Source organism: Herpailurus yagouaroundi, unplaced genomic scaffold (assembly GCF_014898765.1).
Source record: "Herpailurus yagouaroundi ecotype Mexico unplaced genomic scaffold, PumYag 166, whole genome shotgun sequence".
NCBI lineage: Eukaryota > Metazoa > Chordata > Mammalia > Carnivora > Felidae > Herpailurus > Herpailurus yagouaroundi.
Window position 1 is genome coordinate 25,964,250 of NW_024412407.1, and position 72,089 is coordinate 26,036,338.

Here is a 72,089-nt window from a genome sequence, read left to right on the forward strand (position 1 = left end):
CAAGAGGCAACTACTCTTAATCAGATTTATTGTCTGTCTTTGCAAAGATATACTATTTATTCTTTAAAAAAACAAATATTTTACAGATCAATGTGTACCTTTGGTTCTTTTTTTTTAAATTGATATTTAGAGCTGGTAACAGATACTTTCTACATGCTCTTTTGGTGGACATTTGTTATTAAATTACATGTAGTTGCTACTCACTGGGGAGTTTCCTATTACCCAGATAATACTGAGTTATAGAAGATAATTTCATGTTAATAATTTTCACATTTTTTTAAAGCTTTGACCCCTGTTCCCTCATTTTAAAAGCTTTCACAGAATTCCTAAGGCCAAGTCTATTTTCTGTAAGTATCTGCCCCACAAGTCTGTACCACGTAGGACATAGGAGAGCCCCGGGAGCCACCTGGGATATGGAGGCTTAGGGTGGGCATTTGCTGTCCCACCTTCTGCACCGTGTCTGTTTCAGTGCTGAACTAGCTGTCCCTGGAGATGTGCTAGGCCTCTGAGTGTCTGTTCTGTTGTAGTCTCCTTCCTGTGGGTTCCATCTCCTCCTGGACTTCCAAAGCTCCTCAGGATCCTGACTCAGGGAGGACTCTTCCTGTCTAGATCTACGGTCTTGAGGGCATGATGGTTAGGGGCACACCCACAGCATGGTACCTCACAGTCATTTTGTCAACCCTACTTAGCCCATTTATTCAACAGCTCTGTATTGTAAGAGGAATGTCAGCCACTCTACACTTTGCAGTGTTAACTGGTGGTCACTTGCCTTATAAAAATGGGGAGAGGGAGTATGCATACTTCCATGCACCCAATTAGCAAGAGCCTGTCTAAACCTTATTTGGTATAAGGTTTAACTTTGTTAATTTAAGAATATTACCAAAAGATTAATACATTAAGCAGAGATAAAAATATGTATTTACTTAATTTATAATTAAAAAAAAACTGGATGACTCGAATTATTCTCAGAGGTTTTTGTAGTGCTGTTTAAATTTGTACAATACTTTAAATAGCTATAATAAAAATATGAAATATTAGGGAAAATGAAATATTAGGAAAATATGAAATATTAGGAAAAATTCTGGATGCTCCTTTTGTGAGGTTCCTGGAAAGGGAGTGATTCTAGTTTGGTACCCTAGTCATGTCTGTGGAGAGTACTTTTTGGTTCCACAATGTCTTAATGCCACCAGAGGGAACTGTTGACAGTGAAGTAAGTCCTTGAATGAAGCGGATTGTGGTAGTGAGGGGGAAAGTTATGGCTAGTAAGCAGCTTGTGTTTATCTGTGAGACATAGGTCATTGCCTTGTCTGTAATTTGTAATCTTATTGACTCTTCCCACTCCCCAAACATTTCCCTTCCAAGTTTCATTTCAGGTTTTCTTTAATTTCTCTGCTCAGTTTTCTCATCCTGCTTTCATCCTACAAATATTTGTTACTATGTTTATATTTTCTCATGTCTATAATGTTTCTGAAACTCTTCTTGTGTTACAGTAACAGTCTTCCTTGACATGCTATTTATTAACTGAGCTAGTTTTCATATATCAGTAGAAACTGCACTTAAACCCTGAATTCTTCTATTTGGTTTGCTTTTATAATGAAGCCATAAAGATTTCCTCCTATTCATCTGGCTTATAGATGGTATTGACAAACAGCAAAGAAGAGATACTGGCTTGTACTTAGCATCCAAGCTAATGTTGTTCATATTGTCTTATTAGAACACCTGGAGAGTGCAAGTTCTAACTCAGGTATACCAGCTGCACAGAGAGGTGAGTTTGTCTAATTAAGCAAATAGTCACCAAAGGTGTGAAATTCTAGTGTGGTGGTGCATAAACATACAGACATTGGAGAAATGCACTGGACAGTGGAATAAACACCAAAATGTGGCATTATTGTAGTTAGAATGTGTCGTTAAAAATATTAATTAACCTAATATTTAAGTTTTTAGCATCTTAATAGTTTCCCTGTTTCTCAAAATAAAATTTTAGCTCTTTGACATTCTTTTTAGCTTAGTAGTAGTAAAAGCTATTTTATTTAAAAAAGAGAACTTGTTAGACTCGCATCTGCCCCCCCGCTCAATGTTGTCAGAAGCTTGTTACCAAAATCAGACGTGAAAACAGAATATTGACCACAATAATCCTTTGGCCTTTCTGTTACTTATGGTAGAAAGAATGTGTTTTAATAAAAGATAAGTCAACCAGTGATTTTTTTTTTTTCATGTGTTCTTCAGCATTTGATTTTCATTATTTTTGTTTTAGGGTAAAAATAAGGAATTAAAGTCCTAAAATATAGACAGTTAAAACCTTGTAAAGAAAAAGAATGGGAAATAACATTAGTCAAAGCGGTATATGGTCCTTGCAGTGATATTTTGGTAAGACCTTGCTTCCATTGCCCCAAAGAGACCACCACACAACTATGACATCACCAAAAATGCTCAGCCAGCTAATTAAGAACTTGGTTTTGGACAAATCAGTGTCTAAAGCTTGACTCTTTACTATCTCTCGTATCTGACTTGAAAAGGACCATTCTTTTTCTAAGTTACAGTTAAAGTACATCATCGGAAGGAGTGTTATGACGAGTAAGAGACGTCATCCATATTTTTTCTTTGTTTTTTCTTTTGTTTTCTGTCTGTGTTTTCAGCAACGTCAGTTGATTACAGTTCCTTTGCAGACAGATGCAGCAGCTGGATAGAGCTCATTAAACTGAAAGCTCAGACCATAAGGCGCGGATCAATTAAGACAAGTAGGCGGATGTTTCTACCACATTATGATCTGAGAAGCATATCCCTGATTTCCCAGTGGTGAAGGCTAGACCTTTCTACCCTGTAATAACATTGCCGATCAATCATGTATTGGAGTGTGAAAGCTGCAGACTAATGGTCACTTAGCAAAAGTTATTGAAGGGCCTTTAGATTTGTTCATTTTAACTGTAGAATTATGTTTTAAAAATTTTACTTTTTGTGAAGGTATTCTTAGAAGTGTATAGATATTATATCCTCCTAATGGAAGGAAATTATGAGCTCTCTTATAGAAGAGATACTCTTTGAGGACCCTAGCTACTATGTAGTATATGGCATCTGTTAGTTTCCTAAGAGTGATAAAGAGGGCTAAAAGAATGAGGTATTTCTGGATAGAAAGTAGTAAACTCTTATCTCACTGCTAGAATCAGGATCGTTACTTATGTGTTCTTTATACTCCATGTGTTTTGATAGACTTTGAGGTAAACATATTTGAGTGAAAGAATTTATAGTACATTAAGAGAGAACGAATGATGTTTTAGAGGAAAGATCACAGGATATGGAACCAGACAGATCTGGTTTGGGATCCTAGAAGTGTCATTTTAATAGCTGTGTGACCTTGGGCAAGTTATGTAATTTCTCTGAGCCTCAGTTTGCTCATGTGTAAAATGGGGATAATATCTATGTTGCTGGGTTGTAAGGATTAGATAATACATATGCATGTGTGGCTTATAGTAGTTACTTGATAAGTGCTAGCTATTATTATTTGTTATTTTATAAACAGTTAACTTTTAGATAGCCAAGGTCATTTGTTTTTAAAATTACGAGTTTGATCAAAAAGGTTTGGAGAAGAAACCCATTACAACTTGTTAACATAAGGTTTATCTACAAGTTGACAGTGATGAAGTTGTGTGAAACAGATGGAAAAACTGCACTGGGAAATATAACAACTTTCACACTCTCTTTGTAATAATTTGTTCCTACAGCAGATAATTTTTAATGCTCTCCTGCTTTTTCTTTTTCTTCACTTTATAACGATCATTGTGTGTTGTCATAGCTATACCGCATCAGCATTTTCTTTTGCAGGAATGCCATTTTTCTTCCAAAAGAATTCCATTTCAGCATTTCCTCTCACGTTTTTCTTTCTCTCTTTAATTGCATGCAGTGCATGATAATTTCTTTACTCTCATGACATGGCTTACCCTCACAGACAGCTGAATGTTGTCACCACTTTTTTGGAAACCTTAGGGAATAATTGAGTTACCAACATCTGATCTTGAGGTTTTCTTTTCTTTCTCCAAATTTAGCTGTCACCGTTGAAAAAGCAAGTCCGATGGGTGAAGGAAATTTCCGGAACCGTTCTGCTCCACCTTGTGCAAATTCTACAGTTGGGGTTGTTAAGATGACACCTCTTTCTTTCATTCCTGGCGCAAAAATAACCAAATATCTTGGGATAATTAACATGTTTTTTATCCGGGAAACCACTTCTCTTCGTGAGGTAGGTAATTTTATAACATTGTTTTTGTACATTTTCTGATTGAAGACATTAGTATCAAAACCAAACGAATTTCAGGTTGTTATTTTTTGCTAAAGTATAGACACATGCGCACACACACACGTACCTTTTCTTTTCTTTTTTATTTTCTTTTTTTCAGTAATTTGTCTGGATTGATTCTAGATTAGACTTACCAAATTTCATATAGCACCGAGTATTAGCACAAGAATTGTGTTGGGTTTAATTTCATTTATTATTAGAGATTCCAGATCCTTATCATAAGTAAAACAAGTAAATTGATCCATGTTGGATTAGAGATTTAAAATAGCCTGAAAGAACAGTTTAGTTTTTTCAAGTAGTTATTTCCCTGCTGTTATTTAAATAGCAGTTTTCATGGTTTTACATTTAGAAACTGTAGGGGACTATATTATAGATAGATGTCTGTGGATAGTTTATGTCTGTTTTTTTTCTCCCCCTGAAAAAGAATGTGGCTGCTCATTTTATTGCCCCCTCCAGAAGTATATGAGGATGCCATTTATTCAAATTCTTACCCCACAGTGGGTAACAGTAATTATAATGTTTTGATGTGGTCACGTTTAAGAATCAGTCTATTATCTCTTTCATTACATAGGAATTTAAACTCAAGGAAAAATTGTATTTACATTGTGTCTTACTAGAGCAAAGTAATATTGTGAATAGGGACAATTTTAAATTATTGAGGTATGAAACTTAATAAACTCTTCAGCACTTTGTTTTTTTTAAAGTCTATGCATTATAAAGATGCCTTAACTATGCTTTTTTTCCCATTGTGTCATCATCAGTGTTTCTGTACTTCCTTAGAAATAATAACCCTTATACTATTTTTTTTTTTTTAATTTGAGAGAGAGAGAGAGAGAGAGAGAGCCTGAGCCAGTGAGAGGGGCAGAAAGAGAGGGAGAAAGAGAATCTTAAGCAGGCTCAATGAACTCTCAGCACAGAGCCCAGTGCTCTGCTTAATCCCATGACCCTGGTATCATGATCTAAGCTGGACCCTCAATTGACTGAGCCACCCAGGCACCCTGCCCTCATGCTGGATTTTTTTGTTTGTTTGTTTGTTTTTTAATGGGGAGGCTGCTATTTAAAAACAAAAATTTTGGGGGCGCCTGGGTGGCACAGTCGGTTAAGTGTCCGACTTCAGCCAGGTCACGATCTCGCGGTCCATGAGTTCGGGCCCCGCGTCAGGCTCTGGGCTGATGGCTCAGAGCCTGGAGCCTGTTTCCGATTCTGTGTCTCCCTCTCTCTCTGCCCCTCCCCCGTTCATGCTCTGTCTCTCTCTGTCCCCAAAAAAAATAAATTAAAAAAAAATTTTTTTTTTTAACGTTTGTTTATTTTTGAGAGACAGAAAGAGCAGGGGAGGGGCAGAGAGAGAGGGAGACACAGAATCCTAAGCAGGTTCCAGGCTCTGAGCTGTCAGCACAGAGCCTGATGCGGGACTCGAACCCACAGACTGTGAGATCATGACCTGAGCCGAAGTCGGATGCTTAACTGACTGAGCCACTCAGGCGCCCCTATCATGATGTTTTTAATATCATACTCACCATTCTGCACCTGGCACAGTGTCTGGCAGAGAATAGACATAGATATTTTTCTGTAAATGAGGGCATGACTTCTGACAGATTAATTAGGTAGATGTTTTCTTTATGATAAATTAGGAAATCATATGCCATTGTGTTGAGATAGAAAAGATGCTATCTTAATATATTCTCAAAAACCTTTTAATATAGAATTAAAATAGGTGACGCTTTTAGGTCCATTTAAATTTGACAAAGAAAGTTGGGTGTAAGAAGCTGGTATGGATGGGTAAATTAACTTTCCAGTTGTTTTTTTTGTTTGTTTGTTTGTTTGTTTTAATTTTTTTTTCAACGTTTTTTATTTATTTTTGGGACAGAGAGAGACAGAGCATGAATGGGGGAGGGGCAGAGAGAGAGGGAGACACAGAATCGGAAACAGGCTCCAGGCTCCGAGCCATCAGCCCAGAGCCTGACGTGGGGCTCGAACTCACGGACCGCGAGATCGTGACCTGGCTGAAGTCGGACGCTTAACCGACTGCGCCACCCAGGCGCCCCTCCAGTTGTTTTTAATAGCACGTACTTATTGCACTATGTTAATCCATAAAATTTTGTTTCCTAAGTGCTTTCTCTATTGCTTGAGAGCCACGCCCCAAAATGTTGCCTCACAGTGGATTTCTCTTCAACAGAGATTTGTAATATTAACTGTATGGCATAATATCCCAAATTTATTTGTTACTTGATAAGTTATTTGCTTACAATTATATAATCTTTTAAGAATTACCCCCTGTAGTCTCTGTTACTCTGCCATCAGAATTTTTAGATTTAAAAGGCAGGAAGGAAACAGATATAAGTGAAAGAAAAAATGTCCTGAGCTATGATGAATCGGAACTAGGCTGAAATGCCTCAGTTTCTCAGTTACAAAGAGAGCTGCCTTTACAAAACTACTGCTTTTTAGAAAGGTGTGATCTGGTCAAATGTTTTTTCTAACAGTGCATTAAATTTTGCCATTCACTTCCAGTTTAAAGTTTGAAATTTCTTCCTAGACTGTAAATAACCTCCAGTAGAATTCATAGAAAGCTGAGGCTGAACAGCATTTTAAGCTCTCAGCTAGACTTTGGTTTCTGTTTTGTTTTCGAACACTGAAAACATTCTCCAAACTACTGGATTTCATTCCCTGACAAATATGTATGGAAAACTCAGTATGCGCACATACTGAGTTGTGAGCAGAACAGATGCATATAGTTGTGAGCAGAACAGATGACAGTTTCTGACCTGATGGAATTTACAGTCTGGTAGAACTGAGCATGGTGGACATTAAACAAATAATCATGTAACTTATGTATAATTACTAGTGATGTTAAGTAATATAAAGAAATACAACAAAGGCTATCAGAGGAAATAACAGGGAAACTTAATTTAGATCTGAGTCAGGGAAGGTTTCTCTGAGAGAGTTATGTATAAACAGGGACCTGAGGAATTAAGAGTTATTCTGGTGGAAAACTGGGGAGGAGCCTTCAGGAACAGCATGTACAATGACCCCGAGGAAGGAAAAGTGCTTGACACCTATGAAAAACTGATAAAAAGGCAAGTGTGCCTGGAACATGCTTCAGGATGGGGGATATGGATAGCAGAGAAGTTTTATTATGTATATTTGCCATCAGTTTGTGTGAATGATAGGAACAATTTGATGGAGATGTTGAAGATGGAGAAACAATTTGAATTCTTGCTCTGCCATTTTTTTTTTATTAGCTATGTGGTCATAGCTAGTCAGGGCCACAGCTTTGGTTTCATCATCTGTAACGTAAGGGTACTAATCCCCATCACAGACATGTGTGCAGTAAAGGTTTGTTCATTCATGCAACAGATCCCTGTTATGAGGAAAATTAAAATGATCATCTATTATATTAAGATCATTTAAGATGTTTTAATATATATTATTTGGCATTTTATATACATTCATGTCCACGTATATAGTTTGATTTTTTGCATGTTATTATTTAGGAAGGAGGAGTCAGTGGTTTTCTCCATGCTTTCATTGCTGAAGTGTTTGCAATGGTGAGAGCTCATGTCGCTGCATTAGGAGGCAATGCTGTTGTCTCCTACATAATGAAGCAGTGTGTCTTCATGGAGAACCCAAATAAAAACCAGGTGAGATGTAGCTGGAAACATCCAGTGAGGGAACCTGAGGATTTCCCCTGTGGCCTTCCCATCCTCCCATTCATCTCCCAACCAAAGGGAATTGCTCTTCAGAGCTTTTGGATTCTAGATGTTTAAAACATGTGTTTTTTTTTTTTTTTTAATTTTTTTTTAATTTTTTTTCAACGTTTATTTATTTTTGGGACAGAGAGAGACAGAGCATGAACAGGGGAGGGTCAGAGAGAGAGGGAGACACAGAATCAGAAACAGGCTCCAGTCTCCGAGCCATCAGCCCAGAGCCTGACGCGGGGCTCGAACTCCTGGACTGCGAGATCGTGACCTGGCTGAAGTCGGACGCTTAACCGACTGCGCCACCCAGGCGCCCCTAAAACATGTTTTAATAACTATATTAGTAACCATGGTCATACATAAATCACATACTGTTTTCACATCCCAGATCTTCTTAAATGTCTCTGGAAGTTTTGCTCCTAAGTTACTGTGAAAGCCACCTCTAGTTTGGACTATGAACTGTCCAGTTCTAACTGCCATACTAGTGAAGAGTACATCCCGATGGGGCCACACTCTTTATCTATTTCTGTAATAACATCAGAGTTTGTTTGTTTATTTGTTTTTAAAGTAGGTTCTATTGACCCTAGATCAAGAGTCACATGCTCTACCCACTGAGCTAGCCAGGCGCTCCTGTTGATGTATCTCTAATAAATAATTCTGTTAGTGGGAGCAAAAGACTGTTACTTAGGATCAGTTTTAGAATAAATTTATCAGTATTGCTCCTTGAAAACACGTATTAATGTTTTGTTTTGTTTTTGTTTTTTTTCAGTTTTCTTGTGAATTGCCTTCTTTTCATTTGCTCATTTCTCTATTGGGTTGTCTGTCTTTTCTCTAGTGACTTCAAAGCCTGTGCTTTTCAGCTATGCAACACTGCCCCTAATATAACAGAAAATTATAAGCATATTATTGAGTTGGTGATTAAACATGTCCTGTTGTTTGTCTAGGCACAGTGTCTTATAAATGTAAGTGGTGATGCAGTGGTTTTTGTTCGTGAATCCGAGTTAGAAGTGGTATCAACCCAGCAGCCTACCGCCAACTGCCAGCCATCATGTACTGGAGGAGAAGTTACCACCTGAAGTAAATTAGAAAGAGTTCAACTAAATGAAATTCATCTGTCTCCATTGTTTTGTCTTTAATTATCTTACTGGACTTTTAAAAGTGAACTTAATTTCAGATCATTAAGAGAGAATTGGTACATTTGAGTAGATTTGATTTGTCTCTAATCTCTTGGAGGCATGAGAATTTTTAAACCATGGTGTTTTGTTTGCCAAGCCACGCCCCATGAAATCTTGACCCTTCACTTAGTTCAGATAGATTTCTCAGAGAACTGTAGCAGAGATGGAAGCTGTCTGTAATTTATGTTGACTTTAATAAAATCATACTTTGAAACACAAAATGGTGAGATTATCAAGAAATTATAATAACTACCCTGGTGTAATTGAGAGAAACTAAGCAAGAAATTTATAAATTGTTAGTGAATAAATAATCTGATTTGAGGAATGTGTGGGAAAATGGAGAAAAGTTTTGAGAAATCTGTGTGTTTCTTAATGCATTTTATTTTGATAACTGAGTTTGGAATTTGGTAACAACTGAAGGGGAAGAGTGCTTCAGCCATCTTTTAAAAAGTTAAAATTACTGTAACTTGGATCCATATTGTGTCCTAACTGCTGTAAAAGAAAATGTAATTTATTAGAACGAGTGTCCTTCCATTGAAAGTTTTAATAATGTTTGTAAGGAGGGAGGAAGAAATTAACTACATAAATTTATAACTGGCCAAATTTTGTTAGTGTTTTTGTTAGTGTTTAATTTGTCTAGAAGAGGCTTGGCTTCCACTGGGAATAAAAAGGTCAGTGCGTTTTGTTGAAATAGTTAAAATATAATTGACCTAGTAGGAGTATAAAATTATTTTTAATAGAATCATACTGCACTCCTACCAAATAAACAGAATTATATCTTAGGCATTTTTGATGGTAAGTTAGATTGTATTTGGCATAGAATTTGGAGATGTAACTTGAATGTAAATATGCTGCAGAGTGTTGAATGTATACGTAGAAACACCTTTTCTGTCAATGCCAAATACCTAGTGCAAATGAACCTTAAAAAGTACATTCCTCCTTTGCACAATAAAATTTCTGTATAAAACTCATGATTTTGCTCTTTCAGGATAACAAACTACCCTAAAAATTAGGAATCAATTCCTTGTTATCACAGGTGTCAATATTTTTCTGTATTTTGTTTATAATTTTATTTTTTAAATAAAAAGTTTATAAACTGGAATATCCCCTATGTCTCTGCTTGCCTCCCTTGTGCAGTACTGCCAGTAGTCTGAAACCCCTTCCCACCCGATGGTCTCCATTCCTCCCTTCAGTCAGCAAACATCTGTTGTGCATCTGCTGGGACTGTGGCATTTTCATGGTCTTTGGTTGGTAGGTATTCACATTCAGCATCTGTTTGTTGAATGCTTGTTAGATCCCAGAGCACAGTTTTAGGCAGTCACCAAAGCACACCTAAGTTCTTATGATCATGGAGCTTATCTTCTATGGCTACACAAGTGAATAATTTGTAAACTGTGCTATATGATACTATAGCAATTGCTAATGTTTACTGAATGCTTTCTATGTGCCAGGCAGCGTCACAAATAGATTTTTGTATTAACCCTCGTGATATTTACAGAAACCCTATGAGGTAGACGTAGATACTGTAGTGAAGCCCCATTTTGTGGTTGAGGAAGCCGAGTAGAGAGTTTGATTTGCCCAAAGATACAATAAATAGTAGAGCCAAGATTCAAGCACAGGCAATCTGGCTCTGAAACTTACACTATTAAGTGAGAAAAATGTGTGTAGTTTGAGATGGAGGCAGCTTCCCAAAGGAAATGATATTTAAACTCAGTCTGCAAAAATGTGCAGTTCACTGGAATTGACTATTTGTTCATAGTTTTATCCATCCATCCATTCATCCAACAGCTGTTATGTGATTGCTTAATATGTTTTAGAGTCCTTTCTAGGCAGAGGAATAATAATATCACTAATTGAGTATCTATTTTGTGCCATGTCCTATGCATAGAGATACATTATTACTAATTCTTAAAATAAAACTGACTGTGGCATTATCTCCATTATAAACATAAAACTGACTGGGTGGCATTATCAGGCCTGACTGATTTCTAGAAAACCTGGAGTTTCCTTAACTACTCAGGCTTAACCCTCTGTCTGCTCACATGGGCCATTTGCTCCTGTGCTCCACCTCTGAAGCATAATCAGTCCATGCTGTCTCCTTCCAGAAAAACTAATGTTACACTGTACCTCAAGAGTTGCTGCTCTTTTCTTTGTGTGGATTCCCTCAAAAATGGTCATTTTGAACAGATGTGCTGGGACTTACTACAGTGTTTACAGCATGCTTCATATGTATCCCTTTCATTCTTAAGTGCTGTTCCAGAGGTAAACTACACAACTTAACCAATTTGCTACATGCAGTGAGCACTTCCTCCACCTCCCGCTCTTCCATAATCCATTACCGTCTGGCTTCCATCCCCTGATCTGTCCTCTGTATGCCAGTGATACAAGCATTGGATTGCAGTATTGGATTGCTGACAAGCTTTTTCACACATACACATACACTTTTTCATTAGTGTATAAATGGGATCATAAACACAATTTTTTTTATTTTTGTTAAAAAAATTTTTTTAATGTTTATTTATTTTTGAGAGAGAGAGCGTGAGCAGGGAAGGGGCAGAGAGAGAGGGAGACATAGAATCTGAAGCAGTCCCCAGGCCCTAAGCTGTCAGCATAGACCCCAATGCTGGGCTCGAACTCACCAACTGTGAGATCGTGACCTGAGCCGAAGTCAGAGACACTCAACTGAATAAGCCACCCAGGCGCCCCCATAAACACAATTTTTAAATAGAGTGGCTTTTCTTTCTACCTTTTTGCCTGGCTTTCTCCCACTTTCCCATCACATTTCTATTAATCTGCTGATGAGTTATAATTTACATTCATTAAAATCTAAATGTACAGTTTAAGGGGCTATGACAAATGGGTTCAGTTGTGTAACCAAGGTAAAGGACATACCTGTCACACAAAAGAACATTTTCCCCACACACATGCACACACAAACATTTCCATCACCCCAGGAGGTTTCCCTACTGTTCTTTTGCAGTCAGTCTACTACCCCTTCTGTGTAAATGAGATCTTATGCTTGATGGCTTTTATTTTGTGCAATGATTTCTAGGTGCATCTATATATGGACAACATTTTTGGCTCTCATGAATAAAACGATTTTTTATTTGTTGGCACTGTTCTATGAAAGTTGAATTTCTCTTCTTTAGAGTTTGCTTTTTCTTGTTGATAATCTGCCACATATGTGACAAAATTTCCCCTTATTTTGTTGTGCATCAACACAGTTCAGGGTACCTTTTGTCATATCCAAACATTTAATTTTATTGTGGACAATATGACTCTCTTCTTTCTTAGATTCCCTTAGTTAAGATGATCTCGCCTTGAGTTCTTGGCTATCTTGAAGGTTCATCAAACAACATGTCCTGAATTGCTCTCATCTTGTGGCTCCCCATCAAACTTGATACCCTTCATTATTTCTTCCTAGATAAATGTCATCACACTTAGTCAGTCTTAGCTTGAGTCAGAGACCTGAGGGAGATCCAAAGCCTATGCCTGTTCCACTACACAACCCAATTTCATGAAACAGGATGCGTAAAAGTGTGGAAGCATGAAAATGTATGTTGTGTGAAAGTAACACATTTATTTACAAGCAGTTTTGCAGTCCCCCCTCCCCGCCCCCAGGGGAAGGCCTTTCACAGAGTACTTTGAGAATCTGACCTAAACTTTGGAACTTTTCCCCAGAAAAATAAGCATACACATGAAATTTTGCATACTGCTTCGGGAGATTTATTGAAATACTGAAACCCAACTGACCCCAACTTAAACCTAATATAGAATGAATGGAGGGTAATGAGGAGCCAGGCTGAAGTAAAAGTTAGGAATAGTTACATAAATGCTATCCTAAAAACCTAGCCTTTTCCCCGGAGGAAAGTCAAGACATTTTTAAGATTAGATTTTTAAATATTAAAAAACCCAGGGGTGTCTGGCTGGTTCAGTTGGTGGAACATGTGAGTCTTGACCTCGGGGTTGTGGGTTCGGGTCCCTTGTTGTGTGTGGTTACTTGAAAATAAAAAATCCTTGAAAAAAAAAAAAAACCACGATATATCTATGGTAGGCAGAATAATCTCACTCCCTCCAAGATATCCACAGCCTAATTTTCAGAACCTGTGAATATATTACCTTACAGAACAAAAGGCACTTTGCAAATGTGATCAAAGTTAAAGACCTTGAGATAGGGAAATTACCTAGGTTTATCTGAAGGGGTCCTAGGATCTAATCACATGAATCCTCAAAAGTGGAAGATGGTAGAAGAGTAAGTTAGAGTCTATGAGAGGTGGACTCAACATGCCATTGCTCACTTTGAAGAAGGAAGGGAGCTACAAGCCGAGAAATGTGGGTGGTTTCTAGACTCCAGGAATGGCCCTCAGCTGACAGCAAGTACATAGGGTTCTCTGTTCTATAACCACAAGGAACTGAATTCTGCCAAAAACTGAAATGGGTAAGGAAATGGATTCTCCCTTAGAGCCTCCAGAAAGGAACAAAGCTTGATTTTAGCCTTGTGAGACCCATATCAGATTTCTGACCTATGGAAATGTAACATAAACTTATTTAAGCACTAAGTTGGCAATAGTTATGGAAGCAATAGAAGACTAACACAAATTCTTCTAAATTTAAACTATGGCTATATATAAGGCATAAAGTTACAATATAGTGCTATTTATGGTAATATGAAATGCTTCACAAACTCAGGATATAAGTACAGTCATATCTCTTTTTTGTAATTAATTATTTTGAATACCCACGCAACTAATTAGGATAAATTCAGGATCTCCCACCTTTGAGGTCGTCTCCACTTCTAGAATTGTCCAAGAACTCTAGGGGCTCAGCGCAGTCCCCAGAACTTTAAGTTCAGCTTCCCCACCAATGCTGGTAGAGTACAGGAACCACTTCGTTACACTGTTGCATTTGCTTCTCACTGCCGCATGATGTCGCTGTTGGAATGGGTTCCCCAGAGTAGTAGAAGATGCTGGTCTCCTGCAGTGATGACGCCTAAGTGGCCAAGACAACAGCAAAGGTTTGCATGATTCCTTAGCAGGTAGTTCTATTTCCTCCACGCCTATTCCATCTAAGGAAACCTGCCAAGTTTCACTTTCTAGTGCTCAACCCAACTGTCAATGGAGTTGTGAAGAGTTTCCTGTGAACTCTACGTATGAGGGATTTTTGTTTTTTTAATTTTAAAAAAATGTTTTTTTTTAATTTAGTTTTGAAAGAGGGAGAGAGACAGAGCATGGGCAGAGGAGGGACAGAGAGACAGAGACACAGAATCTGAAGCAGGCTCCAGGCTCTGAGCTGTCAGCACAGAGCCTGACGTGAGGCTCCAACTCAGGAACCGGGAGATCATGACCTGAGCTAAAGTCAGCTGCTTAACCGACTGAGCCACCCAGGCATGCCATGAGGTTTGTTTGTTTGTTTATTTGTTTTTTAAATAAGATATGTATTTTGCAGACATTTTATTTCAGTCTGTGTCTTATTTTGCATTCTTCAAACATTGTCTTTTGGGGAGAAATTTTTTAATTTTGATGAAGTCTTCTTCATTTTTTTTCTTTTGTGGTTTGTACTTTCTGTGTTCTCGGATCTTCCAATTAACAATCCTACTTCTAAGAAATTACAAACATTTTCATCTCTCTTAGATACCAAATGGAATGTCTCCCTGATGATTTGCTGTGTGTATCTTCAGTGTAGGGCTGGTAGAACTTGGAGAGCTGCTGCTTCCCATGGTTGTTGAAGATGAGGATCGCCTTGATCATGGCTGAGCCAGGCCGACTCGGTCGGCACTGGGGGCCAGAGCAGGGGCTGTGCTTTCTTGTGTTCTAAGAAATTTTGCCTAACCCCAAATTGCAAAGCTTTCCTAGAAATTTCAGGTTTTGGCTTTACCTTTAGGTACATGATCATTTCAAGTTACATTCTGTATGTGGTATGAGTATGGGTCAAGGCTTTTATTTTCTTTTTTTTCCTTTTTTGCATATGGATATCCAACTGCTTGAGCACAATTTTTTGAAAAGACTAACTTCTCTACATTTGATTGGCTTGGCATCTTTGTTGAAAATTGATTAATTGGTTGACCACATATAGACGTACAGGTCTATTTCTGGACTGTCCTGTGTTCTATATATCTATCCTTTTTCTAATATTAAACTATCTTGATTCTTCTAATTTCATAGTAGGTCTGGAAATCAAGGAATGTGAGTCTTAAAACTGTGTTCACATTCTTAAATCATTTTTTTAAATGTTTGCTTATTTTGAGAGAGAGAGAGTGCACTGCAAAGAGACGGAGAGGGGGAGAGAGAGAGAGAGAGAGAAAGAGAATCCCAGGCAGGCTCCACGCTGTCAGTGCAGAGCCCAACAAGGCGCTCAGTCCCACGAGATGTGAGATCATGACCTGAGCCAAAGTCAGACGCTTAACCGACTGAGCCACCCAGGTGCCCCTGTTCACATTCTTAAAAAATATTTTTGACAATTTTAGTTCCTTTGTTTTTTCCATGTAGATTTTCAATAGCTTGTTAATATTTATATGAAAAAAAACCTGCTTTTTAAAATTGGGATCGTGCTGAATCTATAGATCCCTATAGTTTAGGGAGAATTGACAACTTAATCTTGAGTCTTTCAATCCATGAACATGCTATTTCTCTTCATTTAGGTTTTGTTTAATGTATTTCATCAATATTTTGTAGTTTTCAATACACAAATCTTGCACATTGTGCATGTGAGGGGGCTTTATATCTAAGTACTGTACTGTGGGAAGTCAAATAGCTATGTCCTGGTTAAGGAGATTATAGGGAACGTATTACACTGCTTTCTGGACATGATGAAAACAGCTGACCAGTATCTATTAATGTGTATTTAGGGGTTGGGTCCTGCCTGTGCTCATGTATTCCTTAGACAGTATTATCTTTGGGATATCTTATCTGTTCCCCACCCTGCTTTTGGCAGGCATCTGCTCTTTTGTAGTCTGGGAATGCCTTGTAGCATTTCTACTCCTGTGGGAATACTCAAATTGCAAATGTTGATTATGAATTGCCTGTGTGGCCCAACTTCTTTTTTTTTTTTAATTTTTTGTTAATGTTTATTTATTTTTGGGAGAGAGAAAGACAGCATGAGCAGAGGAGGGGCAGAGGGAGAGGGAGACACAGAATCTGAAACAGGTTCCAGGCTCTGAGCTGTCAGCACAGAGCCCGGCACGGGGCTCGAATGCATGAACTGTGAGATCATGACCTGAGCCAAAGTCAGACGCTTTACCAACTAAGCCACCCAGGCACCCCAACAACCCTCTTGATATTCTAAAGTCCACACAGCTGGGGCAGGGTGGTGAAGGGTGCGAGGAAGTATGGTTTTTGTTAATGCCTTCCAATCCCAAGGGGGCATTTCACAACCATTTCTTATTGTTTCAATGATCCCCTTAGTAAAAGAGCTTTGGATACCATTCTCAGCAACACTTTGTTTCAACTCCTTAAAGATAGTAAAAAGGAGGGACTCATGCCTAAGGTGATGTCCAGCAGTGGTAATGACAGGGAAACTATGAGACTCCCCAGCAGCATATCCCTCTTGTAAACATTGCTGCATAGCTAATGGTTTATGTCCCTCCAATATAGGTATTGGCTTTATGTTGGGAAGAATAGGGACAGGAAGAGGCAGTGGAGGGAAGTTGTCCTCCATTGTAGGAGGTGCCATAGGAGAGGTGGGTGTTAGGCTATCTTTCTTAATTTTTTCCTTCTCTGGAGATACACATAAGGGACATAATGCCGTTCAGACTAAACTCCAGGTCACTAAGATGGAAGCAGGAACCTTCTCTCTTTTTTCATGTTTTTTTTGTTTTTTTTTTTTTTAATTTTTATTACTTGTTCCCATAGATCTAAATCAACTGTACCATGGTCTGGGAACCAGGGGCAGGTGTCTCATATTGTTCATAACAATTTACTTAATTGATCTTTTTTTGACAGTACAATGAGCTGCCTTTAAAAGCTGCTGTAAAGTTTTTAAATATAATAGCTGTTCCTTTGTCTTTTTTTGGCCCATGATAAAGGAAGAGAAAAGAAATACTCTCAACTAGACACGTTGGCAGCTATCCCAAGCGGGTATTGCTGTCTCTTACTGGGATGAGGTCTGTCTGAAGTCTGGAACTTTCTTCTCCTGAACGTGTCGATTCTGCCACCTGATGAGCTTCCTCTGGAACCTATCACTGTCATGTCAGGGTCACCAGTTGTGGGTTCGGCTTTTGACTTTGTCCATCAAAACCGAGGATGGCAGAAAGGATTACTCAAGACTCCACAAGTCAAGAGAGGTGAGAGGGAAGCTAAGGGAAGTCTCCCTAAGCTGCTCTCAAGCTCCTGTATATTAGGTATACAATGTAGGGAAAACATTATGCAACATGCCAGTAAGAATGTATAGAAAGCATAGAAAACATGCAAAAAAACCAAGGTGTTCCTGAGACTACAAAAGAGCCAATGCTGAGAGCTGGGTGGAGAACACTATAAGATATTCCATAGATCACATAGTGTAAGGAATTCATGAGCACAGGCATGACCCAACCCCCAAATACACATTAACTAGATACTGGTCAGCTGTTTTCATCATGTTCAGAAAGCAGTATGATGCATTCCCTATAATCTCCTTACCCAGAACATAGTTATTTGATTTTCCACACTGTACTTTATGTTTTTTTGATTCTATTATAAGTGGTACTATTTTAATTTTAATTTTCTTTTTTAAAAAATGTTTATTTATTTACTGAGAGAGAGAGAGAAAGCCAGGAAGGGGCAGAGAGATGGAGAGAGAAATCCCAAGCTGGCTCCCCGCTGTCAGCACAAAGCCCCATGCAGAGCTCAAACCCATGAACTGTGAGATTATGACCTGAGCGGAAACCAAGAGTGGGGTGCTTAACCAACTGAGCCACCCAGAAGCTGCAATGATCTTTTCTTTTCTGCTGTAAAGAGCTTTTTGGTTTACGTTTGGTTCACAGCTTGGGAGAAGGCTCTGGGATGCTTAAAATGCTGCCTAGTGGCTGAAGGGAGAGAGTCTCAGGCACAAGTCCTGGCACCAGGGGGATGCTAGAGGGGCACTCTGAGGCTGCAGAGCTCTGGAGGCTTTCCAAGAGGAAGAGATACCTTCCCAGCCCAGCCTGGAGGTGTCCAGCCTGTGGAGGTGAGTCAGGTGGTGGACATCTTCTTGATGCATTTCACTTCCTTATGTAGGAAGTGGTTCTGCAGGAAGTCACAGAGATGGGCATCTGTGCAGACAGAAGATGGGGCTCGCAGATGCAGAAGGGCCAGGTTCAGGTTCTTCTCCAGAACCCTGGCTGCTTCCGTGGCTTCCATGGTTTTATGCTACTCATCTGGGGACAGCTTCTGCACGTCCTGGAAAAGAGGCTTCCACACTTCTGTGCTGGTTTTTCATCTTCTAGAGACGTTCAGCGCCCTCCCACTTCTCCTCAGCCAACTGGCACCCACCCTCTCAAGCCACATGGTAGCAGCTGTAGGAGGCCCTTAGGTACATGTGGACCAGGTGGTTGACAGTGGCCCCCACCAGTGGAATATCTGAAGAACCTGGGAGCTCATGCTTGATGGGTAATAAGGAGCTAAGCTCAGAATAGGGTGTTGGCTGATCCCAGGGGCAGAGGGTGGCAGAGAAGATGCCTCTGGAAGGTTGGGGGCAGGTGGCAGGAGGCTAGTATAAGGGGCAGCCCTGGGTTTGTTTCATCTAAATACTGTTGAAGCAAGAGAAAGATTTTTGGGACCAGGGTGCACTGCCTTAATTTTAATTTTCAGTGGCTATTTTTAGTGTATACAAATAGAATTGATTTTATGTTGTGCATTGATTCTAGTAGCTTTTTGTTGTTGTTATTATATGGGGTTTTTATGTAGACATTCATTGTCATGATTGTTCATTGAGACTCTGAATGACTTTTACTTATTTTTTTCTATACTTAATTGGCCTTATTAACAATTACCTTATTAAAATATTAAGTATTATGTAGAGTGGTTTAAATATTAAGTATAATGTGGAATGGTAAGTGATGTGGAAATGTTAGGGTTCAGAGCCTCCAGCCAAGAAAGAATTCTTGAGACCTCTTCGGTACAAAAAAGATGGTTTTATTATAGCGCAGGGACAGGTACAGGATGTAGGTACCTGAAGATTGTGAAGAGCAATTGATTATGCCCTTGGGAGTTGGGGGAAGTAAAGTTAAGGGGATGTTTCCAATAGGACCTTCTTAGGTCAAGGAAGAATCACAGGATCCCGGAAGCCTACCCATTGTCAGACTAAGGTTGTTTTTCCCTCTAGCAAAACATTAGCATTAAAACAGTTGGGAGCTCCTGGAGGAATGTCTTATTCTGCCTGTCTATGGGCTGCAGGTTATATGGAAACTTAATTTTATCTGCATTTCTTTCTGCCTTTGTTCCCCACATCGGTAAAAATGGGCATCCTAACCTTCTTCTAGATCTCAGGGGGGAAATCATTCAGTCTTTCACTATTAAATATGATGTTATTTGTGGGTTTTTCCAAGACCTTCTTTGAATTTTGTCAAGTGCTTATTCTTTATTTACTGAGATGATCATATGAATTTTCTTCAGTTTGTTGATATGGTGAATTACACTTACTGATTTTTGAATGTTAAACCAAATGTTCCCTCCTTTTCTATTTTCTAGAAGAGTTTGTCTATAATCGATGCTAGTTTTTCCATAAATGCGTGATAGAATTTGCCACAAAACTGGCAAATTTGAGTATTCTTTGTTGAAATATCTGTAAGTATAAATTGGTTTTATTAATAGATATGGGGTTATCCAGGTTCTTTTTCTTCTTGTGCAACCTTTGGTAGTTCGTGTCTAAGGAATTTGTCAATTTCTTCTAGACTGTCAAATTTATTGGCAAAAAGTTAATACTATTTTCTTACTATCTTTTAAAAAATTCTTTTTAAGTCTGTTTGTTTGTTTATTTATTTAGAGAAAGAGTGTGTTTGTGTGTGTGGGGGGGGTGGGTGGGTGAGCAGGCACAAGTTGGGGAGGGGCCGAGAGAGGGGGGGAGTGAGATAATCCCAAGCAGGCTCCATACTCCTTGCTGAGTCTTAAAACTTTGTTCACATTCTTAAATAATTTTTTAAAATGTTTATTTATTTTGAGAGAGAAAGAACACACTGGGGAGGGGCAGAGACAGAGGGAGAGAGAGAGAATCCCAAGCAAGCTCCATGCTGTCAGTGCGGAGCCTGATGGGGGGCTCAATCTCACGAACCGTGAGATCATGGCCTGAGCAGAAATCAAGAGTTGGATGCTTAACTGACTGAGTTACCCAGGCACCCCTTATTATCATTGTAATACCTGTGGGTTCTGTAGTGATGTATCCTCTTTCATTCCCGATATTGGGAATTTGTGGCTTCTCACTTTTTTTCTTGATCAGTTTAGGTAGAAGTTCATCTCATTTATTGATCTTTTCAAAGAACCAGCTTTCAACTTCATTGATTTTTCTCTCTTGGTTTTTCTCTTTTTTCAATTTCATTTGGTTCTACTCCTTATGTTTCCTTCTTTATACTTGCTTTTGGTTTAATTTGCCCTTATTTTTCTACTTTCTTAAGGTGAAAACATCATTGAGGCTTTGCTTCTTTTCTAATACAAGCATTTAATCTGATACATTTCCCCTATACACTTCTCTAATAGGATCCAAACATTTTGATGCATTGTTTTTCTTTTTATTTACCTTAAATTAAAAATATTTTGTAATACTTTTAGCTTTCTCTTTGACTAATGGTTTATTTAAAAGAATGTTGTTTAATTTCCAAGTATTTTGGATTTTCCAGATAGGTTATTTGTGATGAGAACAATTAAGATACAGTCTTCTGGTAACTTTGAAGTTTATAGTACAGTATTGTTGACTATTCTCAGTGTGCTGTGCTAAGATCTCCAGGATTTATTTATTTACTATTTGCAAGTTTGTGCTCTTAAGCAACATTTCCCCAATGCCCAGCCCCTGGTAATCACCATTCTACTCTGTTTTTATGAGTTCAGCTTTTTTATTTTAAAATTTTTATTATTAATTAATTTATTGATATAATTGGCATATAACATTACATAAGTTTAAGGTGTTCAACATGGTGATTTGATATATTTATATATTACAATTTGATTACCACTGTAGTGTTAGCTAATATCCCATCAGCTCACCTAAATATAATTTCTTTTTTGTTGTTGTTGTTTTGGGAATAATTAAGATATAGTTTGATTAGCAAATTTGATGTTCATAATACAGTATTGATTCCTATAGTCACTACTATAGAAGTTCAAATTTTTAAAATTAAAAAAATTTCTTAAATTCCAGTATAGTTAACATTATAGTGTTGTATTCGTTTCAGGTGTACAATACAGTGATTCAACAATTCTATACATTACTCAGTGCTCATCAAGATAAGTGTACTCCTAATCCCCTTCACCTATTTCACTCATCTTCCCACCCATCTTCTCATTCGTAACCACTTGTTAGTTCTCTATAGTTGAGGGTCTGTTTTTTGGTTTATCTCTCCTTCCCCCCCGCCCCACCTTTGTTCATTTGTTTCATTTCTTAAAAACACAAGAAACAAGTGTTGGAGAGGATGTGGAGAAAAAGGGACCCTTGTGCACTTTTGGCAAGAATGCAAACTGGTGCAATTACTGTGGAAAACAATATGGAGGTTCCTCAAAAAATTAAAAATAGAACTACTTTATGATCCAGTAATCACAGTACTAAGTATTTTTACCCAAAGAATAAAAAAACACTAATTTGAAAGGATATATGCACCTCTAAGTTTATTGCAGCATTATTTACAATAGTGAAACTATGGAAACAGCCCAAGTGTCCATTGATAGATGAATGAAGAAAGATGTGGTGTGTGTATATATATATATATATATATACACACACAATGGAATATTATTCAGCCATAAAAAAGAATGAAATCATACTATTTGCAACAACATGGATGGAGTTAGAGAGTATAATACTAAGTGAAGTAAGTTAGAGAAAGACAAATATGATTTCACTCATATATGGAAATTAAGAATCATGTTTGATTTTTTAAAATTCCACATGTAAGTAATGTCATACAGTATTTGTCTTTCTCTGTCTGACTTAATTTCATTTAGCATAATGCCCTCAAGTTCTTTCTGATTTCATTTTATTTTCACTATTGACATACAAGTGATATCTCTTCTTTAAAAAGTTTTAGTTGTGCTAGACTTTCTTTCTTTTTTAATGTTTATTTATTTTTGAGAGAGTGAGCGCAAGCAATGGAGGGGCAGAGGGAGATGGAGACAGATGATTCAAAGGAGGCTCTGTGCTAACAGCAACGAGCCCATTGCAGGGCTCGAATTCACAAACTGTGAGATCATGACCTGAACCGAAGTTAGACACTCAGCCAACTGAGCCACCCAGGCACCCCTCAACTTTTCAATATATACTTTTAATTTACCACAGTCTATCTTCAAATAGCCTAAGTACTATGTTATGAAGTGCTTAGGTATAACGGCACCCCATCCCAAAAGTGCAAGATTTGTATATTGAAAATATATGAAATACTTAGGAATAAGTTATAGTATTTCTTACTTCAAGAAAACTAGCATAACTACTTTGTGGTTGGAGAATATTCTCTAAATGATTGCAATCAAGTTATTTTTATTTTTTTCATTCTTCTTTCTTTAGGCTTTATCAACTTCCTGCGGTGAGTGCTTAAGCTTGTTTACTGTCAGTCTTAGTTCCTAATAACTGTATCTAAAGTTATAAACTCCTCTGAAGTTGTTCTTTTATCATTCCACAAGTTTTTTACAGCATTTTTATTTATTTTAAATCTGAATATTATAGTTACCATTGTGATTTCTTAATTAGTCTATAAATTATTTAAAAGTGTATTTCTAATCTCCAAATGTATGAGTTTCTTTCACTTTGTTGTTATCTAATTAAGTTGCACTATAATAAAAAATATTGTGATCTAAGTGACAAATTCTTTGGAAATTCTTGAAAATTCCCTGTTGCTTTTCAGTTCAATTTGCGTAACTGTTTCGTATGTACTTGGAAAGAAAATTTGTTTATTTGTTGCATACAAGATCGTATATCTCTGTATCATCTACTCATCATCTATCATCAAGTATCTATAAAATCAAGCTTATTAATTATTAACTCTTCTACATCCTTACCAATATTTTTGTCCCCTTGATTTATCAATATCTGAAAGAGGTGAGCATGGTATATTGATTACATTGAATGCCCTGCATAATGACCTCTGTGAAACTGTGACTTTGCAGCTCCTCCCATCAAGAGGTCTAATCTATTTCCCCGTGTGGTGACTTTGGGTAGGCCTTCTGCATTCATTGGCCAACAGAACACAGTAGAAGTATTGATGCACCTATTCTGAGCCTAGATCCCAGTACTGTGTGTGTCTGCTTTCTCTCTGGAACCTCTACCATGCCATGCAAACAAGCCCTGGCCAGTCTGCTAGAAGATGAGAAACTTCATGGAGCAAAGATAAGTCATCTTAACTGCTCATCTTGCACTTGAATTAATTAGCTGATGAGCACATTCATGAATAACAATAATTGACAATTATCTTAAGCCAGAGAGTTTGGGGGTAATTTTTATGGAGCAATAACCAACTGACACATAGCATTAACATTTCCCCTGTAATTATGCAGTTGTCAATTTGTCTTTATACTTTTGGTACTTTTACTTTTTATATTTTTGAGGCTATGAATTCAGGTGTATGTAATTTTATGATTTCTTATCATCTTTGTGCTTTACATCTTTTACCAATGTAAGTGTATCTTGTATTCATGCGAAATGTATTCCCTGTAAACATCACATTTATATTTTGAGCAATATGAACATTGATGTAGCACTTTTCTTTGGGTTGCTTTTTGGCTGGTATGCTTTTTGCCCCAACTCATATATATTTAAATGCTCTGTGGATTTTTGTTCTGATTGTGTCTTCTTATGTGTGGTCCACCATTCCTTTGCTTCTTTTTGTTGTCTCTTTCTGTGTTTCCGTTGAATTATCAAGTCCTTCCACTTTGTTCTTTTGTTATCTGTTTGAAAATTCAGATTTCAAAAAGCTAATAAGTAATATCTTGCTTTTTCCTCCTGTGTGTTCTGAAGCAACTGAGAGATAGACAAGAGAGTAAGGCAGACAGAGGTCAAATACCACCTGTATTACTAACAAAGGTTTTGGAGAATGTGACTCTAAGTCTGTTGTCTCTGAATTAGGCAGAATTACCTGGTCCCTAGTAGTGCTGAGTAACCACAGAACTCCTTCCTCAGGGACAAAGTTGAGCAGAACAGAATGTATGTTCTCTCCTGATAAGCAGATCCCAAGGGAGGAAGAAGATTAGAAGGGGCTGAGCTAAGCATTCAGTTATGTTGGAGGAGGTCATCGAGAGGATATGACCACTGTTGACTCACGAGCTGGATCTGGGCAGTTAGAGGCTCCTCACTCTCTCCCTGTCCTTGGAATGTATGTTCTGCCCACCATTCCCAAGGGGAGCTGTTCCAAGGACATAGCCTTATGAGAGTAAGGGGTTGTTGAGACCATCTGGGCAGTATACATGACTGAAACCAGTTAAATCTTCCATTTGAACTTCTAAGAGTCCGGCGGGCAGGTATGGAAACTTTCTTGTCTTATGGCAAGCCTCCTATGCAGGTTTCCTTGCTTATTAAGACTGTTACCTGCCGGTCTGGAGTAGGCTGGCTCTTTCTTCAGTCTCTCCTTGCCCTCAGTGTACAGGGGCCGGTTTGCAAACCAACAAGTTGCCTTTCCTAAACTATCATTCAGAGAAGTAATTTTGACTCTCCCAGACAAGAGTGAGAAGGAGTGGCCCGAGTGCCCAGGAATACTATTTTAATAAAAATCACACCTAGAAACACAAGTGGAGGCATAGGTATTCTTAGAAAATAAATAGTATATTCCACATCTGTTCTCTTAGTTATTATGCCCACATTTTTAGTATATCTTTCCTATGGCTGTTGTAACAATTACCACAAATTAGGGGGTTTCAAACAACACACATTTATTCTTGTACCGTTCTAGAGGCCAGAAGTCTGATAGCAGTATCCTGGGTGACAGCAGGGTCATGCTTCTTCCAGGTGCTCTCGGGCATGGATCTCTTCCTTTTCTTTTCCACCTCCGAGACTTCCATCTTCAAAGGCAGATGTTTAGCGTCTTGCTTTGGTCATTACACTGACTCTGTCTCTGCTCTCATCACATTTCTTATGTGGACACTTATGATTACGTTTAAGACCCACCTGAACATTCCAGTGTTGTCCCGTCTCAGGATCCTTAATCCCAGCTGCAACGTCCCTTTGTCATATAAAATAATATTCACAGGCTCTGGAGATTCGGACATGGCTGTCTCTGGGGGCCATTACTCAGCCTAGCGCCCATATATAGTTAACATTTTTATTTCTCCAACAAGTCTAAACTTAGAGCCTCCTTTCTGTCCTTCTCCCAAATAAGCCGGGACTTAATGTTGTTGTCTATGATTTTTAATTCTAACATTTTAAAATGTACACATTATGGTTGTTTGACTATTATAAATATTTACTGAGATTACCAATGTGCTTTTATGATGTCTACTTACTACTTTTTGCATATCATTCCTTTCTTCTGGGTTCATTTTCCTTGCATCTCAAGTATGTTTTTTAGAAGTTAGTTTATTCCGATTTTTATCTTTCGATAAAAATTTGTATCTAAAATTGTTTTTAATCCACCTTCACTTTCAATTTAATTTAGCTGATTATAGAATTTTAGGTTCATGATATTGTTTTTTTCCTCAGAATTGTACCACAGTTCCTAGCAGAGAACTAGAACCTCTGGATGAATGAATGAATTTTGCAGACATTAGGAAAATAGAATAGTGAAAATAATCCTGGATTAGGGGTCAGAAAAACTGGCCTTAAATGCCAGATCTTCTACTTATTACAATTAGGCTTTGGAAAGCCATTTAACATAATAATCTCACTTGAAAATTGGAATAATAGTCTTCACCCTAATTCACAACATCCTTGTCAGTCTTAAAAAAAAATAATGAATTTGCAAATTATGTATGGTGAAATTGTACAGCTTCTTAGTAATTGATTATTTATTATTATGATTTAGAATTGTTGATAAGGTTGGTTTATTTTTCATTGCTATAGAATAGAATTATATATGTTTCACAGACGTAATTCTCAACTGTGGAATTTAAGTAGATCAATTCATAAAAAGTATACTGCCCCAGCAAAAATAGACATTGTATAATTAAAGATTATCCTCTAGTATATCAATATAGTGCTTTCATTATGATGGTTTTTGAAATAACTTTAAGTATAAATGCTTAATTGGAAAACTTGGTATCCTTTGCAGTAATGTTTTCTTGACAGGAAATTATTTATATGAGATTATTTTAGCAAATTGATTACATCTGTAGTTTAGAATGAATAATGACCCAGAATCCATAATGGTTAGAAACATTTTTTTTCCCCTTTGCATTGCTATCAGTCACACCACGCATTTTATCCTCACAGATAAGATTTTCAAAGAAGCTATTAGAGATGAGGTTGAGGGAACAAGATGGATTTGTTTTGGCATAAGGATGGAGTTAACTCTTCCATATCCTACAAAGACACAAACACACACACACATATGTTTTAATAGAAGAGTCATCTAGTTAAATTATTCTTGTCTGCCTTGGTGGTGTTTGGTCAGCTACTTAGAGAAACTGGTTATCTGTAGATTATCATCCCTATCTCTTTGTCACCCCCTGAAATTGAGGAGAAATTATTTCTGTTTTTGCCTGGTCACACTCAGTTATGTTTGATGGGCCTCCTCAGAATTTAAATTGATCAGTTTCCTAATCCTCCACTTTGAAATAAAATACTCAGCTGTTATTGGTTCCCAACATAGATATTAGAAATGCTTATTGGTCTGTAAGGCTTTCTTCCACACTTTGGCACAAACACCTCATTTACCAAAGTGGTTATAATGGTGGAAATAGAAGCTAAAGCATCAGTTCATAATGGGTAGAAGGAGGTGGGTAGCAGCTGGGTTCAGCAGGTTGATTGCTATTTGTCCCCTTGGGCATTTTCCAGAGAAACCTTTAAGATTTATTCTCATCATGTTGCAGAGGCATGAACCTAAGGGACTGCCACTTAATGTCCCAACTAGAGACCAATTTTCTTTGATATTCATTGGGATGGACACAGGTACAACTTTACCCCTCAGATTTTAGGTCTCAAACTACTAATAACCTGTTTACAATTGCTTTTATTCTCCCAATATCACTTATTGCATTGAAACTTGGATGTGTTTAATTGCATTAAAATACCACCTATCTAAGATAGTTATATTTCCATTTAAAATGACCAGATGCAGTGGTTTGCTCTAAAGTCCACTTTACTTTGAAATAAGAATAATGCCACCAGAGTGAAATTTTAAAATAGGCTTTGGCACAATCATTAAGCCATCATCCAGCCCAGGTATGTTGGCAAGAATGCTGGTATTTAGGAAACTCTTCTGGTCCTGACTCTTCTGCCCATCTAGTATTATTACTTCTTTAGCCTAAAGTCACCACCACAAGGTGAGAAACTTGGTCATCTAAAGAAGCCACCCAGGCCCTCTTTTTACATCACCTAATCCTAATTTTCTACCCAGCACTTACCACTCACTAGAGATTTTCCTTGTTTCTTTTGATTATCCTCTTAGAATTTAAGCTTCGGAGGTGTTATCTGTCTTTCTTTATGGCTGAACAGTCAGCATCTAGAAGAGAGTCAGGAATATACCATATGTCATTGAATCTAAGATGACATCAATTGTAAGATACACCATCACTTCCTGTATGTCAGAATTTAAAAATGCTGCCATTTAAACTATGGCACATGCTGTCTTGTCATTTTAGACTTTTTGTTTTAATTTCCTGAGAAGCTCTTTTAGATTTACTTAGAAAGACCATAGATTTATCATATATATTAGTGTACACACTCTAAAAATGAGAATATAAGCAAAATAAATCGGTTAAGCTATTCTTTTTTTTTTTTTTTAATGTTTATTTGTGAGACAGAGAGAGACAGAGCATGAGCGGGGAGGAACAGAGAGAGAAGGAGACACAGAATCCGAAGCAGGCTCCAGGCTCTGAGCTGTCAGCACAGAGCCCGACGTGGGGCTCGAACCCACAAACTGTGAGATCATGACCTGAGCCGAAGTCAGTCACTCAACCAACTGAGCCACCCATGCACCCTGGTTAAGCTATTCTTGAAACAACTTGAAGTGCAAGTTTTCAGTATTAATATTCAATGACACGTTGCCAGTATACCGTATTTCCCACACCTTACCATTGTCTGTGCCATCAAGAGTGTCAGTGAAGCAGTATTTCTTGAAAGATCGCTTCATTATTGTCTTTGAGATTTTCTTCCCAGAAGGTGACATTCAGTGTGCAAGTTTTGGTGCTTATGGTAGTCAAAGCCTAGTAGACAACAACTCTAAGACCGACCCTGATTTCAGAAATTTCAAAATGTGTAAGAAATATACATCTTAAAGTTTCAAAAATAGGGTTGTGGGTACTCAATGAATAGTTTTTGAATATTTCTTTTTCTTTAATGTTTATTTATTTTTGAGAGAGAGAGATACAGAGCACAACCTGGAGAGGGGCAGAATGAAAGGGAGACACAGAATCTGAAGCAGGCTCCAGGCTCTGAGCTGTCAGCCCAGAACCCGACGCAGGGCTTGAACTCACGAACCACCAGATCATGACCTGAGCCAAAGTTGGACGCTTAACCAACTGAGACACCCAGGCGCCCCTCAATAAATAATTTTTGAATACTTGAGTAAATGACTGTTGTCAACTCTCCGTGTTCTTGAGCAAGCCAGTTTTTCCTTGAGCCTTATTTTGAACAATTTAAAAAATAAACAAAAACCAAAACTCTGATCAACCTACTCTTCAAGGGTTCAAGGTTCTAGGGCAAACAGTAAGACTCCCTCCACTCAGCTGTTCTTTCAGATAATTAATAAGAGGTGCCAGACCACAGATCAGAAGATGTGTTATGTGAAGCCTGAGGATTTTTGCCATGTTAGGCTGGCCCCTTTCTCTCTCCCTGGTTGTAGGTGGTTAGTATATAGTACACAGAGCACCGTCATCAGAGAGAAAGGAGCTAAGAAGTGAGAGGATTTACACACAGGAAGAAATGTATGCCTAACCTCTATATAGCTCAGTTCCCAGGATGTAGAGAAGGGATGGCCTCTGAATTCATTGCCAAGGTTAGAAAGTACTTGGAGGGGCCAGTGACCAGGCCTCTTGTTGCAGCCATGGGAAACTCTCTATCCAACATGGGGGTACCTGGCCTAGCTGCAGGTGATCCAATGGGCAGAAGTTAAAAAATCTTGGTTGTTAAATAAGATCTGTCTGTACATAGTCCTCAGAATCCTAACTCCAGATGTGACTGAATTGCCACTTTGTAAATACAGAATTGCTCTTTTATAAACCAGAAGCCAATGCCTACAAACTGGGGAGGTAACTTCATGAACCCCAGATAACCTGTATATATGCATACCACCCAGCTAAAAATATCTATAGGCTCTACCCAGCATGGCTACTTACACCAATTCATCTCCATGGCCTTACACATACTATACATCTCACTATGTTTCAGGAAGCCCTATCTTGGATACAGTGACCTCCTGCACATCAGTCAAAGGACTGAAACTAGAATAGGAAAATCAGGATTGGTTTCTACTTTGTTTCTTCTACTACTGAAAGTATCTGACTCTATTGTAATTAATTGCTTCATGCCTGTTTCTTTCCCTAGGTTATGAGATACGCCCCAGAGAACTGAGGAAGAACAATGGAGTACATCATTAACTAAAATCAGTGCATAATTTTATTTTTTTAAGCATTCTGGAACAGATAATTTATCACAGTTTGACGCCTCAGGAAACATTCCATTTTGGTTATATGACACAGAGAGAAGCTCTCTTAAACTTCCCCTACAGACTCCTTCGTATATTTGGCATGATGTTAATCCTTCAGGCTGGTGTGGGAATCTTCTCTTCTCAGCAAAATTTGAATTTCTACTTCTAGATTAGAGTCAAAGAAGGATTAGAAAGATGTTCATTTTAATATTTAAAGACCAGTTTAGGAATACTTATAATATCCTGCTAGTTATGAATGTATTGCATTTACTAAAAATTGCTAAGTACCTTGCCAAATTTTTGTTAATATTATAATCAAAGGTACTTAGTTACTGGTATTTCTGCAGCCACTGAAAATGCCATGCAATTATATACAGAATATATTTTCTCTTTTGAAACTGAAAAGCCCTAGAGGTTCAGACTAATGGCTGTGCTCTTCCAGATACATTATTCATTGTAAACTAGCTTTCCAGAATCCTACATTATGGAAAACTAATTACCTGTCACATTTTTAAACACATGTATACTAATACATATTATGAGCATTTTGAACAATCTTTCATTCCTAGTCAACTGTTTTTTGGTGTGTGTGTGTGTGTGTGTGTGTGTGTGTGTGTGTGTGTGTGTTTAACCGTGAAGGCAAAGTTTAAAAAATAGAAAAATAACAAATTAGGAAAATTTGACTAACAAAGAATTTGACACAATTCATTATTAGAGAATGATAAGTAAGTAAAATGGAGGATGAGTAAGAGATCTACATGCTGAATCAACTGTTAAAATGTAAGTCTTTCTTGCTTTTGATTCTGTACAGATGCCAGCCCTGAAATGGAGGTGGTAAGAGATGTGTTTCCCAGTTGAGGACATGAAAGACACCACTCACCAGTTGTGGGCAATACCTACGAGGGGATTAGATTGGAACTTTTGCTACATGCCCTGCTCCCCACATATGAAGGTTCCCAAAGCATAATATATCCAATTATATGCCTGGATGGGGTTTTCAGGTCACCCCAGACCAGTCTTCTGTCAGTAAGTTCATCCTTTGGTGTAGTTTTTAGGGAAAGATATTCAAAACTAGTCTCAAGTACAAGTGTTCAAAAACCCTGGGGAGTCCTGAACAAATACAGAGAAAACTTAAATAATAACAAATCAGGTACAATTGTATTAGAAATATCTAGAATACAGATCTCCAGTCAAGCTCTCTCCATTTGTTCTACCACCCTGCACTGACATCTCATTAAATTTAGAATGCAGTTAAAATCCTGCAAAATTCTATATGAATTGTTCCCTGCCACCCTATCTAATTAGCTCCTACTACTCTCTCCTAGTGTTCCTGGCTTCCTCTACTTCAACTATCAGAAGGTGCCTGCAATCACTGCATCCCTTACATAGTAAGTACAGTAAAACCTTGGTTTATGGGCATAATTGTTCCAGAAACATGCTTGTAATCCAAAGCACTTGTATATCAAAAGCAAATTTCAAGAACCTTTGGTTCAGTGGTGATCATGTGACATTCGGCATCACTTACTACTCGTATTGTTAAGACATCGCTCATTTATCAAGTTAAAATTTATTAGAAATGTTTGCTCGTCTTGCAGAACACTCACAGAACAAGTTACTCACAATCCAAGGTTTTATTGTATTTAATAAATGTTTTTACAAGTTTACAAAAAACAGAGAAGTTTCATATATACATTTGTGTGTGTGTGTGTGTGTATATATATATATATATATATATATATATATGTTTGCATGCACATATGTATGTGATTATTTGAATAGTGGTGTTTTATAGTTTTCACAGTACGTTTACTTATTTCCTTTGATTTCTATCTTGTTTCCAGAAACTTCCTAACAGTTTCTTTCTGTCAGTTCTCTAAAAACTCCCATATTCTCAATATTAGATTATTAGGACATAAGTAGTTGGTAGAAATAATTAATAAAAAAAAAACCTGACTCAATCAATGCAGCTTGTTGGGGGTATTGAAAAAATAATTTAATCCAAAAATCGATGGGAAAACTTCATTTATTGCTGTCAGGAAATACATGAAAAAGTCAGTGACTTCAGTTAGGAGAGTCAGACAGAAAGTCCTGGAAACAAAGTTAAGACCAAGTACACAGATGCAGGATGGAGGGACGCAGCTAGCCAGGATTCAATTCATGTAAGGTGAAGAAACTGCATTTAAGGAAACCTTGTGAATCATAAGACAACAGCCTCAGACCAGAGCAAAAAGTCATGCATCCTTGGATTGAAAAGCCTGTTGTGTCTTTAAGCCTCATTTGTATGAAGGTGATGATGCCATCATGGTACCAGGTGATGAGAGTGGAAAACCCAGGCTCATGTGCCCTCCATAGGAAAAATAATTAACATATGTGTTCAGATTCTGTTTATGCTTCTGCAATAAATGGAAGTCATTTTCTAGGTCAAATGGGAACTACCTTACCTGCTTCCTCCTGGCTCCAAGTCCTGTCTACAGAGGAGCTGGGTGTTGGCCATACTGCTGTGCTCACTTGCTCAGCTCGGAGCTTTCTCCCCTTCACTAGTGATATCACAGAACATCAACAGAAAGTGCTTATGTGTTACAGGTCTCTGAGGTCGAGGTGTGAAGTTAAATGGTTTGATTTAAAAGCTAGGCCAATGGGGCGCCTGGGTGGCTCAGTCGGTTAAGCGTCAGACTTCAGCTCAGGTCATGATCTCGTGGTCCGTGAGTTCGGGCCCCACGTCGGGCTCTGTGCTGCCAGTTCAGAGCCTGGACTCTGCTTCGGATTCTGTGTCTCCCCCTCTCTCTGCCCCTCCCCTGCTCATGCTCTGTCTCTCTCTGTCTCAAAAATAAATAAAAGCATTAAAAAAAAAAAAAAAAGCTAGGCCGCTTTTTGAAGAATGTTGAATGAAGGTTCTGTAAACAACCAGGAGAGTGATACAGCCTTCCCCCTCCCCCACCAAGTTTTTATCAGGAAGCATTTAAAAGAGATAATGGATCAGCTCACACTGGGACTAATCTGCCATGAGTTATCATGTGGGATATTGTATTTTCCAAAATTAACATTGCAATATTTCATGTTCCACATGCTCTCCACACCTCGCCTTTCCCTGTTGCTTTTCACTTGAAATTGGAAATAGAATTAAAGGAGTAAAGAAGTACAGGAGATATTACCCGACTTCTGAGGCTTCATCATAAGAAGGTCAGTTCTGTCTGTCTGTCTGACTGTCTCTCTTTCTCCCTCTCAATACTCGGCCTTGGGATCTGGCCACCATGTTTTGGAGAAGCTCAAAAAGCTAATGTGAAGACACCGCATAATTGCCAGGCATGTGTGAGACTGAGTTTTCACTTGATTCCAGCTCTCACTTTGTTATGCAGCAATTGATATGTAATACAGATTTCATGTTCTTTGCTCACTAACTTTCATTTTGGAGGCTTGCCATAGCCATGTTCTACGTGACTTGCTTTGGGTTTCTGCATGTGTCATACACTCCACACGGAATGCTCTTCTCCTCTTCTAAGCAAATACACATTCTTCATTTTCATTTCCTGGCATAACCCAAAATCTCTCCTCTAGGGTCTAATGCTATTCTTCCTATTCTGCATATCCCTACACTCAATGAACTCATTTATACTGTGTTCCTCTTCATTCAGGTGTGATTTGTCTTTTTTTCTCTTTGTTTTTTTCCCTCAGGACCAAGTCCTGAATATTTAATTAGACCGCTAATGACTGGAAATTACAGGAGAGGCAGAGTGGGGAGGCGGGTAAGAACATTGGTTCAAGGCCCAGACTGCCCACGTCAGGAGAGTGGCTCTACCACCTACCAGCAGTGTGCCCTTGGATAAGCTACTAATGTCTGTATCAGTCAGGGACCTACCAGAGAAAGAGAACTACTAGGAGATCTATTCCTAACTATGTATACATACACACACATACAGAAAAGACATTGATTTCTAGGAATTACACAATTGTGTGACTGGCTAGGAAAATTTGAAATCTGTTTTCTTGCCACTCCACCTGACAAGATCCCAACTCTGGACCAGGCTAGCCGTCTCCCATTTTCTTGCAAACTGGTGTTGGAACAATGTGAGCTGGACAACGAGCATTACATAGTAGACCTCATCCTGTCTCTGACCGGCTCCCTTTCCCCTTCCTCTCAATAGCTTTTTAAAACTTTATATACTGCTCCCCACTCTGCCAGAGGATGGGGGGAGCCCTCCTCTTTCTCTGGCCAGTCCCTTTGCTGAATTGTAAATCTCATCCATTAGTTTCTTCCTAAAACTCTCCCTAATTCTAGCCCATCCCTTTTATTTTCAAGCTTTCTCTCTATTTGTTTTTCTTCTTAACATATAAACTTGTTCCCCCTCTTCCCTAGGTCGGTCTTTAGCTACTGGGCCTCCCTTCGTCAAACAAACTTCTTGAGAAAGTAATATACTTTGCTCTCTTTTTAAAAAATTTAAATTTTAATTTTATTAAAAAAAAATTTATTTTGAGAGAGAGACAGAGAACGTGAGTGGGAGAGAGGGAGAGAGAATCCCAAACAGGCTCCACACTTTCAACACATAGCCCGATGCAGGGATCGATCTCACAAACTGTGAGATCATGACCAGAGCCGAAATCAAGAGTTGGATGCTTAACCGACTGAGCCATCCAAGTGCCCTATTTTGCTCTCTTTACATCCTCACTTGCTATTCATTCTTCCATCCGTGGAAATCTGATTCCACCTTTACCTTTCCCCGGAAACTGTGCTTACAAGGTGGATGACCTAAACCATAGATCCAAGAGATGATTAAAAAGCATCTTGAGCAATGTTTAGTCTCAGCAGCTCTGGACACTGTTTACCACTCTGCTTTGCTCAGACCCCTGTCTTCTCTTGGCTTCTATGGCTTTCTGATAACATTTATCTCCTTCAATCATTGTAATTGCTTAGTACCCCATTTGCTCAGATTGGTAGGACATCATGGATTGTTCTCAGGTCATCAGTCAAATATGTAAGAACCTAGAGACTCACGTAGTGCAAAGGGGCCATTCTTCTGTGCAGGTGCCAGGGGAAGAAGGAACTGAAGACTCTCACAGTCCATTGGGAGACTTGTTTTTCAGCTGCTATTACTTGTCACTGCCAGTTAGCATTCCTGTGGAAAACCTGGGAGATATGGAGCCTTCAGGTCTCTTCCTAGAACAATGGAAATGCTGACCAAATTGAACACCTGGGTTTATCTAAAGAGAAAAGAATTTTGGAACTTTAAATGGCCAGTTTTAAAAAATCCTGCCTAATTGGGCATTATCGTATTTCACATGGATTAGCTTCCCAGTGTATGAAAATTTAAGTATTTCTTAGAATATTTCTTCATGGAGTTTAGACATATAAATTATATTTTTTAAATATTTTCTTGGGGTTGTCAAACTAATTCTATTAGCATTAACATTCTTGGTTATTATTTGTTGACTGTAATTTGGACAGTTCCTGGCTTATACAGTGTTATTAGAGTTAAATTTGTGGGCTGTAACCTTAGGGTATAAATATTATAATCCTCCATTTACTATGAAAATATAAGAGGTGGGTTTTAGGGATGTCAAACTGTAAATGTAAAGAAAGCTAAGGGGTCATATAATAATTGCCTCAATTGGCTGATGGGTAGCTCTAAGAAAATGCAATCGTTGAAAAGGGAACGTGAGTACCTCAAGGTGAATTGAGTGAGTCACTAGTTTTCCTGAAGACCAAATCACAAGAAATACACTGAAATCATAATAGAAGGTAGGACATCAGCTTCATGCTGGTTGTCCTTTTTTTCCTACCTGAAAAAAACACAGCAAAAATAGCTGACATTTATATTATGCTTGTTATATATAGACACTACTCTGAATGCTTTGTATCTATTAACTTTTTTTTTTAATTTTTTTTTCAACGTTTATTTATTTTTGGGACAGAGAGAGACAGAGCATGAACAGGAGAGGGGCAGAGAGAGGGGGAGACACAGAATGGAAGCAGGCTCCAGGCTCTGAGCCATCAGCCCAGAGCCCGACGCGGGGCTCGAACTCACGGACCGCGAGATGGTGACCTGGCTGAAGTCGGACGCTTAACCGACTGCGCCACCCAGGCGCCCCTCTATTCACTTTTTAAATAAATTTTGTTTATTTACTTTGATGCAGGGGAGGGGAGAAAGAGATGGAGAGAGAATCTCACGCAGGCTCTATGCTCAGTGTGGAGCCTGACACAGGGCTTGATCTCACAAACCAGGAGACCATGACCTGAACCAAGATCAAGAGTTGGTCACTAAACCAACTGAACCACCCAGGTGCCCCTATCTATCTGTTAACTTTTTAATTTTCACAACAATACTGTGAGAGAAGGATTTTACTCTCCTCAATTTTTGTGTCATGTTCTCCATGAAACACAGAAAAATGAATTATTTTCCCCAAAGTCACATAGCTAGTTTTAGAAAAACTATCATTTCAATTTAAACTCTCTGAGTTCATTGCAATAATGCCATTGCAACAAAGCTCTATGGCTCCATTTTACCAACATGAATGACCACAGCTGCTCCTGTTTTTTATTTAAAAAAATTTTAAATGTTGGGTGCCTGGGTGGCTCAGTTTGTTAAGCGTCTGACTTCAGCTTGGGTCATGATCTTGCAGTTTGTGAGTTTGAGCCCTGCATCAGGCTCTGTGCTGACAGCTCAGAGGCTGGAGCCTTCTTCCGATTCTGTGTCTTCCTCTCGGCCCCTCTCCTGCTCGTGCTGTCTCTCTCTGTCTCTCAAGAAATGAATAAACGTTAAAAAGTTTTTTTAAATATATTTTTTAATGTTTATTTATTTTTGAGAGACAGAGACAAAGCATGAGCAGAGTAGGGGCAGAGGGCAAGGAAGACACAGAATCCAAAGCAGGCTCCAGACTCTGAGCTGTCAGCACAGAACCTGATGTGGGGCTAGAACCTAACCCATGAACTGCAAGATCATGACCTGAGCCAAAGTCAGATGCTTAACCAACTGAGCCACCCAGGCACCCCTATTTTTTTATTTTAATATTCTTTTATATTGCTTCCTCTTTTGTCACAAGAAAAGGACAGAAAAGGCAAGTATAGAACAAATAAGTGCTTCTCCCCTGGGGTGCCTACTATAGACCACAAAGCAACAAGAACAAGAAATGACTGGTGTTACTCACTGCAGGGCATCAAGGTAGTGAGTGGGGTGGGGGGCAGTGTCTGGACTAGGAGTTGGGTGAGGGATATGCAAAAATGTAGGAAGGTTTGAGGGCATCTGCAGTTCTCCTGAATCAGCAACATTTTGGATATTTATAATTTTTTCAGAAGAAAAATGTGCAGTGACTTCTATTCCATGTTAGATCATTGGAAGCTGCTAAAATAGAAATTACTGTGAATGCTCAGCAGATGTGGAAAAAAATCTGATGGTCTTTTACTGACTACATGTAAAGTAACGTCTTGCTGATACTCCTTGTGAAAGCCGAGGTGTTTGATAATTTTGTTGTGGAAGTTATAAAGTAGAAAAATGTGTAAGTGAATCAATAAAAGTACTTCCCAATTATTGAATATATTTCCATTTTTTAAATTTTATTTTCTATTTTTTTAAATTTACATCCAAATTAGTTAGTATATAGTGCAACAATGATTTCAGAAGTAGATTCCTTAGTACCCCTTACCCATTTAGCCCATCCCCCCTCTCACAACCCCTCCAGTAACCCTCAGTTTATTCTCCATATTTATGAGTCTCTTCTGTTTTGTCCCCCTCCCTGTTTTTATGTTATTTTTGTTTCCCTCCTTTAAGTTCATCTGTTTTGTCTCTTAAAGTCTTCATATAAGTGAAGTCATATGATTTTTTTCTTTCTCTGACTAATTTCACTTAGCTTATTACACTCCAGTTCCATCCACATAGTTGCAAATGGCAAGATTTCATTCTTTTTGTTTGCCAGCTAATACTCCATTAGTCCATATATACATCCATATATATATGCCACCTCTTCTTTATCCATTCATGCATCGATGGACATTTGGGTTCTTTCCGTACTTTGGCTATTGTTGATAGTGCTACTATAAACATGGGGGTGCGTGTGTCCCTTCGAAACAGCACACCTGTATCCCTTGGATAAATGCCTAGTAGTACAATTGCTGGGTTGTGGGGTAGTTCTATTTTTAGTTTTTTGAGGAACCTCCATGCCATTTTCCAGAGTGGCTGCACCAGCTTGCATTCCCACAAAGAATGCAAAAGAGATCCTCTTTCTCTGCATCCTCGCCAACATCTGTTGTTGCCTGAGTTGTTAATGTTAGCCATTCTGACAGGTGTCAGGTGGTATCTCATTGTGGTTTTGATTTGTATTTCCCTGATGATGTTGAGCATTATCTCGTGTGTCGGTTGGTCATCTGGATGTCTTCTTTGGAGAAGTGTCTATTCATGTCTTTTGCCCATTTCTTCACTGGATTATTTGATTTTTGGGTGTTGGGTTTGATACGTTCTTTATAGATTTTGGATACTAACCCTTTATCTGATATGTTGTTTGCAAATATTTTCTCCCATTCTGTCAGTTGCCTTTGAGTTTTGCTGATTGTTTCCTTCTCTGTGAAGAAGCTTTTTATTTTGATGAGGTTCCAGTAGTTCATTTTTGCTTTTGTTTCCCTTGCCTCCGGAGACGTGTTGAGTAAGAAGTTGCTGCGGCCAAGATCAAAGAGGTTTTTGCCTGCTTTCTCCTCTAGGATTTTGATGGCTTCCTGTGTTACATTTAGGTCTTTCATCCATTTTGAGTTTGTTTTTGTGAATGGTGTTCATTCACCATTTTATTTTGTGAATGGTGGTCCAGGTTCATTTTTTGGCATGTCGCTGCCAGTTTTCCCAGCACCACTTGCTGAAGAGACTGTCTTTATTCCATTGGATATTCTTTACTGCTTTGTCAAAGATTAGTTGCCCATACGTTTGTGGGTCCATTTCTGGGTTCTCTATTCTGCTCCATTGATCTGAGTGTCTGTCCTTGTGCCAGTACCATACTGTCTTGATGATTACAGCTTTGTAGTATAGCTTGAAGTCTGGGATTGTAATGCCTCCTGCTTTGGCTTTCTTTTTCAAGATTGCTTTGGCTATTCAGGGTCTTTTCTGGTTCCATACAAATTTTAAGATTATTTGTTCTAGCTCTGTGAAGAATGCTGGTGTTTTTTGATAGGGATTGCATGGAATATGTAGATTGCTTTGGATAGTATTGACATTATAACAATATTTGTTCTTCCTATCCAGAAGCACAGAATCTTTTTCCATTTTTTTTGTGTCTTATTCAAGGGCTTTCGTCAGCTTTCTATAGTTTTCAGTATACGGATTTTTTACCTCTTTGGTTAGATTTATTCGGTTTTTGGTGCAACTGTAAATGGGATTGATTCCTTGATTTCTCTTTCTGTCACTTCATTGTTGGTGTATAGGAATGCAACTGATTTCTGTGCATTGATTTTATATCCTGCAACTTTGCTGAATTCATGAATCAGTTCTAGCAGCAGTTTTTTTGTGGAATCTTTTGGGTTTTCCATATAGAGTATCATGTCATCTGTGAAGAGTGAAAATTTTACCTCCTGGCTGATTTTGATGCCTTTTATATCTTTGTGTTGTCTGATTGCAGAAGCTAAGACTTCTAATACTATGTTGAATAACAGTGGTGAGAGTGGACATCCCCATCTTGTTCCTGACCTTAGGGGAAAAACTCTCAGTTTTTCCCCATTAAGGATGATATTAGCGTTGGGTCATTCATATATGGCTTTTATGATCTCGAGGTATGCTCCTTCTATCCCTACTTTCTTGAGGGTTTTTATCAAGAAAGGATGCTGTATTTTGTCAAATGCTTTCTCTGCATCTATTGAGAGGATCATATGATTCTTGTCCTTTCTTTTCTTGATGTGATGAATCACATTGATTGTTTTGCAGATATTGAACCAGCCCTGCATCTCAGGTATGAATCCCACTTGGTTGTGGTGAATATTTTTTTTAATGTATTGTTGGAGCTGGTTGGCTAATATCTTGTTGAGGATTTTTGCATCCATGTTCATCAGGGAAATTAGTCTATCGTTCTCCTTTTTAGTGGGGTATCTGTCTGGTTTTGGAATCGAGGTAATGCTGACTTCATAGAAAGAGTTTGGAAGTTTTCCTTCCATTTCTATTTTTTGGAACAGCTTCAAGATAATAGGTGTTAACTCTTCCTTAAATGTTTGGTAGAATTCCCTTGGAAAGCCATCTGGCCCTGGACTCTTGGTTTTTGGCAGATTTTGTATTACTAATTTGATTTCCTTACTGGTTATAGGTCTGTTCAAATTTTCTATTTCTTCCTGTTTTAGTTTTGGTAGTGTATATGTTTCTGGGAATTTGTCCATTTCTTCCAGATTTCCCATTTTATTGGCATATAATTGCTCATAATATTCTCTTATTATTGTTTTTATTTCTGCTGTGTTGGTTGTGATCTCTTCTCTTTCATTCTTGATTTTATTTATTTGGATCCTTTCCTTTTTCTTTTTGATCAAAATAGCCAGTGGTTTATCAATTTTGTTAATTCTTTCAAAGAACGAGCTTCTGGTTTCATTGATCTGTTCTACTGTTTTTTTGGTTTTGATAGCATTAATTTCTGCTTTAATCTTTATTATTTCCTATCTTCTGCTGGTTTGGGGTTATTTGCTGTTCTTTTTCCAGCTCCTTGAGGCGTAAGATTAGGTTGTGTATCAGATCTTTCTTCCTTCTTTAGGAAGTTCTGGATTGCTATATACTTTCCTCTTATGACCGCCTTTGCTGCTTCCCAGAGGTTTTGGGTTGTGGTGTTATCATTTTCAATGGCTTCCATATACTTTTTAATTTCCTCTTTAATTTCTTGGTTAGCCCATTCATTTTTAGTAGGATGTTCTTCAGTCTCCAAGTATTTGATCCCTTTCCAAATTTTTTCTTGTGGTTGGTTTCGAGTTTCATAGTGTTGTGTCTGAAAATATGCACAGTATGATCTCAATCTTTTTATACTTACTTAGGGCTGATTTGTGTCCTAGTATATGGTCTATTCTGGAGAACGTTCCATGTGCACTGGAGAAGAATGTATATTCTGCTGCTTTAGGATGAAATGTTCTGAATATATGTTAAGTCCATCTGGTCCAGTGTGTCATTCAAAGCCATTGTTTCCTTGTTGATTTTTTGATTAGATGATCTGTCCATTGTTGTGAGTGGGGTGTTGAAGTCTCCTACTACTATGGTATTACTATCGATGAGTTTCTTTATGTTTGTGATTAATTGACATATATTTGGGTGTTACCACATTTGGCGCATAAATGTTTACAATTGTTAAGTCTTCTTGGTGGATAGACCCCTTGATTATGACATAATCTCCTTCTTCATCTCTTGATACAGTCTTTATTTTATTTTATTTTATTTATTTATTTTTTGGTTTATTTATTTATTTATTTTTTCAATATATGAAGTTTATTGTCAAATTGATTGCCATACAACACCCAGTGCTCATCCCAAAAGGTGCCCTCCTCAATACCCATCACCCACCCCCCTCCCTCCCACCCCCCCATCAACCCTCAGTTTGTTCTCAGTTTTTAAGAGTCTCTTATGCTTTGGCTCTCTTCCACTCTAACCTCTTTTTTTTTTTCCTTCCCCTCTCCCATGCGTTTCTTTTAAGTTTCTCAGGATTCACATAAGAGTGAAAACATATGGTATCTGTCTTTCTCTGTATGGCTTATTTCACTTAGCATAACACTCTCCAGTTCCATCCATGTTGCTATAAAGGGCCATATTTCATTCTTTCTCATTGCCACGTAGTACTCCATTGGATAGTCTTTATTTTAAAGTCTAGATTTTCTGATATAAGTATGGATACTCTGGCTTTCTTTTGTTGACCATTAGTATGATAGATGGTTCTCCATCCCCTTATTTTCAATCTGAAGGTGTCTTTAGGTCTAAAATGGGTCTCTTGTAAACAGCATTTAGATGGATCTTGTGTTCTTATCCATTCTGTCACCCTATGTCTTTTGATTGGAGCATTGAGTCCATTGACGTTTAGAGTGAGTACTGAAAGATATGAATTTATTGCCATTATGTTGTTTGTAGAGTTGGAGTTTCTGGTGGTGTTCTCTGGTTCTTTCCAGTCTTTGTTGCTTTGGTCTTTTTTTTTTTTTTCTTTTTTTTCATCTTTTGTCCCCTCAGAGAATCCCCTTACAATTTTTCAGGGATGGTTTAGTGGTCACAAACTCCTTTAATTTTTGTTTGGGAAACTTTTTATCTCTGTTTCTATTTTGAATGACAGCCTTGCTGGATAAAGAATTCTCGGCTGCATATTTTTCTAATTCAGCACGTTGAATATATCCTGCCACTCCTTTCTGGTCTGCCACATTTCTGTGGATAGGTCTGCTGCAAACCTGATCTGTCTTCCCTTGTAGGTTAGGGACTTTTTTCCCTTGCTGCTTTCATGATTCTCTCCTTGCCTGAGTATTTTGTGAGTTTGACTATGACATGCCTTGTTGATGGTCGGTTTTTGTTGAATCTAATGGGGGTCTTCTGTGCTTCCTAGATTTTGATGTCTGTGTCTTTCCCCAGGTTAGGAAAGTTTTCCTCTATGATTGGCTCACATAACACTTCTACCCCTATTTCTCTCTCTTCCTCTTCTGGGACCCCTATGATTCTGATGTTGTTCCTTTTTAATGAGTCACTGATTTCTTTAATTCTTAAATCGTGCTTTTTTGTCTTAATGTCTCTCTTTTTTTCTGCTTCATATTCTCTATAAGTCTGTCCTCTATATCGCTGATTCTCTATTCTGCCTCATCCATCCTTGCTGCCGTGGCATCCGTCCATGATTGCAGCTCATTTATAACATTTTTTATGTCATTCTGACTGTTTTTTACTTCTTTTATCTCTGCAGAAAGGGATTCTAATCTATTTTCGACTCCAGCTAGTATTCTTATTATCGTGATTCTAAATTCTGGTTCAGACATCTTGCTTGTATCTGTGTTGGTTACATCCCTGGCTGTCGTTTCTACCTGCTCTTTCTTTTGGGGTGAATGCCTTCATTTTGTCATTCTGAAGGGAGAAAAGGAATTATGAAGGTAGAAAAATTAAAATTAAAAAAAAATTAAAATTAAAAATATATTAAAATTTAAAAATTAAACACATACACACACACAAATCGAATAAATGATGCTAGATCCTAGGTGTGTTTTGGTCTGGGTGTTGAAAGTAGTTCGAGAGATTAGAGAAAAACAGGGGGGAGAGGAAAGGAAGTCGTTTGAGAATTTGAAAAAATGAATACACTGAAGTAGACTAAAATGAGATGATGGAGTAAAATAGAACTTGAAAATTTTACACAAAAGTAAAGAATATAGTAAAAAATTAAAGAGAAATATTTTTAGTAGAAGTTGAAAGTACAAATGAAGTTTTTCTCTTTCTGCATTCAAGGCAAAGAAAAGAAATGAAAAAGAAAAAAGAAAAAAAAAGGAAATAGTTTGACAATTTGAAAAAGTGAATACACTGAAGTAGACTAAAATAAAATGATGGAAGTAAAGTAGATTTTGAAAATATTTACACAAAAGTAAAAAATATAGTAAAAAATTAAAGGAAAATATTTTTAATAAACACTGAAAATAAAAATGAAATGTTCTCTTTCTGTATTCAAGAAAAAGAAAATAAGTGAAAAAGAAAAAAAGAAAAGAAAGAAAATTGAATAGATGGACCCGCTAACAGATTGAAATAGGACTGAAATTACTTTTTTTTCCCCTAGAAGTCAGACTATGAAGCGCTTTCTAGTCCATAAACTAAGCAGACAGTGAGACTTGTGTTCTTGAAGAGCAAGGTTGCCCCAACTGGGCGGGGCTCAGTGTAGCGGCTCCATTCTCCACTAGATGGAGCTGCTAGCCTACTGGGGTGGAATGTTGCGGTGGTCATAGGTGTGTGCACACGCATGTGCAGGAGCAGTGAAAATGACGCCAGCCAGCTACCCAGTCTGTTCTCCCCGATCAGCAATCATGCACCCGTCCTCTGTGTTCAGCTTTCGTCCACTCCCCACTTTTTCACTCTCCGTGACCAGGCCCCAGGCAGTAGCTCTCTCCCAAGTTTTGTCTCAGATGTGGCTGTTTTCCCCATCCCCTTACTTCTGAAGGACTGCGGCTTTGATCTGTTCTTCCCCTCTGTGGGAGGGTCTTACCGAACAATGGCCGAATGAGCAATGGCCGAATGTCGGCTGCACCCAGGAATGCTTGCTGGACTCTGCTGCTGCCAGTGCCCCGAGACTGCAGCCAGGTGCCAGCGCGCCCCAGAAAAAGTTCGTGAGATAGTGTAGCAGCAGCATTTCAGGGATTACAGAAAATCACAACACACATCTGGCACCAGGCTTCACCCTTAATGACCTTGTTCCAGCACCAGTGAATGTGGCCATTTTCTGGGGTCTGCTGGGACCAGGTGGCTTCAACAGTCTCTACCAAATGTCCTTCCAGCAGTGGAACCGCTTTTTCCAGTGTGGCCCGAGAACCTCCCGGACCCCACTCTGTTCCTGGGGATTCACCTGTCCCACCAGAGCACTGCCAGGTATTGAGCTGTGGAGTTGCAGACTTTGCACTCCCCTTGTTTACAGTCTTAATGCAATTTAAACCCTCTCCTTTCTCCTTTCTCCTTTCTCCCTTTTTAGTTTAGCCCCTGCAGCTGTTTCCAATTTTCTACTTTCTCTCCAGCTGCTTTTGGGGAGGGGTGCTTTTCCCGTATTCTCTCCCCCCACCCCCGTCTCTGTCCTTTCTTTGCCTGCAAAAGCACCTCCCTGACCACTGTGGCTTCTTGCTCCCCAAGTTTACCTCTCTGTGCTATGTACCTGTTGAAATCTGTGGTTCAGGTTGTGCAGATTATTGTGTTAATCCTCCAGTCAGTTTTCTAGGTGTGCAGGATGGTTTAGTGTTGATCTGGATGTATTTCATGGACGTGAGACACACAAAAAACTTCCATGCTGTTCCACCATCTTGGCTCCTCCCCTCAAATATATTTCCATTCTTAAGAGCAAAGCTGTTTTTTGAATGACATAATTTTTCATCCTCAAATTCAAAGGACTGATTTTGTCTCTTTGGTCTTTTGGACTGAGTTTCCACAGGACCACAGATCTTGTCAAATGTAAATTATCAAGGAATCTATTTTCATATTTCAATTATAAACCTCAACCACCTGTGTTTGAATAGTTCCTGTGAAAAAAAACTTACTACACACAAGGCAGCTTATTCTGTTTTTAAAAAGACAAACTGAAGTATCAGAACATTGATATTAGGTAATTGTCAGAAAATGTTTTCATGATATGTAAGTACAAAATATTCCTCATAGTTTGTGGCTAAACTAATGTCCATCTGACAGAGGTGTAGCCAGGATGTGCTTTTGAATCTGTAACTACTAGTGTTTTTTTCTGTTTGTGTGTGTGTGTGTGGTGGTGGTGGTGGTGGTGGTGGTGGTGGTGGTGGTGGTGGTTTGTTGTTGTTGTTGTTTTTCTTAGAGGGAGAGTGTGAGAAAAGGTGGAAAAGGGAGAGAGAATCCCAAGCAGGCTCCACACTCAGCTCAGAACCCAACACAGGGCTCGATCCCATGACCCAAGGATCATGACTTGAGTATAACTACTAGTTTAAAAGACTCCTCATCTCTTCCTTTCTCTCCACACCTGGGTTTGGACCCAAGGTTGCCCAAATGCCAGTGCCCTATTCCATGTTCCCCTAAGACAGGGACCTGAATCTAGGGAAACACTTCAGTGCAGTGATGTACCCAGTGTCACCACCCTACCGACTCTGACAAAGAACAATTTCTTCATGAAGAATGTTTAGAATAGCAAACCTCTATGATTACATTTCCTGATTGTCTACTTAAGACAGTTCTTAGTTTTTCTGACCTTAAAAGACAGACTTTTAACACAAAGAGCAGGCTTGTTTCAGAAATCTCATTGAAAAATTGTAATGGTAATCAAGAAAACTTGCCCTTTTAATTGTAATACTGACATAAACAATTTAAAATTCTTTTTTATTTAATTTTTTTAAGTTTTATTTATTTATTTTGAAAGAGTGAGATAGAGAGCAGGGGAGGCACAGAGAGAGAGGGAGAGAGAATATTAAGTAGGCTCCATGCTGTCAGCACAGAGCCTGACAAGGGGCTTGAACCCATTAACTGTGAGACCATGACCTGAGTTGAAAAAAGTGCCAGATGCTCAACTGACTGAGCCACCCAGGGGCCCCAAACAAACTAAAACTCTAATAAGACAAAGGCTTTCTTCTTTTTTTTTTTTTTAAACGTAAAATAACCACATTGAATGTCCCAGTGTGGCTCTAAGACAATGGATACTACTCAACACTCATATGAGAAAAAGGACCAGAGAAGTAATTACTGGAACTTGATTGTGTAATATTGGATTTGAAAGTCATCCAAGATATTAGCACTGTCCTAGAATGGAAAGCTATGACATCCCCAAATACCACAAGGTAATATTCATTACAAGTTATGCTGGAGGTATGTGTGGGAAGGAAACATTATCAATATTTTTAGCAGTTTTCCTTAAAGAGTGAGAATGTATCAGGTATACATTTGCAACAGTGAAGTGATATATTTTCCTTTCCTCTAAATTATAATGTTCTGGGACTTTCCACCTAGTGAACCAGTGGGTTTCAGGGCTTCAGAGAACACACTATTTATTGCATGAGTGCATTTAGAGCTCTTGTAAAAGCAGGCTCTTGGGAGGAAACATTTGTTGAGAGAGAAGAGGATTCCTTTATTTCCAAACTCCTTGAAGTCTAAACTTAAAATTGTACTAGGGAGCACAGGAAGAGGGAGAATACAAGCTGTGATGTGGGAAGGCTGCAGTTGACATGGGGAAGAATGGGAGATCTCCAGGAAAAGAAGTAAGTGGAAAGGAAGAAGGAAGGGGACGTGTTCAGATCTGTGACTTCTTCTTCCCCATTCCAGGTCAAGTTCTAGGGTGGAACACTAAAACAAAATCAGATAAGGTTCAGGTAAATGGGAGCACGTGGACTTTCTCCTCATTTCCCTGGGCACAGGCTGGGCTTTCAGGTCCTGTCAAAGAAAAAGAACAACCAACAAGGTGCATCCAGGTGACAGATTGGAATGGTTGAGGGATGCTCTCACCAGAGTAGAGGGAGTCAGTTCCTCTTCTATTCTACCAAGGCCAAGTTCAAATCACTGAGGGACCAGCACAAGGATCTGATCAGGATAGAGAAAAGACTACAAGTTCCCTTCTGTGAGTTTCAGCAGCAGATACCAGGAAGATGCCCAGTGTCCAAGCAGGATGAGAAATGGCCTCACAGAGTTCAGGGAGGGCCAGGAGCACAATGCTGGACCTCGCCTAGAGCTCTAGACCCGAGAATCCTTTTCTCTTCACCTCTATACTCAGATACTCTCTGATAGGGGAGACAATAAATGACTGAGCAATTACCTGAAATAAATGAAGATAAACTAAAATAGGCTTTTAAAAAATAAGAGAGCCTATGTTACCTTTAATTGGCAAGTTTAATTCCACTTTTGCTTCAAGTCTTTATAGGATAAGGGCCTCAGATCAAGATAAGTAGGCCTCCTTTATTTTCTAGAAAAATAGAGAATGCTACACCTTCCTTCTTACTCTTGCCCTCATCTCATGGTATTGCAGAAATGCTGATTCCTCCACAACAAAACATTACTCTAGATGTGTTTGTTAATTTTATTTTGTGCAGGCACTAGCTGCCATTGAGAAAATAATTTCATATTTTCCATTATCACACCAGTGTTATGGTCTGTGGCAGAGACATTGCTATATCCTTCCCAAGCCCTGTTTCTTTTTTTCCTCATGGGCACACAGTTAAATTACATTTAAATTATATCTCAGCCTTCCCAGTAGTAAGGTGAGGTCATATGACTGCGTTTTAGTCAATGGAATGTGGATGGAAATTACATAGGCCACTTTTAAGCCAGTACCCTAAACTTCCTATGCAGTCCATGTTGGTCTTTCCCTCACCCGTCAGCTAGATCTAGGTAAGGACTCTGGCTGGAACAGCCACTGGATGGAATATGCCTGGGTCCCTTGAATGACTGCATGAGACAGAGCCCCAATCTCCACCTGTCAAGAATCGTGAAGTGTTAGGATTTTACTCTACTTGCAAGATAGCAAGTAAACTTATTACTGTTCCTTGGATCCTGGCAGAAGACCCAAAACTTCTGAGTCAGAGACAAAGTACTTTCTATTCCCTGCAAAACTAGTAGCCATTTTTTCATATTGGCTTGTATCTATTCTTGCTTCCCAAGTTCCGTTCATGCAACACAGGACACGTGAGAGATGTCTTCACGTGTGGTGGGCTACATTACGGAAAAGGAACACTGAGTTTGGGGAATTCACCATGTTGATAGGAAGCAGAAGCAAGACTGTGCTTTGTCATGGAGAAGACATTATCTCATTTTTCAAGGTTTCCCACAGCAAGTGTGACTCTGAGAATGGCCCTGGTAAGGAATGGTTGGGAGTCTTGACATGACTAATAAAATTTGCAGTGATATTCAGAGCCCCTGCAGAACTGTGCAGGAAACCAACCTTTAGTGGCTGAAGCCACTGAGATCTTGGGTTTCTGTAGCAATTAGCCTATCCTGCCTGATACATAGAGTCCCCTGGGAAGAACCTTCCTTGCTTATCCCAGAAGTTAGCAGTAATTCCTTATTTTCTTCTGTCTTATGCTTCATTTTCTCCATCTACAGCTAATAAATATCCAGGGGCTAGATGTTTAGACTAAAGAAAGTATTCATTTTTTTCTAAAGTAACTTTATTTTTCTCAAAATTTATGACTAAAATTCAAGTATCAAAGTTTCAGTTTTATAAGGTTCAGTGTTAATTTTCTTATTTAAACATATCCATATGACAAATTTGATTAGTGGCAATTCTGACAAACTGACAAAGATTTTCAAGCTGTCTCAATTAATGAACCATTGCTAAACATAATAAATACTATTACTTTTAATATACTAGTGTTTATATACTAATAGTAATAGTAAGTATACCATTACTATTATTAAGTTTTTAATAGCTATTTCTTTTACTCATAATGGGAAAGTCAAGTGTTAAAAATATTGTACTAATGTCTGTTATGGAAAAGAGCTAGCAGTATGATGTTTTGTAATATCCAGGGAAAGCTAGCAAGATCATCAGAATATATTTCTTCTCCATGAGCTACTATTGTGAGTTCTTTTAATGTTTAATGCTGAACTAGGAAAATTCAAAAGAAGACACAATTTTCTGTGGAAAATAGTGTGAATTGAGTTGTTACTAGATCCCATATGGTATTAAAGTACTATATCTCATATCAAGTGTAAAACAACAGGTTACATTGCTTGAAATAATATTTAACATTTTCCACCACTGATAGGAGTGACAAGTATCATTTGTGTTCATAATGAATGTCTGTCTTTCATTTTGTTTTATTATTTACTTCTTTTTAAAATCAATCTTAAATAAGTTTTTAACGTTTATTTATTTTTGAGAGACAGAGAGAGAGAGTTTGAGAGTGCAAGTGGGGAAGGGGCAGGAAGAGAGGGAGACACAGAATCCAAAGCAGGCTCCAGGCTCTGAGCTGTCAGCATGGAGCCCAATGTGGGGCTTGAACCCACAAACCTTAAGATCATGACCTGGGCCTAAGTCAGACCGTTAACCAACAGAGCTCCAGCTGTCTTCCATTTTAAAGATCGTTCTGATCTGCCACCTGCAGAATAAGTCATTTGAGTGTCTTTTCAGTAATAGAGATAGATTTATCCATTCCTACTCCTCCCACCCCCTTTCTGTCCTATTTAAGGGCAAATTATACAATGTAACCTGAAAACAAAAAAGAAAAAATTGTCCCACAGGGGATTGACCATAGAACTTTGACCTCATTACTGTACATTAGCACCATTTCCTATTCAAAAGAACAAGCCTGTCACAGATAATAGGTCCCTGCTCCTGTAACAAGTATGTTCCTAATCAATTTTCTGTTTTCACAGGGTTTCAAGCAAGCTGCACGATGACTGTATCACACTGAGTTATATTTCTGTTTGAATATTGAGGCATAATATATGTTTCTCCTGCTAGAAGTAATCTTCTGAGATTTTATATTTTGTAAAAATAAGAATTTCCTATCTGGATTTCTGGATAACTTAATTTATGACTATCCAGCCAACTTTGATGTCTGATACCCACTGTGGCAAAACTAGTGTTGTCCATAATAATATATGGATGGATGCTATTTCCTGAAGTGATTTGTTGATGTTTGTTTCTCCAGCAGATTTATGTTGTCTATTAAGTCTTTCATCACCATCTGGTATAATTAATGTCTCGTGAAACTTGCCTCTTGTAGCACAAAATCCATCACATGGCAGATATGCAGATGGGCATTCCATGAGATGAGCCAAGATTTTGAACACAAAGCCTTCTTCAGCCAGCTGGGAGCAGATATACGAAGAGCCTTGTCACCTGAAATTTATTGTCCTTCCCTATTCATTGTTCCAGAACATAGGGCAGCAGCTAGAATCTGTGGCTGAAACTGAAGTTTCAGTGAGCAGTATGGTGAGCCTAGTCCAAACCTATGTCATCATCCAAATGTTGACTTCAGATTTCATTGATATTTACCAGTACCTTTGTTTTCTTGTTTTTCATTCACAGCCCTTTACTTTACTCAGTATTTCGTGAAATTCTATATATTATATGTTAGATTATTTGCTAGACATTTTGTAGTTTTATCGCTATTGTTCAAGGTATTCTATTTCCTGGCATATTTTCTAGTTGGTTGCTGCTGCTTTAGAGGTTGTTGATTTTTACATGTTGATCTTGTACTGAGCAAACTTGCTGAACTCCCTCATTCTCTGCACCAATATTGGTTATTTTGTCTTTTCCTTTCCAATTCTTACATCTCTTATTTCTTTTTCTTATGTTGTCCAGGGCTTTTAATACTATTTTAAAGAATAAATGGGATAGTAGATGATGTCTATGTGAAGTGCCTTTATGAAATCAGATGACTGCTGTGGCTTTGCAATAGATAGTAAATTAAATTCAGGAAGTTCCTTTTCTTAGTTTCTTAAGAGAAGCACACTTTTTAATAGCTGCATTGTATTCTTATGTACAAATATATTGTAATTTATTTAGGCAATATCTTATTGAGAAATATGTTGGTTATTTTCATAAATTTATTTTTTATATTACAAAAAAATCCTACAGTAAAAATCTTTGTACATATTTCTTTCCACACTTGTCTAAGTTTATATACAGGAAACATTTCTAGAAGCATAACTGCTGAGTGAAGGATGTGTGCCTTAAATTTGTTTTCTCAAATTTTGGATAAATGTTATCAAAGAGAGAAAGAGCTAAACATTTGTACATCTTGTTTTGTATACTATTTCAAGTTAACTAAGGGGGCGTAGTTGATGAGAGTAAGTTGGTTTTATAGAATTTCAAATGCAACTATAGGTAGGGCAGTAGCATTATAAATGCACCATTTTGTGACGTTCAAAGCAGTAATCGATTCAAACAGTAACCATTAACGGATGTCAAAATCTTGAAGAGAAAAGTTGATGATTATAACAGAAGGATCAGATAGCCATTGTTTGATTGCACTTGTTAGTCTTAAAATCAACGCAGCCAAACAACCAGACTTTATGAAGTACAGAGAACATGTGAACTAGTCGCACAAAAAAGCTTGAACCTGAATCTAAGTTTCTAACGTTTAATTTCTACTTTAGTGGGAGGAGAGAGGAAGGGAAACAGTTAAATAGCACAAAGAGGAAACAATTAGACAAACCCAGAATGAAGACATTCTACAGAAGAACCATCTTATATCAGCCACAAGTCAATGACATGAATATAAAAGGGAGAGTCAAAAATGTTAAAAATTAACAGTCAAAAATGTTAAAAAATGTAATTCAAATACCACGTGTGGTCCTTGTGTGGTTCCTGTTTCAAATGAATTTGCAATATATATATATACATATATATTATATATATATACATATATTATATATATATAAATATTTATTTTTGAGAGAGAGACAGAGACAGAGCACAAGCGGGGATGGACAGAGAGAGAGAGGGAGACACAAAATCCCAAGCAGGCTCCAGGTTCTGAGCTGTCAGCACAGAGCCTGACACGAGGCTGAGATCTATGAACTGTGAGATCATGACCTGAGCTGAAGCTGGACGCTCAACCGACTGAGCTACCTAGGCGCCCCTGCAAAAGATATTTTTAAGATGTTTGAAGAAATATTATTACAAACAAGATGTTAGATGATACTGAAAAATTATTAATTTTGTTACAAAAGAAAATAGAATTGTGGTTATGTAAGAAAATGGCCCTATTTTTTAGTGAAATTTATGGAAAGTACCTATGATTCTAAATAAAACAATACCAGGGATTTTCTCAAAAATTCTGTAGCCCCATTCCCCCCAGAACAAAACAAAGCAAAAACAAAAAAGAAAAAAAGAAAACAACCAAAAACAAAAAAGCAAAAAAATAAGGAAGAAAAAGAGTAGTTGAAACAAATATGGGAAAATGTTGATAATTGTTTAATCTGAGAAATACACAGGTGAGTTACACTGTTCTCTCTACTTCCGTGTGTGTCTCACAACTTTAATCTCAAGTTCTTCTAATTATTACAAATTAGCTGAAGTCCACAGGATTTAAAATCTGAAACCAGATTTTGTTCTTGTGAGTTTTAAATAATAAAAAAAGTCATAATAAAATTTACTTGATCTTCAAAACTCCAAAGAAATTATAATACAAATGTCTTAAATTACTTCTCCCCCAACCCCAATTCTAATTTCCCAATATGTTTTCTGCTCAGTCTCAGGCAGATGACTCTCAGTTCACTGCCTAGACAGATTCAGGGATTTTTTTTTTTTTTTTTTTTTCATTTGAAATTTACAAAAATGTGTTTTTTTACTTTTTTTTTTTTAAAGAGAGAGAACATGAGTAAGGAGAGGCAAATGGAGAGAGAGAATCTCAAGCAGGCTTAGTGCTCAATGCAGAGTCGGACAGGGGCTCAATCTCACAAACTTGGGATCATGACCTGAACTGCAATCAAGAGTGGGACACTCAACCAACTGAATCACCCAGGTGTCCCAGATTCAGGGATTCATTAATTTTTTTTTAACATTTATTTATTTTTGAGAGAGCATGAGCGGAGAGAGGCAGAGGGGAGGGAGACACAGAATCCAAAGCAGGCTCCAGGCTCTGAGCTATCAGCACAGAGCCCGATGCGGGGCTTGAACACATAAAACGTGAGATCTTGACCTGAGCTGAAGTCAGCTGCTTAACCGATTGAGCCACCCAGGCGCCCCAGGGATTCTTTAATACAGTGATTCTGAATCTGATGTCCAGACTCCTCCTGAGTTTCTGATTTCATTTGCTTGGGATAAACTAGACCAGTGGTCCTCAAACTTTACTGTGCCTGAGAATCCCTGCAAAGGTTTAGTAAAACATAGATTGCTGGACTACCCCCAGTTTGCATTTCTAAAAGGTTCCCAGGTGATGCTGATGGTTCTGGTCATGGTCTGGGGACCACACTCTGATAATCATTGGACTATGGAACTAGATATTTTTAAAGGCTTGGAGGTGATTTTAATCACTGCTAGAAAAGCTTCAGTGGGTACTGTCTTTAATGGATATGGGTGTGGTTCTTTCAGAATCTCAGAAATTTAATTTAAACATGCTTCATCTTTAAATAACAGGCTATGCAACACGATCACAGTTTCAGCTCCCCACACCTACCACACCACACACACACACACACACACACACACACACACACACACAATATTCCCAAGCTTGGAGAGAAGACGTATCCCAAACAAAATGATGGTCCCAGAACCTAGTGCTTGGTAAACTCCAAAGGTGGGAACTGTGAGTGAAGGAGATAGACTGAAAAGAGAAAATTTTGGTTTCAGGTTCATCAGAATGTCTGTCCCTCCAAGTGAGTTGTTTGGATCCATGATCTTTGAATGCCAGTTCACTGGAGGTAATTATGGGTACCATGTGTTTGCACATGATGGGGGAAAAATTCCACCTATGGATTACCACAAGTTACCAGGATTTTTGTGGATCTCTATTTTTGCCTCAACAAGAATAGTCAAAACCTCTTCAGTTCCATTTACCCTTTGAGCATGGGCACTCTGGCACAGTTACCATACTTTTGTGAGCCCACAAGTTCAGTTCATGTTACAGAAGCCACTTCAACTTCCTCTTGCTATATGGAAGGGCATGTGAAATCTGCTTCCACTGGAAGATTTTCACATAATCTCCACTTATTTTCCAACTAGGGAATCAGCCTCAGCAGATTCCTTTATTTTAAATTTATTTTTTTATTAAAAAAACCTTTTTTTAATGTTTATTCACCTTTGACACAGAGAGAGACAGAGCATGAGCAGGGGAGGGGCAGAGAGAGAGGGAGACACAGAATCCGAAGCAGGCTCCAGGCTCTGAGCTGTCAGCACAGAGCCCAACTTGGGGCTCAAACTCACAACCCGTGAGATCATGACCTGAGCAGAAGTCGGTTGCTCAACCGACTGAGCCACCCAGTGCCCCAGCCGCAGTAGGTTCCTTAACTGAAGTTCTCCTTGTTGAATCTCAAGGGGTTGCCTCTGGGAGTGTAAGGTAGATGGATGTTTCTGCCATGTGCTCCTCAAGACGTGTTTTCCTCAGCCTTTGTTTCGGGACCTGAGTAGCATTTCTTACACTTATATCTTTATTTTCCCAATTGTGGTATATATCTCAAGTATTTCTTTCCCCTCTGCTCCTCCTCTACTCCTTTAAGAAAGCCTCAGCAGAGTCTCTCACATTTAAATTACTTTAAGAAAAATCGGGGTCCCTGGGTGGCTCAGTTGGTTAAGTGTCCACCTTCAACTCAGGTCATTATCTCGCAGTTTGTGAGTTCGAGTCCTGCATTGGGCTCTGTGCTGACACCTCAGAGCCTGGCGCCTGCTTCGGATTCTGTGTCTCCCTCTTTCTCTGTCCCTCTCCTGCTCATGCTCTGTCTCTCTCTCTCTGTCTTTTAAAAATAAATAACTGGTAAAAAAAAGATAAGTAAAAAATTTTTAAAAAATCATACATACCCTTTACTTTTCTACTGCAGAAAATCTCAAAATCGAGGGCATTTTTGTTTTTAATTCTTCTTTCTTCCCAGCCTTACTGTTTCTTATCTCATGTACTCTTTCAGACTTGATTTTGTGGGAGTCTCCCATTGTAAAGAGAAACAAACCATTAGTTTATGGATCTACTAGAAGCACCAACTATTGAAACAAACCTCATCCGTCTTGCTGTTTTAAAATTGGTTAATCTGATATAGGAGGTATTTTTCCACCACCAAAAATCTAATGCAGGCCTATACTTGATCTATTGTTGTCCTGTCTGGCTCCCTTTTATCTTGCTTCATCTTGGTTGTGTTTTTTTTTCCTTAAGAGTCCCAAATTCCATGCGTTTCTTGGCATGTCCCCACAGGGCATAGCTAATGCTTGCATTGTCCATTTACAATAAACTTCATGTTACTTTGAAACTCACCCAATAATTCTTTGAATATTTTACTCTATTCTTGGTTCCCCCCCAATCTGTCCAAAAATTTTATTCAGCAATTTTGCATACTTCTCCCAATCTTCAAGGGTAATTCTCCCAGCTGATCCTACTATGCCCTCTTTGCACCTTTAACTCTGTCTCTAGTGGAGGACACAGGGTGGGTCTTTCCAGATGACTGTCTGAGACCTCACCTCTCTTCCTTTGTCAGATTTATTTGAGCTCCAATCACTATTTACGCTTTGCTGTAAAACACTTTCCCTTTTGTGTCTCTCTAGTTTGCCCTCTATCTTCTTAAAAAAATCTTCCTTCAGTTTAATTAACTTGCTTTCTTTTATTTTATTCTCCTTCTTATTATTTTATTTATTTTTTTTTTAATTTAAATCCAAGTTCACATATAGTGCAATAATGACTTCAAGAATAGAATTTAGTGATTCATCACTTCCATACAACACCCGGTGCTCATCCCAACAAGTGCCCTCCTTTTTTTAAAAAAAAATTATGTTTGTTTATTTCTGAGACTGAGACAGAGCATGAGTGGGGGAGGGGCAGAGAGAGAGGGAGACACAGAATCAGAAGCAGGTTCTAGGCTGTGAGTTGTCAGCACAGAGCCTGACGGGGGGCTCAAACTCACAAACCATGAGATCATGACCTGAGCCGAGGTTGGTCACTCAACCAACTGAGCCACCCAGGCGCCCCACCCATTTAGCCCATCTTCCCACCCAATACCCCTCCAGCAACCCTCAGTTTGTTTTCTGTACTTAAGAGTCTCTTATGGTTTGTCTCCCTCTGTTTTTATGTTATTTTGCTTCTCTTCCCCTATGTTCATCTGTTTTATTTCTTAAATTCCACATATGAGTGAAATCATATATTTGTCTCTCTCTGACTCACTTATTTTGCTCAGCATAATACACTCTAGTTCCATCCACATTGTTGCAAATGGCAAGATTTCATTCTTTTTGATCACTGAGTAATATTCCATTGAATACACATACCACATCATCTTTATTCATTTGTCAGTGGATATTTGGGCTCTTTCCATAATTCATTTTTCTGCTGATTTCTGTTCTGATAGCAAGTTAGTCAGACTACTGGTCTGAAATCTGTGTGTGGTGTTTATGTTAAAGACATATCCATAAATTCTTATTTTGTTGCACTCCTATTGGTGCATTTTAAAACTCAGGATTAGATAGTACATTTTTCTACTCTGCCTTGCTTTCTGAAAATGTATAGTTCCTGTTATTTTATGTTTGCTTCTATTATTTGTAAAGATATTCCCAATTTTCCCCACTTAGTACCTTCTTTTCCTAACTCCTTCTTTCACTTCTTTTCTTTTTCTTTCACTATATTATTGTACACTTCCTCTCCATTTTCAGTAGACAGTTTTACTTTCCTTGTCATCTATTTCAATTATGACTTATTAATTGTACCTTGACTCAGCTGAAATGATATTTCTTTATTTCCAAACATGAAATATTTATTTCCCTGTTACATTTTTGTTATTGACTTCTAGGGTAACTGAATTATGATTGTAGTATATTATTATTAAAAAAAAATTTTGTTTAAAAAATTTTAAGAAATCTTTATTTTTGAGAGATAGAGATAGAGAGAGAGAGAGAGAGAGAGAGAGAGAGAGAGACAGAGTGTGGGTAGAGAGGAACAGAGAGAGAGGGAGACATAGAATCCAAAGCAGACTCCAGGCTCTGAGCTGTTAGCACAGAACCCAACATGGGGCTCAAACTCGTGAGCTGTGAGATCATGACCTGAGCCAAAGTCTGACATTTAATCGACTCAGTCACCCAGGCATCACTGATCATAGTATATTATTTATATGACTTCAAACTTTTGCAATTATCTGAGAGTTATTTGAAGGCCAAGTCATAGAAGTTTATGTAAATGACTGATGTATTTGAGAGAATGTAGTTTGCAGTGTTTGTGCAGTGTTCGATATTCCTCCATTAGGTCAGGTTTGTAGGGTGTGCTATTCAGTATTTTATTTTATTTTATTTTATTTTGTTATGTTTACATTTATTTATTTTGAGAGAGAGAGAGAGAGAGAGAGAAAGAGAGAGAGAGAGCACAAGCAGGGAAGGGGCAGAGAGAGAGAGAGAGGGAGAGAGAGAATCCCAAGCAGGCTCTGCACAACCAGTGCAGACCCCAACGTGGGGCTCGAACTCACCAACCATGAGATCATGACCTGAGCAGAAGTCAGATGCTTAACTGACTGAGACACCCAGGAGTCCCTATTCGGTGTTTTATAGTCTCTTTTCTTTTTATCTGTATTCTATCAGATACTGAAAAAAGTGTGTTAAAAATTTTTCCATTTTGATTATGGATGGTTAACTCTCTCTTATAGTTGTGTACAACTTTCCTGTCTCTAGTTTGTGGTTATATTAATAGAAAAATATTTAAAATTGTTTTTGATATTTTGATATATGAATTGTATTTGATATTTTTGATATATGACATATTAAACCTTTTATTTTTATAAATAAAATTCTTCTCCAGAATCTTCAGTGTAATTTTATATAGAAGTGGTAAAAGTGGACATCCTTTTCTTTTTCATGATCTTAGGGAGAAGGTATTCTTTTACCATTAATTATATTAGCTATTTTTTTAACTCTTTTTAAAGTTCATTTATTTATTTTGAGAGCGAGAGCACAAGCAGGGTAGGGGCAGAGAGAGAGGGGAGAGAGAGAATCCCAAGCAGGTATGGAGCCTAATGCAGGGCTCGAACTCATGAACTATAAGGTCATGACCTAAGCTGAAGGCAGATGGTTAACCAACTGAGCCACCCAGGTGTCCCCAGCTGTGTGGTTTTGTAGATGACTTATCAGGTTGACAATGTTGCTTTTATTTCTGATTTACTGAGTGTTTCATTATGAGAGAGTATTGGATTTTAGCAAATGATTTGTCTATTCTGTGTGTGTCTATTGACATGATTGTGTAGGTTTGGCCCTGCTAGTCCATAATACGGTGTTTCATGTTGATTGATTTTCATGTTAAATGAACCTTGAATTCCTCAGATAAATCTCATTTGGTCATGTTGTATAATCTTTATGAATTTCTGGATTATTTGGTAATATTTTTTGAGGATTTTTGCATCTATATTCATCTTGATATATTAATATGTAGTCTTTTTTCTTGTGATGTGTCTGAGTTTTGTTATTAGGGTAATACTGGCCTCATGGAATGAATGACTTGAAAAGTGTTCCCTCCTGTTCTATTCTTCGGAAGAGTTTGTGAAGGATTGGTGTTAATTCTTTAGATGCTTGGTAGAATTCGCCAATGAATCTATTTAATTTTTGGCTTGTGTGTGTGTGTGTGTGTGTGTGTGTGTGTGTGAGTTAGTGTTGGGGGAAGTTTTTTTTTTAATTACCTATTAAATCTTTTTACTTGTGATATGACTATTCAGAGCTTCTTTTCTTCTTGAATCTGTTTTTTCAACGTATTTATTTATTTTTGGGACAGAGAGAGACAGAGCATGAGCGGGGGAGGGGCAGAGAGAGAGGGAGACACAGAATCGGAAACAGGCTCCAGGCTCCGAGCCATCAGCCCAGAGCCTGACGCGGGGCTCGAACTCACGGACCGCGAGATCTTAACCTGGCTGAAGTCGGACGCTTAACCGACTGCGCCACCCAGGCGCCCCTTGAATCTGTTTTAATAATAGCTCATGTGTTTCTGGGAATTCATCCACCTCATTTAGATTATCTAATTTTTTGGCAAGTAATTGTTATAGCATTTTGAGGGGAAATTCTTTCTTTCTTTCTTTCTTTCTTTCTTTCTTTCTTTCTTTTTAATTTTTTTTTCAACGTTTATTTATTTTTGGGACAGGGAGAGACAGAGCATGAACGGGGGAGGGTCAGAGAGAGAGGGAGACAGAGAATCAGAAACAGGCTCCAGGCTCTGAGCCATCAGCCCAGAGCCTGACGCGGGGCTCGAACTCATGGACTGGTATTCTCTGTTGTTTTTCTTTTCTTTTTTATTTAATATTTATTTTTGAGAAAGAGAAAAGAGTTTGTGTGCACACATGCGAGTGGGGGAGAGACAGAGAGAGAGAGAGAGAGAGAGAGAGACATAGAGAGAGAGAGAGAGAGAGAGAGAGAATCGCAAGAAGGCTCCATGCTGCCAGCACAGAGCCCTATGTGGGGCTTGATCCCATGAACCATGAGATTATGACCCGAGCTGAAATTAAGAATTGGACACTTAACTGACTGAGCCACTCAGGCACCCCTCTTCTGTTTTTCTGTTGTCTATTTCATTTGTTTCCACACTAAGTTTTCTTGCTTCCTTCCTTTTGCTTATGTTTTTTTGGTTTATTCTCCTTTCCTAGTTTCTTAAGGTGGAAGATTAGGTTCTTAATTTGAGTTTTTTCTTCTTTCTTAAATGTAGATGTAGCTAATAATTTCTCCGTAAGCATTGCTTTAACTGTATCGCATGATTTTTGGTGCAATGTATTTTTGTATTGATCTATCTCTCCGGGGCAAAGATGATCTGCCTTTTCATGAGGCTAATCAAAATTACAGATGGTTTCTGACTTATTATGACTCGACTTAGGATTTTTTGGCTTTATGATGGTGTGAAAGTGATATACATTCAGTAGAAACTGTACTTCAAATTTTGAATTTGAATCTTTTCCTGGGATAGCGATATGTGGTATGATCCTCTCTGGTGATGCCAGGCAGCAGCCTCAGCAGCTCCTGGTCAGCCACGTGACCATGAGGGAAACAACTGGTACACCGGCCAACCACTCTGTAGCCGCACAACCATTCTGTTGTTCACTGTTAGTACCGCATTCAATAAATTGCATGAGATATTCAATACTCGCTTTTAAAATAGGCTTTGTGTTAGGTGATTTTGCCCAACTGTAGGCATGTAAGCGTTCTGATCACATTTAAGGTAGGCTAGGTAAGTTGTGATGTGTTCAGTAGGGTAGGAGTATTAAATGCATTTTGACTTATGATATTTTTCACTTATGATGAGTTCGTCAGGATGTAAGCCCATTGTAAGTAAAGGAAGAGCTGTACTCATTCTAGCCTGCATCTGCCTCTCACTCTCGGGTGATGCTCTCTTTCTCCAGTTTTTTTCTGACATTCTCTTTTTAAATTGGTCCTGTCAGCTTGGGTGTGTCCAGGCTCTACATGTGCAGGGATGGGAAAAACTTGTCTTGCTTGAGTTTGAACACCACACATCAGCTTTCAGTTTGAGGACCACCCTCTTACCTTAACACTTCTTTTTCCAGGTTCCTGGTGTCTGAATTTCTGATGCATTGACTAACTCCAAAACATTTTTTTCTTTGATTAGTATCATCCATTTAACATTCCTCTCTCCTTTTATGAAAGAATGTAGGAAAAGAGTAATTCAAACCTCAACTTCTTTTCTAAACAATTCAGAAGCCACAGAAGCTGTGGCCTCCAGGCAAGGTCTCAAACTAACCCAAACCATATTATTTTTATCCCCATTGCTTGAAATATCAGTGAAGTCTGGGTATGATGCCAGATTGTTTCTATCATAGTTTATGAAGATCATCCTTAATAGAAAAGTAATGGAATATAAATATTTTAAATAATTAAAGAGTAAAATAATAGAAAGTCTTAACATTCCAACTGCTGTTTTTCAGTGCCATTTTCAAATTCAGTAAAATAGATCTCCCTGCAAATGGTGAAGCTTATACATGTCTCAAAGACATTTAATCCAAATAATATTCTGTTTCACTTGGCCTTGTATAAACAAAGGTTTAAAAAGATATGATGTTATGTATACTTTGGCAATGAAATTTTCAGGAATCTATTTAATATCTGATTCAAATAGAGAAGCATTTCTTAGGCTCTGTCTTTAAACAAAAGATTTTTTTCTTTTTTAAAATTATTATTATTATTTTGAGAGAGAGAGAGAGAGAGAATGGGGGAGGGGCAGAGGGAGAGAGGGAATCTCAAGCAGGCTCCACTGCCAGCATGGAGCCTGACGCAGGGCTCAACCTCACGGCCATGAGATTATGACCTGAGCTGAAATCAAGAGTTGGACACTCAACTGACTGAGCCACCCAGGCGCCCCCAATAGATTTTTGTATCTAATTTGTATAAATCTCAGTTACCTGGGCCAGGATTGTCACAAAGGAAAACGATTTTAGTATACGTTTAAAAAGAGTTCATTGAAAATATGAATTTATGAACCAGTATTGGAATTAACTTATTTTCCCCATAATTAGCCTTTTTTTCATTATTCTCAAATATACAATAGGTATTATTTAATATTTCAAAGTGGAGAGACTAGAGACTATTTCTTTAATAGTAAGAGGCAGTATACTCCTTGGATGCAGTTTGCATGGTGTGACCTGACCCCTTTCCTCACCTGACATGTGTACACCTTGGGTAACTCACTTAGCTTTCCTGTGCCTAGGTTTCCTTGTTAACAAATTGGGTAAGTGAACTGTAATCCACTTTATAGTGTTGATGTGAGTGTTAAGAGTTAATACACATTAAGCATTTAGAACAGCTCTTTGTGCATAGTAAGCATTAAGTATTACCTGTTATGGTGATTAATGGAAAGAACACTTTATTAACCTTATTGTTTCATACAAGCAAGTAATTATTACTGTAATAAAAGTAAGTAAAAAACGGTTATGTTCCCAGAGCCATAGGTCTCAGACTTTTTTCGTGTAGTGACTTTTCTGCCACTCACCACCCCTCCCAACCTGGTAAGCTACTAAAGCTTTCACTGTGTTAACTTTTCCATTCACAAAAGTGGATGTCACTTCTAAGTAGTGTCCACATAGAAGGCTGTTTGGGGGACCAGTTAAGTGGATATGTCAAACTCTCAGGAGAGGCTATGGTGTACCTTAAGCATACAAATATGAATCATCCCACATCTCTGTCACCATCATTGTAAAAGTCCTTATGTCTCTTTTCATCTGCATTTTGTCTCTTTTGGATCCATTTCAATATGAAACAGAACTCAGGGATATATCTTATGCTTTCTTCCCAACTCTATAAATTTTTTGCACTAATATGACAGAATACTTTATTAAAAGTAACTGAACTTTTTTTTTTTTTCTCTTTTACAGTTTGGTGAAGTCAAAGGTAAAATTCAAAAATTTTTGGCCAATACTCCTTCTGATTTTCAAGATTGGGTCTCTAAAATGTATAAACAAACAAACAAACAAACCATTAAGTATGGAGAACAAACTGATGGCTACCAGAGGGAAGGTGGGTGGGAGGTTGGGTGAAATAGGTGATGGGGATTAAGCAGGGCACTTGTGATGAGCACCAGGTGTTGTATGGAAGTGTTGAATCACTATATTATATACCTGAAACTAATATTACACTGTATGTTAACTCACTGGAACTTGAATACAAACTTAAAAAAATATTTTTAAATGTAAAACAACTAAAACCAAACCAAACCAACAACAACAACAACAAACTTCTGCCTATTCTAGGACATAAGAGAAGGGTTTCAGAGTTTAGAGTAATACAATAACGTTATCCATCTTTCACATATTATGCCAAGTCCTTTAAAATGTTGTTTCATTTAATCCTTATAGCAATCTATGGGGTAGGTTTTATTATTCCCATTTATTAATGAATATACTGAGTCAGAGAATGATTAAATAAGTAAGATAATTTGCCCAAAGTGACACCACCATTAAAAAATGTTTTTTTATTTATTTTTGAGAGAAAGAGAGAGACAGAGCATGAGCGGGGAGAGGCAGAGAGAGAGGGAGACACAGAATCCAAAGCAGGCTCCAGGCTCTGAGCTATCAGCACAGAGCCTGATGCGGGGCTCAAACCCATAAAACGTGAGATCATGACCTGAGCCGAAGTCAGCTGCTTAACTGACTGAGCCACCCAGGTGCCCCCAAAGTGACACCATTATTAAATGCTTGAGCCACAGAACTCAAACCCAGGAAGTCCGGTTCTCAAACATGGACTCAAAATGCTATGATTTGGAGGGAGAAGGATTATATTTATTTATTTTTAAAGAATTCAATGTTTTATATATCCATATATTTAATTTTTTAAAAAGTAATCTCTCCACCTAACATGGGGCTTGAACTCACTACCCTGAGATCAAGAGTCACATGCCTTCCCAGCTGAGCCTGCCAGGCACCCTGGGAAAAAGGATTTTAAAATCCTCCTTTGATCTTTTCTGATAATTGCTTTTTCTCTATGCATTCTTCCTTTTCTTAGGACAATATAATCAGATAGACCGAAAGTAGGGGCAGACACCATGTGATATTTTATAAAACAAGCAGTTTTCTGGAATTTTTATGTGTGTAGAGGAATTTGTATGTCAATTAATGTCTTTTTAATCCTGCATACAATTTTTTTTTCAAATATTCCCACATTCTTTATACAACTATAAATAGAAATTTATTTATGTAGTCAATTAAAATTTCCAAATATTTTAACATAGACTATAATCATAATGTTTTTGTAAGTCTAACACAGCAAATTTTCTTAAATGTTTTAAAGTCTTTTTAAAATGAGCATAAAGCAACACAGTGATTATAAACAAATTGTTTCTTTATTCTTATATACAAACCAGTTTTTAAATTATTAATATCATGACTCAGAATTGAGCATTATCTTTTTTCTCTTACAGAAAGGATCTGGTCTGTGCAAGCTAGAGAATTCTTCAGTTTCAACCTTTCTCCCTCATCCATTTGAACACTTTTGTCAGAATAAGAGTTTTGCTCCTTCAGATTTTCTCAACTTTAAAAAATAGAGTTTTCTCTGATAAATTATCTGTCCACTTAACAAGGTAAACCTAAGTTTTATACTTTCAGTGCCTCTCAGAGGTGAACAATATTACCTGAGTCTAAAGATCCATTTAAAAGTAAATTCAATTTAATGGGGATCCTGGGTGGCTCTGTTGGTTAAGCATCCGACTCTTGGTTTCAGCTCAGGTCATGATCTCAGTTTGTGGCTTCACAAACCCTGCGTCAGGCTCTGTGCTGACAGTGTGGAGCCTGCTTGGGATTCTCCCTCTCTCTCTGCCCCTCCTTTGTTCACACACCGGCATGCTCTCCCTCTCTCTCAAAATAAATAAACATTAAGAAAAAGTAAATTCAATTTACAACTTACTGTTATTGCAGGTAAAGAAGTACCAACTTCCAACATATTTGAAAATATAATTCTGTTGGCATTCCATACTTAAAGCTGTTTCCCCCCTTTCTTTTGCTATTCTTTTTAATAAGTGCCACAGGTCTCCTGTGGAGACCACATGTGCAATCCTCAGAACTGTGGAAGTTTCCATTCCCAGTCACAGGGTCTGTTCCTTTTCAGAGTTTATGTGGCTACATAAACCAGGGCTCCGTAGCTTGAGTCAGAAGCTGACTGCAATGCTCAAGATTACTGAAAACATCTTTTCTCGGTCTCTGAAGAGTCTGCTAATGGGTTCTGTGGTCTCTTATACAGAACCAAGTGTAGTTATCAGGAAATGCCAATGATCAAAACTACAGAAACAAGCAGAGACCCCAAATAAGTACTTGATATAAAAATAGATACAGATAAGGATGTACATGTTGATAGTTATGGATCACAGCTTTCCAACCTTGGCACTCTTGATACTTTGGACTGGACAATTCTTCATTGTAGAGGTCAGTCTTGTGCACCATAGATGTACAGAGGCATCCCTGGCCCTGGCCTCTACCTACTAGATGCTGGTAGCACCCTTCCCACGTTATCACAGCCAAAAATGTCTCCATCCCAACATTGCCAAAGGTCACCTGGAGAACAAAATCTCCTTGGTTGAAAGCCCCTGATATATCATAATCCAAATGTATGTTACTGTGCAGAGAATCAGACCCAAGTAGAAGCTTTTTTTTTTTTTTATTTTTTTTTCAACGTTTATTTATTTTTGGGACAGAGAGAGACAGAGCATGAACGGGGGAGAGGCAGAGAGAGAGGGAGACACAGAATCGGAAACAGGCTCCAGGCTCTGAGCCATCAGCCCAGAGCCTGACGCTGGGCTCGAACTCACGGACCGCGAGATCGTGACCTGGCTGAAGTCGGACGCTTAACCGACTGCACCACCCAGGCGCCCCCCAAGTAGAAGCTTTTTAAAAAGCTCGTCTTACCTTGACATGGCTGACTGGAGATGGAAAGTAGAGGATTCTCCATGCACTTCTTGCCATTTTGCCTACTTTTGCAATTCACTACCACATCTAGTGGTATTTCACTCTTATTGCTGTTTTTTGTTTGTTTGGTTTTTCAACAGGTGACTGTTAAACGTAGAAAATGGCTAGCATATAAATTTTATTAGCCTGGATGTTTTCTATTAAATTTGGCAGAATTCTAACTCAAATGGTCTAATAAACAGTGAATTAATTTGCTCAAAAACTGAAAAGTTCAAAGGTAGATCTACAGAAATAGATCCAGAGACTTACATGATCCCATTAGGACACAGTCTCTAAAACATTTCTGAGTTCTGCTTTCTCTGGGTTAGTTCTTTCTCAACTCTGTCCCTGTGGTAGTAAGATGGACACTAATATCTTTAGAGGTACACTCTACTAGTTCAAGTTTGGTACAAAAACATCTTCCATTTCCTAATAATTAAAAAAAAAATCCTAAAATAGAATCTTATTGGCTCTGATTGGCTTGGGTTGGGCCAGGTGCCCATTCCTGAATCAATCACTGTAGTAAGGGAGCCACAGTGTTCTGATTGCCCATGCTTAGTCCATGAGCTTAATCCTGGAATGGGGTGGAGTCAGCTTCATCTGAGTTACATGGACAGATACTAAAGGAGGGTTGGCTCTCACTATGCCAGGACCAGAAGAAGGGGAATTAGAGGCTGGGACAGAAAAAAAAAAAAAAAACAAAAAAAAACCCCCACGTGTCCATTCTAAGTGTGCTCATTGGGAATGCCAACAAGAAGATTCTGTCATGTTTTGGTTCATAGGTTGGAAAATATGATGTATAGTTCAAGACTATTCTTATCAGTTCATCCCAATAGACAGTGCAAGTCATGGAAATTCTCAGATTTTGATATATTGTCCTCTCTTAGCTTTAATTTATAGTGTACTTGGAAGTCTCTATGTATTTTCATTGGCATCTTAATAAGTACAATTTGATTAGAAGGGTTGGGTGTTTTCTTTGAATGAAAGATGTTATTTCTTTATGCCATGAAGATATCTATGGCACATTGTACTGTTGTAAATGTTAAAGCACCACATAGTTTATTGATAACTTTATGATAACTTTTATCTGACTGATAAAGTTGATTTCAATGTTGTTTTAAGCTTAATATGTGTAACTACTTTCTCAGTAGTTTCCCTACATTTAAAGGATATGAGAATCAGCGTTAGACATATTCAGAAGAGAACATTTTGATAATTTTATTTTCTGAGATAGTTGGTGATATTTTATATGTCAGCTCTAAGGGGAAATAATTGACAATACTTTTGTAAGGAAGAAGACTTTAAAAAATCTGCTTCATTGTGTGAGAAAGTTAATTCAACTTAGTAAAAGGCAGTAACATTTAGTACCCAGTTGTATTTGCTTTTGCTTTTATATCTACATAATGGGAAATGCATGCTGCATGAGAAAGATAAAAAAATTGTATATACTATTTATTCCATTGTATTTTTTCCCCTCTTTATCATTTTGGGGGGAGAAAAACAAGTGAGCAAGGGGCAGAGACAGAGAGAGAGAGAGAGAGAGAGAGAGAGAGAGAGAGAGGGAGAAGCGGGGCTCACCTGAAGTGGGGCTCAAGCTCACCAGAAATGGGGCTTGAGCTCACCTGATATGGAATTTGAATTCACAAACCAAACCGTGAGATCATGACCTGAGCCTACGCCAGGTACTTAAACAACGATTAAGCCACCCAGGCGCCTTCCCTCTTTATCCTGTCTTTCCTTTTCAACTCTATTTCCTCTCCCTTTTTACACTATATTATACTTTTATCCTAACTTGTACTTTTCCTTTCTTTTCAGTCTGGTCCCTTTGGGTTAGTTTCTTTAGCTCTTAATAGTTATTGAACAGCCTGCAATGATTTTACCTAGTTTTTATATGGATGAGAAATCACTATAGTTTTTAAAATTCTATCACTTACAAAATTTTAATCTTCTCATCATTTCTCTTTATAAGCCTATAGAGAAAGGTTTTTCACTAGCAAATAATCTCATGCAGAATTAAGCTTTCTCTGGTGGAGACTACTAATTGTCTACAAGAATCTGTTCTGTTCTTTATAACAATTATTGCTGGATACAAGGCTAGAGCACTCTGGCATAATAAAAAACACATGGAGATAGGATCTAAAAGTTTTATTTTAAAATTTATTTTTGTTATAACAATTAAATTTTACATACAGTAAATTTTACACTTCTGGGTGTATAGTTATATGAGTTGTGAAATACACGTAGAATCATATAATCACAATTACAGTCAAGATACATAACATTTTCATCATCCAAAAAAAGTTTCTCATGCTACTCTTTTATATTCAACCCATTTCTTGTCCCAACTCTGGCAACCACTGATAGGTTCTCTACTCCTGTAGCTCTGGCTTTCCCACCATGTCATATATTTGGAATCACTTGGTATGCAACTTCTTGAGTATGGCTTTTTAAACTTAGCATGATAGGGGCACCTAGGTGGTTTAATTGGTTAAATGTCTGACTTCAGCTCAGGTCATAATCTCGTGGTTTGTGGGTTCAAGACTCTCATAGGGCTCTGTGCTGACAGCTCAGAGCCGGGAGCCTGCTTTGAATTCTGTGTCTCCCTTTCCGTGTGCCCCTCCCTTGCTTGTGCGCGCTCTCTCTCTCTCTCTCTCTCTCTCAAAAATAAATAAACTTAAAAAAAATTTTAAAAAGATAACCTTAGCATGATACATTTGAGATACATTTCTGTTGTGTATCAGTGGCTCTTTTTTAAAAAAAAAAAAAGTTGCTGAGCAATATTGCCTTTTATGGATGTATGAGAGTTTATCACTCACCAGTTAAAAGATATTTGGATTGTTTCTAGTTTGGGGCAATTATAAGTTAAGCTGTTATAAATATGGAGGTACACATTTTTGACTGAACATAAGTTTTTATTTTTCTTGAGTAACTACCTAGAAATGGGATTGCTGATTCATATAGTAATTGGATATTTAGCTTTATAAGAAATGCAAACTGCTTTCCCAAGTGACGTTTTGTGTTCCCATCAGTCATGTATGAAAGCTTTATTTGCTTTGCATCCTCACCAGCATTTAGAGTTGTTAATGGCTTTAAATTTAATTATGCTATTTCAATAGTTGTGTAGTGATATTCACTATAGTTTTAAATAATTACTCATTATTCATGATGAATATAGATGAAAAGCATCTATTTAGGTAGTTATTTTTCATTTGTGTATCTATTTTGTTCAAGTGTCTGTTGAAGTCTTTCATGCTTTTTTTTTTTTTACTGAGAGATTAATTTTCTTATTGTTGAGTTGAAAGTTTTTTATTCTAGATACAAGTCCTTTGTCATACAAATGTGATTTGTAAATATTTTCATCAAGTCTGTGGTTTCCAATTTCATTCCCTTAATGTGTCTTTCAGACCAAAATATTTTAAATTCAATGAAATCCAATTCATCAATTAAAAAAAACTTTTTTTTAAATTGCTTGTGCTTTTAGTGTCATATCTAAGAAATCTTTGCCTAACTTGAGGTCATAAAGGTTTCCCCCTATGTTATATTTTAAATTTTGTATACTTTTATGTTTTATCTTTAGGATTAATTTGAGCTAATTTTTGTCTTAGGTATAACGTATGTGTTGAGGTTTTTTTTTTTTTTTTTTTTTTTTTTTTTTTTGCATACGGAAATACAATTTTTCCAGTACCATTTGTTGGAACCTCCATTTTTGCTCCACTAAATTGACATTACATCTTTGTAAAACATTATTGTTTATATTTTTGTGGGTCTATTTGTGGGCTCCCTATCCTATTTCCACTAATATATAGGTCTATCCTTCAATAACTGTAGCTTTCATAACTGTAGCTTTATATTAGGTCTTGGAATCAGGTAATATGATCCTTAATATTTTGTCTTTTTTTTTTCAAATTGTTTGACTATTCTAGTTCCTTTGCCTTTCTATATACATTTCAGAATCAATTTGTTTGTATTTATATAAAATGGTCCTGGGAATTTTTGAGAGGCAATTACTTTAAATTTGTAGATAAATTTTGGGAGAATTAGCAATTTAACAATGTTGATTCCTACAGTCTATGGACATAGTATATCTCTATACCACAGTAAACCAACATTTATTTAGGTCTTTTTTTATTTCTTTCAGCAATATTTAATATTTTTCAGTATACTGATCCTGCACATATCTTATTAGGTTTATATTTACTTCATTTATTTTTTGGTGTTATTTTTTTTTAAAGTTTATTTATTTATTTTAAGAGAGAGAGAGAGAGAGAGAGAGAGAGAGAGAGAGATTGAGAGAGACCAAGTATGAGTGGGGGAGGGGCAGAAAGAGAGGGAAAGTGGGAGAGAGAGAATCCCAAGCAGACACCACATTGTCAGTGCTGGGCTCAATCCCATTAACTGAGATCATAATAACCTAAGCCAATATCAAGAGTCAGACACTTAACCAACTGAGCCACCCAGGCACCTCTTAGTGTTATTTTATTTTATTTTTTTAATTTTTTTTCCCAACGTTTATTTATTTTTGGGACAGAGAGAGACAGAGCATGAACAGGGGAGGGGCAGAGAGAGAGGGAGACACAGAATCGGAAACAGGCTCCAGGCTCTGAGCCATCAGCCCAGAGCCCGACGCGGGGCTCGAACTCCCGGACCGCGAGATCGTGACCTGGCTGAAGTCGGACGCTTAACCGACTGCGCCACCCAGGCGCCCCTCTTAGTGTTATTTTAAATGACGCGTTTTCTTCTCAATCTTGATTTCTAATTGTTTATTGCTAGTATACAGAAATATAGAGCATTTTTATAGTTTCCTTTGTTTTTTTTTTTTCATAGATAGTACATGTCATCCGGAAATAAAGACAGTTTTATTTGTTTGTTTCCAATCTGTAGGCTGCTTATTCTTTTCTTCCTTTATTACACTAGCTAGGACTTCTAGTATGATACTGAGTAGGAGGGGTGGAAGCAGACATTCTTGCCTGATTACTGATTTCAGCAGCAAAATTTTTGATTTTTTATTAGTAAGTCTTATGTGGGATGTAGGGTTTGGGGAAGTATTTTTGTAGATTTTATTATCATGGGAAAAGCATTCAATCTTTCATCTTAAATGTGATGTGATTTTTTGTAGATGCCTTTTATTAGGCTACCTAAGTTTGTATTTCTAATTTGCTATAAGATTTGTATCATGAGTAGCTATTGAATTTTGTAAATTGTTTTTTATTCATCTATTGAGATGACTATGTAGTTTTTCTTCTGTTAATATTGTGCAGTACGTTAATTAATTTTACATTAAAACAGCACAGAATTTGTAGAAAAATACCCACTTTATTATGATTATTATGATCCTTTTAACGTGTTGCAGATTCTATTTGCTAATATTTTGTTGAAAAAATATGTTAATATTCATGAAGAATAGTTTTCTATTCTTTTTAGTTTTTATAGCATCTGTGTCTGGTTTTGGTATTAGAATAATGCTGCTCTCATAAAATAAGGTGAGAAGTGTTCCTTCCTATTCTATTTTCTTGAAGAGATTATGTAGAATTGGTATTATTTATTCTTTGAATGTTGGTACAATTTGCCCAACACTCTGGGCATGGAGTTTTTATTTGATCTCTGTCTTCTTAAGTGAATTTTGGCAGTTCCTTCAAAGAATTATTCAGATTAATTTAAAGAATTATTCTATTTTATCCACATTTTCGTATTAAAGGCATAGAGAAATCGGTAGCATTCTCTTATTATCTTTTCAATGTTTATATGGTCTGTAGTGATAGCCCTTAATTCTTTTGGATATAGTAATGTGTGTCTTCTGTCTTTTTATCCTGACCAATCTGTGAGAGTTTTATCAATTTTATTACCCTATTCAAATAATGGCTTTTGGTTTAATTTATTTTCACCATTTTTAAAATTTCAGTGTCATTGATTTTATTCTTATTTTTGTTAACTTCCTTCCTTTCACTCACTTTGGTTTCAATTTACTCTTCATTTTCTAGTTTCTTAAGATAGAGTCACAAATGATTGATTTGAGATCTTTTTTTCTTTTCTAGTACAACTTTTTAAAAATGTTTACTTATTTTGAGAGACACACAGAGAGAGAGAATGCATGGGGGAGGGGAGCAGAGGGAAACGGAAAGAGAGAATCCCAAGCAGGCTCTCAGCTGTCAGTACAGAGCCTGACACTGGGCACGATCCCATAAACTGTGAGACCCCGACTTAAGCTGAAATCAAGATTCGGACATTTAACCTACTGAGCTACCCAGGAACCCCATCGGATACAACTTTTTAATGATATCTTTATCTATCTATATCTATATCTATCTATATCTATATCTATATCATCTATATCTATATCATCTATATCTATATCTACATCATCTATATCTATATCTATATATCTCCATATCCCCTAGTCACTGATTTAGCTTCCTGCTACAAATTTTGATA

General features: G+C 37.8%; 1 protein-coding gene and 2 long non-coding RNA genes across 30 annotated transcripts in view; all 3 read left to right on the forward strand.

Annotated features, from left to right (window-relative positions):
• C2CD5 (C2 calcium dependent domain containing 5) overlaps positions 1–10,260 on the forward strand; it is a 103,107-nt gene extending 92,847 nt beyond the window's left edge. For 11 of the 25 annotated variants that reach the window (XM_040488667.1, XM_040488671.1, XM_040488669.1 and 8 more), the window contains 5 exons: positions 1,715–1,765; positions 2,637–2,738; positions 4,041–4,231; positions 7,780–7,926; positions 8,928–10,260. In XM_040488667.1, coding sequence (XP_040344601.1) covers positions 1,715–1,765; positions 2,637–2,738; positions 4,041–4,231; positions 7,780–7,926; positions 8,928–9,059 — 623 coding nt within the window. In that variant the 3' untranslated portion in view covers positions 9,060–10,260. The remainder of the gene's footprint in view (positions 1–1,714; positions 1,766–2,636; positions 2,739–4,040; positions 4,232–7,779; positions 7,927–8,927) is intronic. The other 14 variants (XM_040488670.1, XM_040488675.1, XM_040488658.1 and 11 more) reach the window with 4 other exon arrangements.
• Positions 10,261–14,504: 4,244 nt separating this feature from the next.
• LOC121038818 (uncharacterized) lies at positions 14,505–27,400 on the forward strand. The gene is made up of 4 exons (XR_005794524.1): positions 14,505–14,554; positions 18,115–18,296; positions 22,815–22,833; positions 23,466–27,400. It is a non-coding gene; the product is annotated as an uncharacterized LOC121038818 (long non-coding RNA).
• Positions 27,401–28,861: 1,461 nt separating this feature from the next.
• Positions 28,862–51,912, forward strand: LOC121038819 (uncharacterized). Of its 4 annotated transcripts, none has more exons than XR_005794525.1 (3): positions 28,862–31,427; positions 33,158–33,219; positions 50,345–51,912. It is a non-coding gene; the product is annotated as an uncharacterized LOC121038819 (long non-coding RNA). The 4 variants fall into 4 exon arrangements; XR_005794528.1 differs by lacking the exon at positions 50,345–51,912 and adding an exon at positions 48,276–49,498; XR_005794527.1 differs by lacking the exon at positions 50,345–51,912 and adding an exon at positions 33,712–34,547.
• The last annotated feature ends 20,177 nt before the right edge of the window (positions 51,913–72,089 follow it).